General features: G+C 41.4%; 3 protein-coding genes and 1 long non-coding RNA gene across 9 annotated transcripts in view; 2 read left to right on the top strand and 2 right to left on the bottom strand.

Annotated features, from left to right (window-relative positions):
* gas2l3 (growth arrest-specific 2 like 3) overlaps positions 1 to 21232 on the top strand; it is a 22482-nt gene extending 1250 nt beyond the window's left edge. The window contains exons 1-9 of one of the 3 annotated variants that reach the window (XM_083546323.1): positions 4874 to 5126; positions 6057 to 6112; positions 11553 to 11730; positions 14114 to 14232; positions 14323 to 14461; positions 15876 to 15939; positions 17180 to 17318; positions 17559 to 17663; positions 19003 to 21232. In XM_083546323.1, the coding sequence (XP_083402449.1) occupies positions 6089 to 6112; positions 11553 to 11730; positions 14114 to 14232; positions 14323 to 14461; positions 15876 to 15939; positions 17180 to 17318; positions 17559 to 17663; positions 19003 to 20190 (1956 nt within the window). In that variant the 5' untranslated portion in view covers positions 4874 to 5126; positions 6057 to 6088 and the 3' untranslated portion in view covers positions 20191 to 21232. Of the gene's footprint in view, positions 1 to 4873; positions 5127 to 6056; positions 6113 to 11552; positions 11731 to 14113; positions 14233 to 14322; positions 14462 to 15875; positions 15940 to 17179; positions 17319 to 17558; positions 17664 to 19002 lie in introns of those variants that run through there. The other 2 variants (XM_083546325.1, XM_083546324.1) reach the window with 2 other exon arrangements.
* A 6785-nt stretch (positions 21233 to 28017) lies between these two features.
* On the top strand, positions 28018 to 52933 carry arid2 (AT-rich interactive domain 2). 3 transcript variants are annotated; one of them, XM_083546103.1, is made up of 22 exons: positions 28018 to 28224; positions 29689 to 29883; positions 29998 to 30091; positions 30840 to 30937; positions 34656 to 34789; positions 38143 to 38361; positions 38467 to 38534; positions 38615 to 38684; positions 39966 to 40219; positions 40326 to 40422; positions 41384 to 41593; positions 41778 to 41942; positions 42266 to 42341; positions 43262 to 43396; positions 43483 to 43676; positions 43760 to 46164; positions 47619 to 47782; positions 48421 to 48559; positions 48667 to 48746; positions 50436 to 50562; positions 50641 to 50732; positions 51291 to 52933. In XM_083546103.1, the coding sequence occupies exons 2-22, from the start codon at positions 29792 to 29794 to the stop codon at positions 51400 to 51402; spliced, it is 5025 nt and encodes a 1674-aa protein (XP_083402229.1). In that variant the 5' UTR covers positions 28018 to 28224; positions 29689 to 29791; the 3' UTR covers positions 51403 to 52933. The 3 variants fall into 3 exon arrangements, with proteins under 3 accessions (XP_083402229.1, XP_083402230.1, XP_083402228.1); XM_083546102.1 differs by lacking the exon at positions 28018 to 28224 and adding an exon at positions 29314 to 29524; XM_083546104.1 differs by lacking the exon at positions 28018 to 28224 and having other exon boundaries at positions 28280 to 29883; positions 47622 to 47782.
* LOC310728751 lies at positions 29774 to 33418 on the bottom strand. The gene is made up of 2 exons (XR_014534322.1): positions 32071 to 33418; positions 29774 to 32012 (listed from the first exon to the last, which is right to left on the bottom strand). It is a non-coding gene; the product is annotated as an uncharacterized lncRNA (long non-coding RNA).
* A 112-nt stretch (positions 52934 to 53045) lies between the features above and the next one.
* On the bottom strand, positions 53046 to 69540 carry scaf11 (SR-related CTD-associated factor 11). Of its 2 annotated transcripts, XM_083546201.1 has the most exons (16): positions 69360 to 69540; positions 67563 to 69281; positions 64926 to 64988; positions 63843 to 63988; positions 62780 to 62857; positions 62583 to 62653; positions 62425 to 62492; positions 62298 to 62326; positions 61840 to 61940; positions 60341 to 60466; positions 60173 to 60258; positions 57873 to 60038; positions 55560 to 55876; positions 55309 to 55464; positions 55099 to 55218; positions 53046 to 53845 (listed from the first exon to the last, which is right to left on the bottom strand). In XM_083546201.1, exons 3-16 carry the CDS (start codon positions 64945 to 64947, stop codon positions 53735 to 53737), a joined length of 3597 nt encoding a protein of 1198 aa, XP_083402327.1. In that variant the 5' UTR covers positions 64948 to 64988; positions 67563 to 69281; positions 69360 to 69540; the 3' UTR covers positions 53046 to 53734. The 2 variants fall into 2 exon arrangements, with proteins under 2 accessions (XP_083402327.1, XP_083402328.1); XM_083546202.1 differs by lacking the exons at positions 67563 to 69281; positions 69360 to 69540 and adding an exon at positions 67053 to 67295.
* Positions 69541 to 71211: the final 1671 nt, after the last annotated feature.

Raw genomic sequence — 71211 nt, 5'->3', positions numbered from 1 at the left:
CAGGAAGTCTGTATTACAAAATGCTCGTAGCCTACATTGTGTGTGTTAAATCCTACTTCTCCACACTTATGCCATCACAACCATCTGTACATGTGAGCAGAAGTGGACAAAACTTTGAGTTCATCCTCTATCCCATTATTTTTAAGTTAAAGGCCGAGGTTTCCTGTCCCACAGGAGGACACGAGAGCAGGTGTTTCCTTTGACACTGCTGTCGCACTACATATTTATTAGAGCTAAAATGTTTTTGAAGGTATCTTCATGGCTTTGTTTTTTTTAAGGAGAGTTTTGCTGTTAATGTGCTTTCGATAATTGTTCATGGTGTGTAGAAACATCTCCAGGATCTAAAAAAAAAAAAGGTAGGGTTATCTGTGTTCTTAATGAGAGCGTGAACAAGGCACATGGAAGACATGTTAGATGAAGGAGAAGCCTTTCATGAATGAAAGGAAGCCTTGATGATCCCATATGTGACTCTGCCGCCTGCACGCTGCTCTGGTGCTCGTGATCAATCTCTGATTACGGTTTGTTTATTAACGATGCAGCAGCTGATGACTGGTGGAGCGAGAGAGACCACAACAATAGGAACGAGGTTTATCGAGGAGATCGTTTTTCTTCTGTGGCAGAGAAAAAACAAACCGTCACCAAGGAGAAGGTTTCTGTGTGCTTTTGGTGTGTGTTCTCCTGTCCTGAAGATCTCTGTGGGATTTGTTCCTGGAACAGAGAAGCAGGAAGAACAATAATCCCAACCCTGATGATCTTCATGATCCTGAACTTTGACCTCGTTCCTTGTTTCACTCTTTGTCTTGTCTTCTTGATGGTTGGTGTAAACCCTTCGGGAAGGGAGAAAAAAAAAGTTACACTGCAGTTTATACGGGAAAGAATCTGAATAATTAATCTTTATCTATATAAATATTAGATCTTTATACACCTATATGGCCAAAAGTTTGTGGACACCTGACCATAAAATTGCTTTGTGCTTCTTTTTTCACCTCCTATTCGCCATCGTCATGCTGGAGTTCAAGTGAAGGTAAAATTTCATCCAACAGCATCCAAAGACGTCCTACAAAACTGTGTCTCTAATTTTTGTGCGCAGTTTGAAGAAGCAGCACACGTGGGTGGAAAATTCAGGTGTCTCAATACTTTTGGGTATATCGCTATCTTAAAAAAAAAACAAAAACATGGCGGATCATTTTACCCTGAGACCTGGGAAGCTTGAACATCTCTTGATCTCGAACCTACAGATTATTTCTAATGTGTATGACTTTAATTCAGAGAGCTACCATATAAGTCGAGGTTCCTACATAAAATGCCTGGTGTGTGTGAGTGTGGTTCAGGTGTTCAGTAAGGATGATCATTAATGAGCTTGAGGTTCTCGGAGCAGCAGCTGAGTCCCCTCTTTAATTGCCCTGTACACAGTGGGGTTTTCCTGGAGGAAACAAGGTGGAGGGGGTTCTCCTGGAGGACACTATTCAACATTGATCTCATACACACTAATTATGGGTGTGTGTGTGTGTGTGTGTGTGTGTGTTGGGAGACGCTAATAAAAGTAGCTGGTGGGTTAATTAAACACACACACACACACACACATCAATCAACAACAGACTACACTGAGAGAGGCGGACGTGTCCCGTTCGTGGATCAGTGAAGCGAGGGTAAGGGTGGGGGTAGGATTGGGTGTGTGTGGGGGGTTGTTTCTGGACCCGTGTTTGATCCAGTGGTACGCGTGTGCACGTGTACCATATCTTGCCTGGGTGACGTGAAAGACGCTGATCCTCTTAGGCGATTATGGAGATGAGCTGCATGAGGAGCATGTGGATGATGTCCTACGCTCATACCCCCCTCCGCTCCCCTGTGTTTACCCCTGCCCTGGTGTCTGTACATCTGATTGCAATCCTAAATCTGGACAGAAAGTCGTTCATGATGATTATTATAGGATTCCGGTAAAATTAAGTTAAGTTAAGTAAAATTTTATTCGTCCCACAGTGGAGAAATTTCCTGGTTTAAGCAGAAAAAATGTATATAAATGCAAAATACGAAAAAAAACAACAATGATGGTAACAGTGTAGCCGAAACGTGTACCGAATGCAGTCCTTTTTATGTGCAAAACAGTTCAAATCTGAGTTCTCTCAGAAACATATTAAGTGGCAGATCAGAAGTATGTTATTCTCTGCCTCGGACTTGGAGTGCATTTTTTTTATTTTTTATTTAGTATTATAAAACATTAACATCAGGGGTAGGAAAAAAAAAGAATAGTTAGTGCTATGCCACTGTGGTGATTCACCCTGTCACTGGAAATACGATTTGTTTTGCGCTAGCATGAAAATGCTAAGGAATTAATAGCGCTAGCGCTAACCAGGAAGTAGCTAATGGCAAATGCTAGTGCTGTTGATTCGTTAGCGTTTTAATGTCCAGCTTCAAGTTTTTCTCTTAAAAGTAAAAAATTCTGCATATCAAATGAATGAATGAAGGATGAAAGGAATGAAGACATTTATTAAAGTACACTGAAATTAGTAGAACAGTTAAGTAGATCATATATTTAGAAAATTCAATGTTAAAACACACACACACACTTACACATCTGTATTACACCAAATTTTGTCTAACAAGCGCAAACAATTTAATAAAAATGTTCCATATATTAAATTTTATTTAATCAGTTTAATTCATGGCAATTTCATTAAGTACTCAATTTAATCAATACAATAAGTGTATTGCATTGATTTGATTTATTTTATTTTTTAGAAAATATTATAAAAAATTTTATATATAATTTTAACCAACCATGCATTTTATTAAAAAAATCTTTGAAAAATGCACAATTTTCAAATGTTGATAATAATAAACTTTTAACTTCAAAATTTAACCGGACTGTGACTTAAAAACCGAGATATGCACCAAACTGTGAATTTTGTGTACCGTTACACCCCCAAATGATAGAAGTTACACCATCAAACCAACAAACACATTGCACAGTTTAAATGTAATAATATTGTATATACGAGCGTTACTCCAGACCACATCTCGGCATCGCTCTTGGTGTGGTTGTGAGGGACAGGAATGTGTCCGAACCCTGTGCAGAATGTGGCATTGATCTGCCCAAAGCACCAGGTCAAGGCCTGGCCTTTGTTTTATAATGCCCTTCTATCATCTGGGATATAAAACACCATTTAGTTCTCTTCCCTCTGTTTTTTCCTTTTCTTTCTTTCCATTCTGTTGCTGCTTGACATTTAGTGGGCTTGGAGCTCAACGCCAACCCAGAAGCACGAAGAGTCCGGGCTTTTGTACTTCGCCCTCTCAGTCACAAAACAAGTCTCTTGTTCCTTTTCTTGCTCTCCTATCTGTCTATTTTGTTGAATCCCTTTATGATTCTTTAATAGTACAAAAAATTCACTCTTCTCAGTCACATATCTCGGTCTTTAAGTCACGGTTCTGTTCAATTTCGGTACAGTTAGGGGGGGAAGAAATGCAAAACATAAAATTGCTTGTTGTTTTTTTTTTTTTTTACGCAATTTATTATGATTTATGAACAATTTCAAAAATATTTTTTATAAAATGCCTGCTGTTTAAAAAAAATAAAAAAAATAAAATAGAATAAATCTAATTAATGCAAATACACTTTATTATATTGATTTAATTGAGTAATTGATTAAATAGGCCTAATTTAAATTCATTAAATAAAATAAGATGTGTGTTTGTGTGAAATATAGTATTTAATTTTCGAACGATATGATCTTATTATTTCCGCGTACTTTAACAAATGTCTTCATTCCTTCCATCCGTCATTCGTTCACTCCCTCGATATGCAGAATTGTCAGGATTTTTTTCTTTTTAAGAGAAACTCTTGACGCTGGACATAAAACGTAAAAAAATCTATATCGCTAGATTGTCGTAAAAAACTTTGCCGATGACAGGAAATGGCATGCGCAAAACAAAACCGTGTTTTCGGTTCGGAGTGAGTTGCCACAGTGACACTGCGCTAATTCTAGTTCCTTTTTTGTTGGGTTTTTTTTTTATGCCTCTGACATTGTTTTTGTTTTAAAGCCTAATAATAAGAATATAAAAAAAAAAAGTGACATGGCACTCAAAGACTGAGACTAAACTTACTTTCGATATGCAACTTTTGAGTGAAAGCTGATTAATACTATGCTATGTACTATGTTCCGTACGTAAAAAGGATTGCGTTTGGTACACGTGTACACCAAACTGAAAGCTACGGTATGAATAAGTGTACCGTTACACCACTAATTCTTTATAATTCATGGAATTTCTCTACCTGAGAAGTGTGGAGAAGAAAAACATGGAAGTTTTTGCATTCTCGAAAATAGCCCACTAACTGTGACAAAATAACATATCTCTATTGTAAATCATTTTGAAATTAAATCAGCATTGGTCTTATTATAATCTTTCATGCAATGAGTATGCGAAATTCTACAGGATTCGTGTGACCAGTTTTGTGCTAACAGTTTGCACAAATAGGTGGATTGGTCAGGTGTCCCAATACTTTTGCAGATATCTTTCATTCAATAAATATAAAAAAAAACCATGGCTGATCATTTCAAGAAACTAGAAAAGCATAAAGGTCTCTTGATCTCGAATATATAGATTTTGTGTAGGAATTTATTTTGGAGATCTACATCAAGGTTCCTACGTAAAAATGCGTCAATTTTTTTTGTTTGTCACTTTCTGAATTCAGAGTTGGAGTATGAATTACAGATTATTTTCATGTTGAAAATAGGTTGTTTTTCCCTGGTTTGAGTTACAGGATTAGTTCAGTAGAGAATCAACCTTTCCTTGTGTGTGGGAGAGAGGGGGGAAAAAAAGAGAGAGAGGAAAAGAAAGAGAAAGAGGGGGGGTGTAACAATGAGATTTTTGTACACGCCTGGCCAGCATCTGTGGTTTAGTTCAGAGCCGAGGCACTTCATTAGCCAGTCCCCAAGCTTCTTACCCCTCCTTCTCTACTACCCTCACAGCCCTCCGTCGCTCTGTTCATTCACAGGATCACCCTGTAACCGTGCGTTTGAGATCTGGCTCTCAAAGCTCTCGATCTCCGGATCTTTAAACGATCCACTGAATTTGTATTTGTCTTTACTCTGACTGGAGACGGGACTCTTTTTGTTTGTGTCCCTCAGGTGAGACTCTGTTTGGTTGTCATGCTGTGTTATTGTTTCTCTAATGATTGTATTTTTTTTTCTTATTCGTGTGGGAGAACTTTATCAGAATTTAACGTGTGTAAATGTAAATTTGCTGACTCATGCCATGACTGTAGTATTAGATATATAGCATTTCACCAGTTCCCTCGTCCTGTAAGAGAGGGTGTGTGTGTGTGTGTGTGTGTGTGTGTGTGTGTGTGTGTGTGTGTGTGTGTGTGTGTGTGTGTGTGTGTGTGTGTGTGTGTGTGAAAGCGAGTACACATGTCCTGCTTTGTTTCCTCAGCTGTGCTGATGTTGACTGAGCTGTCTTAATCCACCAGGAAGACCAAAACGTAGTTTTCGCTCTTTATCTCATGCCGCACGTGCTTTTCACGTTTCATAACGTAAAAGAGTTTACTATTTATTTAGACTCCAAACTGATTCAAGGAGGAGAGAAGATCTCCAGGTAACAAACACCTTGGAGTGGTTGAGTGTGCTTGGTGATGCAGGAAACTGGACTCTGTCACTAGTGAAAATGCAAAGAGAGAATGAAGGAAAGAAAAAAAAAAGAAAGGAAGGTGCTTTATATTACTGATATGTACTTTACAGTGCAGTGAAATTCTTTCTTTGTACATCCAAGAGATGTTCGAAGGCTGGGGTCAGCCATTAAACAGCACCCCCGGAGCGGAGGGTTAAGGGCCTTGCTCAAGGGCCCCAAGAGTCGCAGCTTGGCAATACCGGGGCTTAAACCCCCAACCTTCTGATTAGTAATGCAGAGCCTTAACCAGAAGTGTGTATGAACAGATGTGGTACACATGAGGGGGGTTTGGTGGATGGGTGGGAGTACTGAACTCCTCTTTTGGTCTCTCTCTATAACTAACACACACACACACACACACACACTTATATGACTCCTGTACTGTGTTTCAGAATGAAGCATTGAAGCAGTCCTGATTCCAGCGATGGCAGTGCAAGCGAGCCTGCAGGTAAGAACTTTAACTATTATTATTACAATATTAAAAAGGCCATTACATGTATATGAATGTTTTATGATAATAGATTAAAAGAACACAATGCATGCTGTACAGTGCATTCATAAAATATTCACATTGCTTCACTTTCTCTACGCCTTATTCCTAAATACATTAAAATCAATATTTTTTCTCAAAATTCTACAAACAATACCCCATAATGACAACGTGAAAGAAGCTTGTTTTGAAATCTTTGCAAATTTATAAAACAAAACAAAACAAAAAGAAATCACATGTACATAAATATGCACAGCCTTCGCTCTATACTTTTTTGAAGCATCTTTGGAACCAATTACAGCCTCAAGTCTTTTTAAATATTGTGCTACAAGCTTGGCACACCTATTTCTGGGCAGAACCTCTCAAGTACTATCAGGTTGGATGGGGAGCATCGGTCGGTGCACAGCCATTTTCAGATCTTTCCAGAGATGTTCAATCGGGTACAAGTCTGGGCTCTGGCTGAACCACTCAAACTAATTTCATAGAGTCGTCCCGTAGCCACTCCTTTTGGCTTAGGTCGTTGTCCTGTTGAAAGAGGAACCGTCTCCCCAGTCTGAGGTCCAAAGGGCTCTGGAGCAGGTTTTCATAAAAGATGTCTTGGTACATTGCTGCGTTCATCTTTCCCTCAATCCTAACTAGTCTCCCATTTCCTGCCGCTGAAAACCATCCCCACAGCATGATACTGCCACCACCATGCTTCACTGTAGGGATTATATTGGCCAGGTAATGAGTGGTGCCTGGTTTCCTCCAGACATGACGTTTGGCATTCAGGATAACGAGTTCAATCTTTGTTTCTCATGGTCTGAGAGTCCTTCATGTGCCTTTTAGCAAACCCTAGGCGGGTTGTTATATGCTTTTTACGGAGGAGTGGCTTCGAGTCTACCACACAGACCTGATTGGTAGAGTGCTGCAGAGATAGTTGTTCTACTGGAAGGTTCTCCTCTCTCCACAAAGAAGTGCTGGAGCTCTTTCAGAGTAACCATAGGGTTCTTGGTCACCTCCCAGGCTTTTCTCCCCTGATCGCTCAGTTCCAAACTTCTTCCATTTAAGGATGATGGAGGTAACTGTGCTAATTGAGACCTTCAATGGTGCAGAAAATTTTCTGTTCCCTTCCCCAGATCTGTGCCTCAATACAATCCTGTCTACAGACAATTCCTTGGACTTCATGGCTTGGTTTGTGCTCTGACATGCACTGTTAACTGTGGGACCTTCTATAGACAGATATCATGTCTATATCATGTCCTTCCAAATCTTGTACAGTCAACTGAATTACGACAGGTGGACTCCAAACAAGTTGTAGAAACATCTCAAGGATTATCAGTGGAATCAGGATGCAATTGCCATGTGTCATGCTAAAGGCTGACAAATTATTTTTTTTAAAATACATTTGCATAGATTTCAAACTTCTTTCATGTTGCTATTATTGTAATAAGCTCCACTTTTCTGGGCAGATGTTGGACTAGATTATTTTGGAGAGTTGTGCTTATTCAGCGACAAGGGTGTTAGTCATGTACTGGTGTAGGTGAGATGAGGACTGAGGTACAAGTGTTCACATTCAATCATGTTTCAGAGGGTTGAAACTCTATAGATCAGGAGATCTTCCACTCCAACCCATGTAAAGCAGATTTTCATGGAGCTGACTTTGTGCATTGTCCTGCTGGAACAGATTTGGGTCTCCTAGTTCAAGTGAAGGTGAAATTTCATGCGCCTGCATCCAAAGACGTCCGATACGATCGTGTAACTTCAAAAGGGTTGCAAATTTCCAGGAATTTTCAAGAACGGAAACTTTCAATGGGAATAAACTGGGATTTTCTACCCTGCGCAATTATCACATGCACAACGCAAACTTACTGCAGGGTTATTGAGGCCACACCCACTACATGCACTGTGCATTCCTTTAAAACATACATCATTTCATGTAAAAAAAAAAAAAAAAATTATTATTATTTGCGAAAATTAAAAATGACAAATTCCTGGTAAGTTTTCAGCTTGGAATATTTCCAAATTCCCAAGATGAAGTCGAAATCAGAAATTCAATTCGATTCGTTTTTATTTTTATATCGCTTTTAACAATGAACATTGTCTCAAAACAGCTTTACACAGATAATGTGGTGTTTGAAACTTGCCGGAAATTGTCCGCAGCAGCACAACGACATCACTGGAACAACTTCATGGATTTATGGTGTTGCACAACTACAGACTATTCCTGTTACAGGATTCTGTATTATTTTGCAGATCGGGTTGCTTTTGTTGGGAAATAACATCCCGAGCAGATTAATTTATTTTAATGTATTTACTGCTAATGGTCCAGCTTTTTGAAAGACGAGAAGATGGATGTAAACAGTATAAATGAAATATAAAAAAAATCAAATGTGCTACATAATGAACCTCCTTGATGGTTGATAGTTTTCCCTTGCTCAAGATACAGCGGCCAAAAGTATTGGGCCACCCGCCTTTTCCACCCTATTATACCATATTATAACAGCAAATGGAGACTAAATTTCTTTCCTTATGGTTTTTCCTTCTCACTGGTTCTTTTGTTTCGATTGCTAGCTCACTCCACTACATGCACCTGATTTGGAAGGAATTTGAATCCCTTGACAAAAGATTTGAGTCTCCTTTACAATCGAGCAAGTGAGAATTACAGCAGCAGGTTTCGGCCGAAACTTTCAGAATGGGCCAAGTGATGTACGATACTCCAACTCCCTCCCCCCCAAGAAAATCCTGTGCGGTAAAAGATCCTCTGATTGATTGATTGCACAGGAACAACGCCTTCCACCTGCCTCTGCGTCTGCCTTGAGGGCCAAAATAAACTTTCTGAAAGCAGGTTCAGCTTCTTCTTTCTTCAGAGTTTGTCTGCTGAGCAAAACGTGTGTTGAAGTCGGAAATATGACCCCGAGTCATGAATGTGATGCAAACATAGGACATAAATAGTAGGGAAGTGTGTGTGTGTGTGTGTGTGTGTGTGTTTTTTTTTTTTGTTTGTTTGTTTTTTTTAATAGTAAGAGTTTTGATTAGACATCTTTTCAATAATATGACACAAAATATTTTATATAGTGTGATTTTTATATTTGGTAACCTGCGTATATATATTTTTTGCGATTGTTCTATAAAATTGGTTGAATTTAATGGTATCCTATAGAAATACAGAAGTGACATGCAGACGCTAATTATCGATGAGACTCACATAATCTGTTTTTATTAAAGTTCTGAGAAAACAACAGTCCGATTCCCCAAAACTAGAATCGGGGCAGATGACGGTGGATGGCCGTGGGGACGTGGTAGATCGGTGGTTAAGCTAAGCATGTGTTTGACATCTTATCAGAAAGCCTGAGTTCAAATCCCAGCTCAAAGAGCAAGACCCTCAACTGCTCAGTGTATATCAGATAACTGTAAGTTGCTCTGGATAGGGGCGTCTGCCCTGGCGTCTGAGTGATGTCTGGCGTCTGAGTGACATTCAGGCGCCTGGGCATTTGAGTAACGTCCACTGGAACTGGATTTGGAAAAAGAAACCTGCTGAGTGTATAAATGAGAACTGTAAGTTGCTCTGAATAAGGGAGTCTGCCCTGGCATCTGAGTGACCATGCAGGATCCAGCGTCTGCCCTGGCGTCTGAGCGGCTTCCAGTGGAAATGGATTTGGGAAAAGAAAGCAGAGTGTATAAATGCGATAACTATAAGTCGCGTCTGCTCTGGCGTCCGAGTGGCGTCCGGCGTCTGCCCTGGCGTCTGAGCGTTTTAGAATGGAAATGGATCTGATATCGAAGGACACTGGGTGGTATGTGGTCCTAAGGGGAAAAAGTCTGAATTTTGCAAATGAAACTTCGTTTTGTGAGGTTTTTTTTGTTCCTTATTTATGATTCAAGTGGTTTCTGTGTGTAAGAGTTTGACGAGTTCAGGGTTCAGTCCAGCATCGACTTGGGAAAGCAGCACGATCTCTGAAATCGGAGTATTTGCATCCGTAAAATGTGGGGGTCTTTATAGAAAACGATTGAGTGCGGTATCACTGGTGTCGTGGACGTGACGTGTTGAAATGGTCCATACTATAGAAATGATTTGGTTAGATTTATGAAATGGTAGAACAAGGAATTTAGAAAGCAGGTTAACTGTAAATGAATTAAATATTGCTTTATTGTTTGGATGAACTTTCCCCCAACACACACACACACACACACACACACACACACACACACACACACACACACAAATGACCGTCATGCAGTCTCTCACACACAAATGACCTTCATCTCTGCTGCATCTGATGTTCTTGGGACGCTTCCATAACATGTTACAACATAACCTGGTGCTGGTTTAGAGTGTGTGAGAGCATTCGGACTGAGAGAATTGTTTCTCTCTTCTCTTTCTCCTTTCTCTTCCTCTTCATCGTGAGCTGAGATCAGATGAACTCTGAATGCTTGGAGAGAAAGCTCTGTCCCACGCATTGCTCAGCTTCAGCACAGTTTCCATCTGAGGCTTAACTCTGGGAATTCCCTGATTAGTGTCAGATTTCTGGCAAAAGCCTTTTTATTTTCTTCTTGCGTATGAATCATCGCGTTTTGCTGTGACTCGTGATGCCTTGTATTTTTGGCACATTCGTAACGGTCACCACTCAAGCAAGGAAAAGCCTTACAGAAGTGTGAGTGTGTGTGTGTGTGTGTGTGAGTGAGTGAGTGAGTGAGCGAGGCTGTCAATTCCACTTCCAGTGTCCCAGTTCAGCCTCCTGACTGTATACTACACACTACAGGCTGTTTTTTTTGTGTAATTGTGTGTAAGTGCTGAAGCAACGCGTCATGTAAAGGAGGAGAATGTTCTTATTAACGCTCACCGTAGACAAACTTCTCGCTGCATTAAAGATTTTCTTGATGCATTATTCTTGGTACAGTTAGCATTGTGGTATTATTCTTATTTATTTATTTTTTTCTGTAAAATCTGAGGAGTAAATAAAATCTATACCTTTTTGTTTACTTTTCCCAAAAAATCTTGTCTCATGCAGAGTTTTGGGAAAAATCAGCTGAAAATGTCAAAAGATCCAAAATCTGTCTAAAATCGTGTACCGTCACTACGACATTTGGCAGACACCCTCATCCGGGGCAACTTACTTTTATCTCATTAGTGTATATAGCTATAAGGTTAAGAGTCTTGCTCAGGGGCCCAAGTGTGGCAGCTAAGTGTGGCTGGGATTTGAACTCATGACCTTCTGATCCAAAGTCCAATTCCATACCCACCACCTGCCACCTCCCTCCATTTGGGCTTCAAATCTCGCATACAAGTTTTATATCTGATAACAAACGATGGTTATCGGGTCGCATCTCTTTCTATGGTGTGTTTTTTTTATTTTTTATTTTATTTTATTTTTTATTTTTTTATTCTAAATTGTTTTTTTGTTTGTTTATTTACAAGGTTTGGTTTGGAGAGAAGTTTGAGTCGCCACTGCACAGCCCACGCTCGCCTCTAACCCCACGCCATGGCCCGGGCCTCACAGACGTTTTCCAGTACGACCAGTGGCTTGCTGTACGCCACGAAGCCACTCTTTTTCCCATGCAAGAAGATCTTGCCATTTGGCTCACTGACCTTCTAGGTAAGTACAGACAAGACCTGACTTATCTATTGTAAACGATCAATCAAAATCCGTTCCTGACTTTACTATTTTTACTGAATAAATAAGTGATGATCCAGGTGCAGGTGTGAGGTGTTCCAGGATGTTAGTGTAGATGTGGAGGTAAAGAGCATGATAATGACCTTACACCTAGCCATTAATGATCACCTTCTACCATGGTCACCTCTCCGATTTGAGGACGTTAAAGCTGTCATTGATGTTTGCAGAGCAAAAACTGACTGAATGGGTCAAAATAGCATCTCTTTTAAATTACGTATTTTATATATGCCTTGTTACGTCTACAATTCTGCTGCTCAGAATCACACCCACACATAATGTAGTGCCGTAAGATTATAAAAGAGCACGTGAGCCAATCAGAATTGAGTATTTGGGCTGATCATGGTATCAAAAATGTTCAAGTCTAGTTTTGTAACACGCCAATAGATGGCAGCACAAGGCTGCACGCACAGTCACAGGGAGCACCGACCTTCATAAGTCCTGTGTACATCTGGTGCAATTCTGAGCATATGCCAGAAGGAGTTAAACAAAAAGAAGACTTCCAGGACACATTGCACTGGTAGAAACGCTGGGAGTGCTGTATTGCTGTGCAAGGGGACTATTTTGAAAGTGATGGTGTGTAAACACAGATAAATAAATGAGTTTCTTGTAAATAGAGCTTGTCTCAACTTTCTGATACCACCTCATATGTGTATATTCGAGACTTTACGAGTGTAGTATGTCTACATCCTTTAAGATATATTGTTGGGACGGCTCACATTTTGAACAATAGGGAAGCTGATCTGTGTCTCAGAGCTGTACTGAAGAAGGCTGAACATAATGGAGGGAGTTCCTGTTCAAGATAATCACCTTAACATGCCTTTCAGCAAAACCTCCAGACTTCTAAGAGAAAGCTGTTTCACTAAAGTCCTGCTGTATACGAGGACATTCGTTATACTGGTAGGCAGTGTGTTACGATTGAATCGTCTTTGGATGCAGCATAAAATGTTCCCTTCCCACAAGATCTAGTGGAACATCTTCCCAGAAGAGTGGAGCTTATTATAACAGCAAATGGAGATTAAATATGGAATGGAATGTTCAAAACGAAGAAATCTTTTGGTCAGGTGTCTACAAACTTTTGTCCATTTATAGTGTATAATAATTATAGGTTAAATATAGATTTGCTTAATGAAAGTTACATCAGTCGTACACTTTCATGGACTTTTCATTTACTGTTAATGAAACCTAATGAATGTGAGATTAGGGAAAGAGGGCGGAGCTTCCAGGAAGTGTTTCTCCAAAAAACAAAAAAAAACCTTTGCAGGTCCTAATACAAATGTCGACTGGCTTATGGCTCATTTTTTTTTTTTTTAGAAGAAAGAGAAGCTCATTGTATTTTCGACTCCTATGCACTTACACCAATGTTTCAATGCGCCATTCTTACTGGAGGTCAACCGATAGTGGATTTTACAGATAGCTATAGCTAGGTTGGATCGTACTTGCTGATAACCAATTAATCAACTGATATTTTTGAAAATGGACACTGAAAAAAAAACAACCACAAAAATAGTACTGAACTTTATTACAGAAATTAAAAAACTGAATTGTGAAAATGTGCTAAATTATATAAATATGAATATATTCATTAATAAATATATTATATAAAATTATAATTAATAAATCGCTCTCCGTACAGCTCGCAGTCTTGTGCGTGAAAAATAAACAGCATGTGATGTCATTGATTCACCTCTAGAGGTCGCTCTCATAACGACAATGGACTGGAAGCCGGAAAAACTATCGGTATGGATTTATGCCGACCTTTAAAGCTCGATCATTGTCTTCGGGAAGAGGAGCCAAATCTGGCGAGTAGAGTAGGTGTGGACGTGAGATCATGTTGTTTCTTGCGACAAACCCGCGTGTATGGAGAGGTCACAGGGTGCACACAGAGTCAGAATATCACCAGCTGCACAGCCCCTGATGTACACAGGACGATGTCTTTTGGCACACTGACTTATGAAATTCGGTGCTCCCTGTGATTGCGCGTACTACCATCTGTCGCCGTGTTACAAAACTAGTCCTGAACCTTTTTTAATACTGTGTGAGGAACGCAGAAGAAAAGCTTGTCCTGTTGCTGTGTCTGGCTTCACGGGTCTTAGAGGGACCCTCAGAGGAAGTTCTGCGTGGGAATTGGCCAACAACCAAAATTGGGGGTTAAAAAAAGAAACAAATACTTGCATGCTCACTTACAAGTATGATGTTGGACCATGTGACCTGGCTGCTCTGTAAATGTGGATTAAAGTGTATCAGTATTTATTAAATGTGTGTATGTGTCTCTCTCGCTCTCTCTCTCCCCCTCTCCTCCCACCAGGTGAAGAGATAAGAGCTGAGCACTTCATGGATGAGTTGAATAACGGAGTAAAGTTGTGTCGACTTGCTGAAATTCTGCAAAGCAAAATTCCCCAGAGCTGCCTTCTGGACAAGAAGCGGGTCAGTGGAAGGAAGAGTGTGACTCGAACACTGCTTTTTCTTGTTTTGTTTTTTTTCCAAATTTTTGACTGGTGTTCGTTTTATTGTCAGTTTCCGATGAAGAAAGTGGCGTTCAAGAAAACCGCTTCTCCGGGGTCGTTCTTCGCCCGGGACAACACGGCAAACTTCCTATCATGGTGCCGTCAAATCGGAGTAGACGAAGCGTATCTGTTTGAGTCAGAGGGCTTGGGTAAGGGTGCGAGGAAAGGTGGACACCTGAGCATATGACTGGTATCTCACGCTCCATTTATTATTTTACAAAAACTCCACTCTTCTGGGAATATGTTCCACTAGATTTCTGTGGAAATTTGTGTGGAGATTCATTCAATCACAAGGGTGTTAAATTCAGATACTGATGTAGGTGAGGTAAGGAGGCCTGGAGAGCTCTACAGCAAGAGATCTTTCAATCCATTCAATTTAAAGCAGATCTAACTTTGTGCATGGGGACATTTTTATGCTGGAACAGGTTTGGGTTTCCTAGTTCAAATGAACTGAATATTTCATGCCTTCAAATGTCCGATACAACAGCCTTTTGTGTGGGATTCAAAAGGCTGTGAGTTTAAATCCCGGCCCCACCAAGTTGCCAGTGTTGTGCCCTTGAGCAAGGCCTTTAAACCTCAACTGCTCTGTATAAAAAATTGGATAAGAGCATCTGCCAAATGCCATAAATGTAAATAGGAACAGTTTGGAGAAGAAGCGTATGCGGGTGGGAAAAGTCTGGTGTCAAGATACTATTGGACAGACAGTGTAGGTGTGTATGTTGACTGCTATTGAAAGTTCAAGAGCTTATTAGTCCCATTTCTGCCTGCTCCATGTGGTTCCAAGTTTTCTCAGAGTATAGGTACGACCCTGTCTTACTAAACTTTCTTCACGTTATTTGGAATGCCTGGAATGCTCCTCATAAACATAAGTGTAATTAAAGACATCAGTGTTAATCAATGCATATGTAGACATTTGATCATATAAATACGTTTACGGTATTTAGCAGACACGCTTATCCAAAGACGTACAAAAGTGCTTCGAGTCTTTCAATAAAAAAAGACAGTTACAATTCAATTCATTTTTGTATTGCGATTTTAACAACGAACATTGTCTCAAAGTAGTTTTACACAGATAATGCGGTGATTAAAAAAATTTATATGTTCTTTATAAGTGTAAGTTTGTCCCTGATGATCGAGCCGGTGGCGACTGTGGCGAGGAAAAACTCCCTGAGATGGCATAAGGAAGAAACCTTGAGAGGAACCAGACCCAAGAGGGAAACCCATCCTCATCTGGGTTGCACCAAATGTCCATTTATTACAGATATACGATGTTGTGGGGTGCAGTGATGGTGATTAGATGCAAACTGTATTCCTGAGTCAGTGTAGCAGACTGTTGACATTAACTACAGTCCAAATCCATCCTCAAAGCTCCTGCTCTTACTCCGGAATTTCATGGATCCCCAGGCAGTTGATAAGAAACCGTCCCCAGCTGCACAGAGTGGTTCACATCTGGAGGAATTATAGTGCACTTTGTTATGGAAAATATCATGTAAATCATGACCGAGTGATGTGCGTATATTGATGACTGGCTGGACCAAATCTGTGTTCTCTTTCTCCTTTTAGTTCTGCACAAGAATCCTCGTCAGGTGTGTCTGTGTCTGTTGGAGCTCGGACGCATAATCTCCAAGTGAGTTAATGTATTAAATGTCCAACTGAGTTATTTATAGTCTTCTTCACTTAAAGAAATCACTCTTTATACGTTTACCTTTTATAAAAATAAAAAAAACATGCAGTAATCTGTTATTAAACATTATGTGGTTTTAAAATGCCTTACGTTCTTTAAACTTCTGTCTTACATTCTCCGCGGCTGGACATGATCTGAAAGGACAGAAATATTCCACCGTAGAATACAAATACAGTAAAACCCCGTTGTACAAGCATAATTCGTTCGTGAAAATTGCTTGTAGGTCCATTTGCTCGTACGTTCGAACTGATTTTCCCCATAAGAATGAATGTAAAAGCGATTTAATCCGTTCCGAGATCTCATTCGATCGCTTATTTTTGCACTTCAAAAGTTTTTGTAGCCCATTTTAACAAACAAACACACTGCAAATTTCCGTAATGTAAACATCATTTAACACTTACCCATGTGGTAGTGGTTAATTGCGAGTGTGAGACGCGCACCATGCTCGTAAACCCTTTGGTTTCAATGGTAATTCTATTTACTTTCGTTTTCCCAGCAGCATCACTGATTTTCTTGGGAGACAAGAAGAGCGTCCGAGTGACATGAGATGAACTAAGCGACTGATGCTACCCTAAGCGGGGAACCGGCAGCGTGGGTTTGCTTGTGCCTTCGAAATTTGCTTGAGAAATAGGGTAAAATTTTGCGAGCAAAGTTCCTCGTCTCTTTGTTTGCACGTACTATTAGTTGCTAGTACAACAGGGTTTTACTGTATGATCATCTGGATTATGGCAAATCCATAGAAAGTTGAAGTGAACATGGAAAGTGCAAAACAAAATGCCTCCTACGACATCGCACAGCCCACGGTTTTCCCCTCGTTGGGTTCTTTTACAGTTTAAAGGCCAAAAATGTTAATTTGCGTACTTCTGACATGTTGATCTGTGTTCTATTCTATTCGTATTCAATCTACATATCAAATATCGGTCACAAATTATCAGTCACTTTCGAAATAATGAAAGTATAGCGCATTTCCTGCTAATTATATAGGATTTTTTTTGTTCTTTTCTTTACCGTTGCAAACATGTTAAAACAATGCGCATCGTTAACTTTGATGCCGATGCACGGTTACTCGGCTGAACGAATTCCTGTTTTCGTTCTAGACGCTCGGAAAATACAAGTTACAGCCTTTGCTGTAACGCAGCCCTGCGCTTTACTATGATCCATTTTTTTAATTGCGGTTTCTTAGGTATGGAGTCGAACCGCCGGTGTTGGTGAAACTGGAGAAGGAGATCGAGTTGGAAGAATCTCTGCTAATGGCAGGCGATCATGCGCCTCCGATCAAAACCTTCACTGTGTGCTGCCAACACGGAGGCCTCCATCATGCTGTGAGTAGTCCACACCGAAGGAGCTAGTGTTTTAACGCCTCGCAAGCCTGAGGAACATTCAAGGAAGCCTTTGACACCCGAGTCATAGAAAAGATTGATTTGTGGTTGTATTTTGTATGTCAAGTTTACAATGCAACCCCCTAACACAAGCTACATCTCAGAAGTTTTGCTACCATTCTGTGTATGTGTGTAAAAACATTCTCTTGGTACGTTCTGCCTCTTGACAATTTCTTTCCCCAGGACTCTGACTCAGACGATCCTCCTTGTAATTGCTCACAGAGGTTTTCTATCGAGTATCTGGCAGAGGGACGTTACAGACTCGGGGAAAAGATCCTCTTCATTAGGGTGAGTTACTCAGCGGATTGATTTTGTGTCTGTTTTAGGACATTCCTGAATTTCTTTTTTTAAATAATCCATGCCCGTGGATTGGGAGTGTTACAGAGAGGCGATGTGCAATAGATCTTTCTTTCAGAAGAACTAGGATGAGTATGAATTCTCCACCACTTCAACCTAATCAGTGTTCAATAATAAAAAGGTTCCAGACCTAATGTGAGTGTCAGTATTTTGAAGATCAACACACACTGCCTGTGTATGGGTTGGTCCAAAATCTTCTGAGAAGGTTCAAATCCCTGTGTCACCATCTTGGTCGGGGGAGTCACGATCTTCATCTTATCTCTGGAACACGAAGCCCAAATGCACCTCAAACTCTTTTTAAGTTACTAAGGGCCAATGTTCTCTGAAATTTGAAAGGTAATCAGAGAACCTGAAGAAAACCTACATTCACATGTGGAGAGCATGTGAAAGCATATGAAACTCACGTTTTGCCTGGTGCAAGTACCCTAATTTTCTAAAACTGAACCAAAAAAAAAAAAAAGATTTACAGGTTGTGGGTGGACCACTCGGCTTTCTATGGGAACTTCATGTGGAGAATTTTGGAAATATTTGGAGAAATTTCTATAAATTATACCATTTATATCATATACAAATAGAAATATAAACATTTTGTTTGGTCATAAGCTGATTTAAAAAAAAATTTCATTGATTTAATTGGTATAATTCTCTTTACTCGTATCAAAAAAGTGAAATTTTTCTGGGATTTTGCAGCCTATGTGTATGAGCCTTGATTCTGACAAACCTTCTAGTCCCTGCTGCTGGGAAATGTCCACAAAGCATGATGCTGCCACCACCTTCCTTCACTGTAAGGATGTTAGCCTGTTGTTAAATGTGTCTGTTTTCCTCCATTCAGGTCAAAGAATTCACCCTTGAAGTCTTCAGACCATCGAATCTTGTTTTTACCGTAAACCCTGAAAGTGCTTTAGCATTAAACCTTAAATTAAAATCCTAGCCTAGCCATTATATGCCTTGTGCACAACACCTGCTTCTGTCTGGAGGTTGTCCTGATCGCAGATTTTTCAGGTCCCCACCCAGGACCCCTTTTATTTTGTTTGGTTCGGCTCAAGTTCTAGGAGTCTCTCAAACTACTTGATGTCTTCAGGACTTTCAAGAAACCTTTCCCCAGATCTATGTCTGAATAAAATCCTGTATCAAAGCATGGCAGATAATGTATACAGACAGAGCTGTGGTTTAGGTCAAGTTTGAGTTTCTTACACAAATGTACTTGAATTAAAGAACATTATTATACAGCTTTGTAATTCTCCTTCTCGCACCTTCTTTTTTTTTACAGATGCTGCATGGAAAGCATGTGATGGTGCGTGTGGGTGGTGGATGGGACACGCTAAAGGGTTTTCTGATGAAGAATGACCCTGATCGTGTCCTGCAGTTCACCACACTCGAGCAGAAGATTCTGGCGTTTCAGAAAGGCTCGTCTGTCCCAGAGTCTGTCCTTAGTACCCAGACTTCCCAGCCGCCCAACATGGACCCTCTCTCTGCCGTCAACCTCCTCCCATCCTCCTCCTCCACATCTTCCTCATCAGGCTCTTCCTCCTTAACTTCTATTCCACCAACCAAACCTGGTACGCTTGCCTCTGGTGTGGGTATGCCACGAGGCGCTTTCCAGTCCCCGGTTTCCACCCCCTTCCTTCCAAGGAAAGCAGCAGCTCCTAAAAAGAAACTTCAAGTGCCCAGTGTCTCTCCTAAGACCACTCCACTGTCTTCGAATGCTACGAAAAAGAGCCCTTCGCTCGAACCTTCCCAGAAAGTCCCAGCGCTTTTCGATCGGAAACAGCGCCCACGTGTTACTCCTTCTCAACCGCGTAGTCCTGTGTGCCCAGAACCCAGCTGCAAACAAGCCAAGCCGGCTCATGCCATCCCGGTAGGAGGCATTTCTCAGCGAGACGGCCGGCCACCTCGAGCGCCTCTTCGCACTCGTCTCGCCACCAGACTCCCTTCCTCTCCCGCTGCCACACGTCTGCAAGTGGATACCAGAAAGGGTCTTCCTGTTTCCCCTCGACCAGCCTGCACGGCAAAGATTCCCAAAGACACTGGTAGCAAGACAGTTGTAGCGAAAGTGCCCCCGAAACCGCCCCAAAGTTTTCCCAAACCTCCCGTACGAGATGTCAAACCTTCCTCTGCAAACGTCAAATCCAGAGTCCAAATCCAGACCGCCACTCCCTCTTTACAAGCCACCAAAACTTCCCACCCCTCCAGGACCAACCAGAAAAACCCTGGAGGACAATCCGCCGCGAGGACCGGAGCGCCACGGACTGCACAGACCCCCAGCACAAAATCCACCCAAACGACGGACAGAAAAGCTCAAAGCAGCAATAACAGGCCTCTCAAAACGAACCCTGCTCAGGTCCGTGCAGTTAAACCTACCCCCAGCACCACCCAAAAGAAACAAAGCACCCGGACTGTGGCCTGCAAAAAAGCAGAGGAGCCCTACTTCGAAATGAACAGTAGGAAGAAGAGATGAGCGTAATGGGAGCTGGAACGACGAGGTTTTTTGGTGGTGGTTTTTGACTTGTTTCACTTGGTGTAGCACTTTACGGTAGTCCGCCTCACGTTATTGATCACGGTTAGTCTAAGAACGATATTTCTTTCCTCGATTATGTTTAAGTTTTTACATATTTTATAATTTATTGGGTTTTATTTGTGTCATAAAGACATTTAAGGAGGGAAAAATATGAAGTCTGGTCTATTCAACACTATTCATTTTACATTAATGGCATTTGGCAGACGTGCTTATCCAGAGCGACTTTTATTGCATTAATACACCTGAGCAGATCTAGGGTAAAGGGCCTTGCCCAGGGGCCCAGGAGAGGCATCTTGGTGTATCAAGGATTTGAACCTTCAGATCCAAAGTCCTTAAACACTAAGCTACCACCTCCCTATCCTTTAAACATACCCTTTCCAGACAGAGGTATGGGTGTTGTGTAAATATTACGTTACAGATGTTCACCTCCGTAAGCGAAGCATTACCTGGAACTGAGAACTGCACCGATCAAGCTAGCCAGATTTTTCACACCAGAGGAAGATCTGGGTATTGGTACATATTAAGAGCAATATCGGTTAAAGATACGAGTTAATTCCATGTGTGATTGTATTCTCTCTGAAATTGTCATTCCAGTCTAATGGCTTTTTTAACATGCTCACAGAGAGCTCTCGCAGGTATCATGGTCATCCTTTTAAAACGTAGGAACTACCTCCAGATGTTCATTCAAATTCCGATGTGGACTGCTGATCACGCTAAACGTTATTTGCCGTCACGATTACTGTTTTATTTTATTTGTTATTCACAGCACAAACCAAACATGAATGTTTTTTTTGTTTTGTTTTTATATCTTTATATATGTTTTGTCTTGTGTCCAGGTGTGAATGTTTGTTAGATGATTTTGATGGACCTGTATATTTTTATAGCACTTTTTTTTTTTTTTTATTGTAGACCGTTTTAACTGTCCTGTAAATTGTGACTGTAAAATGTTTGTGTCTAATAAATGGTGTCCTTGAGTAACATATGGACTTACTGATGATGATGATGATGAGGATGATCATGAATGTCACGTGCACACATGAAACAGGACCGGAAGGTTTTGTCTGTAAATATAGTGTAGTCCTGTGACTCGGAGTGCATGCCGAGGAAGTCAGTACGTCTAGAGGATTCAGACACTGGATGCTCAAGTCTCGTAGTGGAACGTGGTTAATCTTTCAGGTAAACTAAACAATGCATGTTCCTCAAAATGCCACCATGAATCTCTTTCCAGAATCGGAAATAGCTTATTTTTTTTTTTTTTTTTTTACCAATTATGCTTACAACACAAGGAATTTGACTTGGCATCAGAAGCTTCCAGTGCAGAAGAAGTAGAGACATAATGTAACAGAATAGTAAACCCGACAATAATGCACTATATACAAAATATAGTAAAAATATTGTTTCAATGAATGTACATGTTATTTACAAGTGTGCGGTTTACAAATGGACCAGTTATGATGGACAATGTGTAGTTCTAAATATTTTATTGTTCAGGCTGAGTATAGCCTGCGTTTCTGGCTGTTGGCTGGATGGTCTGGTGCTCTGTAGCGCCGACCAGAAGGCAACAGATCGAAGAAAGAGTGGGATCAATGTGTGGGGTCCAAAGTGATTTTCTTAGCCATTTTCTCCACTCTGGAGGAGTGAAGATTGGGCAGTGGGGCACCTTTTAATCCTCTCAGCAGTCCTGACCATCCGCTGTAGCCTCTTGATGTCTGATTTGGTAGCTGAACCAAACCAGACAGTTATGGATGTACACAGGACAGACTCCCTGATGGCTGAGTAGAATTGTTTCAGCAGCTCCTGTGGCAGATTAAATTTCCTCAGTTGGTGAAGGAAGTACAACCTCTGCTGGGACTTATGAGGCTTTGTGTTATTGTTGCTCATTGGTCAAGGTCTACAATGAGGTGCTTTTTTTTTCTCACCATGATTTCAAAAAGTTTATTTGAGTTGCTGTAGAGAAATACATGCAGTAAACCAGTCCATGTGAGTTCTCCCCAAGCAGACCTTCCTGAACCCTTCAAAAGAGCACATGATTCATGTCCATTATTGAATTCAGATCCTGATGAACACTTCAATGATGTGTATCTGGTGTTTTAAAATAACTCCAATTAAATGTCTTATTTTTATCTTTAGTGGTGGACGAAGTACACAAACCATGTAGTTGAGTGAAAAGTAGAGTATTTGCCTTCAAATGTACTTAAGGATCCAAAGTACTATGATTTTATTATGGCTATAATGTTCCTATTAGCATTTTTATATTATCAATTTATATAATCAACTCAGTTCATGTGAAAATACTGTTACTTTTAACACAATGTTAAGTTCTTTATCTATTAATAGAATGATATTAATGAGTCAAACACTGATATCTGTTCAGATGATCATAAACCCCCAATACTTTTTCAACTACTTAAAAGAAAGAATGAGGTCGTGTGTGTTGTGTCGAGTTCGAGTCTGGAGATTCTTTCATCATTTATTTCTCTCTAAATGTTCTGCTTGCTGTTGAACTGATGCTGAACTGTATATTAGTGATCAGTAGTACACCAAGCGCTAATCAATACAAGTTCAAAACCAAACGTGAGCTCGACCCTGATTGGTTGCTTGCTGCGTCTTTGACCAGTTAAGTTTTTATCCTCATAAATAAAAAGCAATGGTATTTTAAAGTAAAAGCCTCCTCAAATGGAAATACTTCAGTAAAGTACAAATACATGAAAAAGCAACCCAAGTACGGTAACTAATAACATTTACTTCATTACTGTCAATCACTGATCATCTCTACTTCACCAAGCTAGCAGTAATTCTATTTATATTTATATACACCGACTATCCATAACAGAATTTTTGGTTATAATAGGAACTGTTGAGGGCTGGGATTTATCAGTCAGCAAGTAATCTGTTCGTTCCTGAAGATGATGTGCTGGAGCATGATGAGTGGGCAAGTGTAGGGATCTGAGCGACTTTGACCAGGGCCAAACTGTGATAGCTAGAGCACTGGGTTGGAGAATCTTCAAATTTTGCTAATTTTGTGACGTTTATCTCTGTGCATTTGGTAGACGCCCTTATCCAGAGTGACATACAATTACTTTGTTTATACACTGAGCATTTGAGGGTTAAGGGTGTAGTTGTGGCAACATGGTGGTGCTGGAAATCGAACTTGTGATCTGCTTAACCATCTTATCCATTAAACTAGCCTTCTCGCGTGTTTAGAACTTACTAAATGTGGTTCAAGGAAGGACAATTGGTTACAGAGTTGTGGGGAGAGAAGGTTAGCACATATTATCTAATTGCACACACAAGATCTGACTCAATGTTAGAGAGCACATGTACACCATATTATTATCGACCCTGATAATAATATGGTGTACATGTGCTCTCTAACATTGAGTCAGATCTTGTGTGTGCAAAGATGCATAAAATTGCATTTTTAAATAAAATACCAAATGCCTTAACTTTAAGTGTATCAAAATAATCTGGAAAAAACAGCGGTGACACCATGTATCAAAATAAACTACTGTACTTTTTTTTTTTAATACTTTAAAATACTTTTAGAAGGAGCATACAATTTCTTCTTAAAACTTCCATCAATTGGTCTATTTGATCTGTTCCTTCACCATTAGACACCGACTCACATATATAATTCCAGTGATCTCCCAGATGAAGGATAGTTTTAAAGTAACCAACAGTTTAATGTTTAACAGTGTTTAACAAATGACTTATTATTGTACCCTAATTTAGGTACTTGGTGTTTGGTAACGAAAGGCGACTTTACATCAGAAACACCGATGAATGAAAAATAAGTCATTCATGAGAAGACGACTGATGCCACCTGCATTCATAGCAACTAGTTTCTAACTGAATCATTTGATTGTTAATCATAAATATAATAATATATTATGTGTCAGTAATCATTCATGTAATGGGGATAAAATAATGATCCTGCTGAACAGCTGCTTTATTTAGGGTACAATATTGGCAAACAAATATTTATTTATCAGTCAAATTACTTTTCTTATCTTCACCACCTTCTTCCATGTGGATCAATGTTCTGTTCTGATCTCAACAAATCTGGCCAAAATACCCACCCAAGAGTGGGAACCAATCAGAGGCCGCATTTTTTTGTCATCATGTAGATTTCTTACAAAGTATTTTACAGTGTTTTTTTTCCAGAAGTTTTTCGATACAAAATATTAGGCATTTTTCATCAACCTTATCAAATACATATTACCAAATCCTATTTTATATTGTAAATACGTATTAGAAATACATGTATCATAAATACTGGCCATCTCTGATTATTATATTATATTTCAAGTTATATTATACCACCTCAGAGTGTGGATAAAAATTATTGCACTGGATGTGACAGAGACTGGGAGGCAACTTTGCCGTTATCATTTTTAGAACTCGGTATTTTTGTTGTACAATCACAAGGCTTTGCATACACAATTCTCAAATAATGAAAGTGCTTCCCAACATATTTTTAAGGTTATACTGTCACCTAGTGGCCAAGTGTGTAACTGTGTAACAGACCTACAGTATGAAAATGAATGTGACTGATGATAGTTGCATGAATTACTTCATAAAATATAATTAAAGTTTCCTTATTTATGATTTATTTATTTGAACAGTAATATACAGAATGTACTGCAATCTGAAAAAACAGCAATAATAGATCAGACCAGTGAAATTCTTTCTTTGCATATCTCAATGATGTTAAAAAGCTGGGGTTAGAGCGCAGGGTCAGCCATCATACTGGAGCACTGAGGTTTAAGGGCCTTGCTCAGGGACCCCAAGATGGGCAGTTTAGCGATACCAGGGCTTGAAACCCTGACCTTTGATCAAGAGCCCAGGACAGTGGCCTTCAGCTCATGTGCATCTTTTTGGTCTCTTATTTCTCATTTTCTTCTTGACAATTACCCAAAGATTCTCTATGGGGTTCGGGTCTGGTGAGTTTGCTGGCCAGTCAAGTACACTAACACCATGGTCATTTAACCAACTTATGGTGCTTTAGGTTTTTTAGTGTGAGCACTGCTGGAAAATTAAATCAGCATCTCAATAAAGCTGGTCAGAAGAGGGAAGCATGAAGTGCTCTAAAATTTCATGGTAAATGGGTGCAGTGACTGTGGTTTTCAAAAAACACTGTGGACCAACACCAGCAGATGACATTGCACCCCAAATCATCACAGACTGTGGAAACTTAACACTGGACTTCAAGCAACTTAGGCTATGAGCCTATACCCTTTCTCCAGACTCTAGGAACTTGGTTTTCAAATAAAATATAAAACTTGCTTTCATCTGAAAAGAGGACTTTGGACCACTAGGCAATGCAGTTCTTCTACTCTTTAGCCCAGGTAATGCGCCTCTGACGTTGTCTGTGGTTCAGGAGTGGCTTAACAAGAAGAATACGACAACTGTAGCCAAATTCCTTGACACGTCTGTGTGTGGTGGCTCTTAATGCCTTGACCCCAGCTTCAGTCCATTCTTTTTGAAGTTCACCCAAATTTTAGAATAGATTTTGGTTGACAAGCCTCTCAAGGCTGGGGTTCTCTTTGTTGGTTGTGCATCTTTTTCTTTCACACTTTTTCCATCCACTCAACTTTCTGTTAACATGCTTGGATACAGCACTCTGTGAACAGCCAGTTTCTTTGGCAATGAATGAATTGTGGCTTCCCCTCCTTGTGAAGGGTGTCAATGATTGTCTTCTGGACAACTGTCAGATCAGTAGTCTTCCCCATATTTGTGTAACCTTGTAAACTAAACTAAGAGACCATATTGAAGGCTCAGGAAACCTTTGCTGGTGTTTTGAGTTGATTAGTTGATTGGCATATCACCATATTTACATTTTTTTAAATACTCACAATTAAAAGAACCAAAGACTTAAACTATTTAAGTCTGTGTGCATTGAATTTATTAAATACACCAGTTTTACAATTTGAGTTGAATTACTGAAATAAATGAACTTTTCCACGACATTCTAATTTATTAGGATGCACCAGTACAGATGTTATATAAATATAAGGATAATCTACGATATACAATGAATACATCATTATATACAGTTATAATTATCCAGAGATGATACAAAATGTACAGTGTGGGACAGACCTGCATGATGATTACTGCAGTTGAATCAGTAAAGCATCAAGGTCCTCGTGGTGTAGTTTGGAGTTCCTTAGAATGATGGTAGATTGGAAAGAAATGGCCCTGTATGTTCCTGTAGCTCCTTCTTGGGTGAAAGGAGGTTAAACAGTTTGTGACTGGGATGTGATAGAGTCCCTGATGATAATGTGTGCTGTGTGCTGTGTGCAGTGAAGGTGCTCAATGAGAAGTAATTTAGTTTCAACCATATGCAAAGTTTTCGGTTTGCACAACGTGGAGCTGAAAATACCACAATGTGATAAAAGAGTCATAAAGACTTAAGGTGAAAATACACATAACTCAATACTGATATTGTATAAAAATCACACATATATGTATATATTTATTCAGTTTTCAAGTGTATTCATTGATTTCAAACTTCAACATTGGGCATGTAGTTATAAATATTTGTAGCTATAATTCATGACTTATCAAGCAAACAGTTTGCATAATGAATCATTAGGAATGTGAACAATTTATCCCTAATGTCTCTCCAGTTATTCAAGAATCATTTTATTTTAAAAAAATGTTGCTTGTGGAATGTGCATGCAATTTGTATTTTATTTTAAGAAATATAATATTTTAGTTAGTTTACATGATGTAATGGTAAAAAGGTAAGGCTGCTTTATACTTGTCAAATGTACATTACAGCACAGCAGAGGTGGGAAGTAATAAGTACAAATACTTTGTTACTGTACTTAATTAGATATTTTCTGATATCAGGACTTTCGATCAATGTTTTCACTTTGTCATTACATTTTTACACAAATATCTGTACTTTCTACTTTTTACATTTTAAACCAGGCTTGTTTATTTAGTTTTAATCCATTCTGTATCATGATCAATGTTTTTTTTTATGCCATGATACAGCACAAAGAGTTAAGGACTTAGCTCAAGGGCCCAAAAAGTGTTAGCTTGCCAATTTTTGGGGCTTCGACCACTGACCAGTAACCTAGAGCCTTAACCACTTCCTTAATACACTATGGAAAGTGCTATCTACCCTCTTCTGCATACATGAACTCACAGGTGCCTGTGATTGGCTAGCATCGGTGTGATTGACAGGGGACGGAACGACATGCCCCTAATCAGGGATGGAGGAAAGTGAGTGGTTTATTAGGCTTAGTAGCTGCAAGCGGCGTTGGGCTCGACTCTATTCTCTTATCGCTTTTCTCATAATCTTTTTTTTTTTTTTTTACGTGGCACTAAAACGCCGTCTTATACTTGAACGTGTTATTTGATTTAGAAAAGGCGCACCTTCAAGCCTAATTTTATCACCAGTATATGAAGTGTTAGAACACTTGGCTCTTTGGCGACCCCTACAGGAAGGAATATCTGTACAATATTTGCAGTGAGATATTAAGAATGAGAAATGAGAATTTTGTTTGCAAATGAGGGTTAACGTGTCAGAATTTGGGATTAAAACACGGATTCACAGAAAAATATGCGTGTATGCATGCAGGTATAAGTCTGAATGGGGTTAAATATCGGCGTTTCAGCAAAAAAAAAAAAAAAACAACAACCCAGGTTTCACTTGGACACATTATAGTAAACATTAAAAGCGCACTATTCTGGGTAACTCGGTGGAGCCCGTGTCGTTGTTTTTTTTTTAGTAGTATTATTATTAGTATTATTGTTGTTATTAAAAAAAAACAAAAAACAACCACGGTCGCGTGAGCTAATGAATTATGAGTGAGCGCGCGCGGGCTGCAACCGAACTCGCGCCCTTCAAACCGAAGCGCGCGCGCGTGCGTGTGTTTTCGCTCTCGTTTCTCGTCTTCGACGTGACGCTCGTCAACACGTCGCCCGGTGATCATTCCCGGAGCAGAAAGTCGTTTCCGAGTGAGTAGCGGTGTAAAACGTCAGCGTGACAAAATGGGGGTCTTTTTTTTTTTTTTTTTTTTTTTTTTTTTTTTTTTTTTAATAATGTTGCTCTCCGCCATTTTGTGAGAGCGCTCACAGGGGTTCAGCCGTGTAATGGTTGAAACTGTAATAACCCCAGCTAGTGGAGAGAAGATCCGCCTGATGTTAGGGATCAGGGGCAAATAGCTCATCTCATCTCATTCCCGTACACACTTATAGACTGTAAAATACACACAAGACACAACTTTATACCAATTAATGATCAATACATTGTTAAACAACAGGTGGAAGTATAACAGTGCACACATCAGGACTTGACCCCATTCATTCAACTAAGCAGCTATGGAGTTAAGGGCCATGCTCAGGGGCCCATGCGTGGCACATTGGTGTGGCTGGGATTTGAACTCATGCCCTTCAGATCCAAAGTCTTATACCTTAACCATTAAGCTACAACCTCTCCTTTTTGTTGAACTTGTTTTGATTGGATCTTGGTGCATCAACATACAGTTGAGCATCAGTTTAACAGCAAGCAGAACATTTAGAGAGGAATACATGATGACGAAACTCCTCACTCGAACTCGCCACAACCCCTGTGACGTCATTTGCACGTTTATATTTTGAGTAGTGGAAGTAGTTCAGTCATCGGTGTTTGACTCGTTATCATTAATAGCATATCAACTCCTAATAGAGACATTATAACCATAACTTTGGATACTTAAGTACATTTGGAGGCAACTCGTTTTGTACTTTTTCTCAAGTGCAAGTTTAAAGGGACACATTTTACCGAGTGCATCTTTACTTTTAACTCAACTTCAAGGTTTGTGTACTTCATCCACCATTTGTTTTTTCCCCCAACCTGGTTATCACTTTTATTTTATTATTCAGTTTTTAGCAGATGTTGTAACTTTATACAGGAGCCCCTACAGGGGAAAAAAGCGCACACTATTGTTTAGATGAAGCGCGGTGGCGGTTGGTCGGAGCTGCACTTCTTCGCGTGGCCTGTAGATGCCGCTGCCGTGCGACCGAAGCACTTTTTTTTTTGTCTGTGAGCGGCCGCCGTTTCTCACACACACACACACACACACTCAGCGTGTGTGTATGTATGTATGCACGTGTGCGCGCGCGCGCGCGAGCGATTCGCGCACACACTCACACACACTGTCAGATCTACTCCAAAGCCCCGAACACACGGCCGTTTGAAATCGATCGTCTTTGAAGCATGACGGTTTCAGAGCGCCGTTAGATCCTGGTTGTTTGGGTGAACTTGGGATTGAGATCGGTGTGTTTTTTTTTTTTTTTGTTGTTTTTTTTTTTTTTTTTTTTTCTCCCCCCTTGCTTAGTACCCGTGTGTGTGCGTGCGCGCGCGCGTGTGTGTGTGTGTAACAGACCTTATTAGCGAGCTGGCGCTCTTCTCCCCATCTGCCATTTCTTTAACTTTTTTAGACGCCCCAGAGCGGTGAGGGACCGGGCGCCGCCGGACTATGGGCTCTTAGGCAGGCGGAGAGCGTTGGATTTTTTGGGCCGGTGGTTCTGCGGGATCGACACGATGGCGAATTCGACGGGGAAGAATGCACCCGAGCAGCGGAGGAAAGGACTAGCTTTCCTGGACGAGCTGCGGCAGTTTCACCAAAGCAGAGGGTGAGGAAAAAAAAAAATATATATATAAAATTCACACACACACACACAAGTTTCCCCGCCGCGCTTGACCACATGTACCGGGTTACTCATTGTGCCGTTTCTTATCCTCCGCAGATCACCGTTCAGGAAGCTCCCGGTGGTCGGGGGGAAGGAGCTGGATCTCAGCGCGCTCTACGCCAGAGTCGTCTCTTTAGGCGGCTTCGCGAAGGTGAGCCGCTCCGCCACACACTCACCGACGGTTCACACGGTACCGGCACCGCGCTCTGGGGAACAACCGTGTCGATAGTCTCCGCTGCGAGCGTGTGAGCGCAATCATGGCCTCTCGCTCGGCCGGCAGTGTGCTAATGCTTTATGTGTGTAGAGCGAGAGAACCCCGGACGTTAGCAGTGAGTGTGAGAGTGTGTGAGTGCAGTTTGTAGAGCGGCTCAAGCGCGGTTTTACCGCCGGCTCTGGTCCTTTCCACCGGGCCGCGGGGCTTCTGTTCCGCCATGCCGTTTCTGCCGCGCTCTCCTCGCTGGGAAGTTCGGGGGAATTGGCTGTAATCAAGGCTGGGGCTTCGTGGCTAAAGGCTGGAGTGTAGGCCTCACTCATACACATACACACATACACACACACACTCCATACACACACACACTCACAGGCCCGCTCACCGAATAATACTCTACAGAACTGGGTAAATGTTCCCGGCGCTGCGCTGCGCCGCCGGCCCGGGGCTCTGCTCGCCTCTGCCCGCGGACTAGGATCTTCTCTGCGGCTCACCCGGGGCTCGCACCGCACTTTCACGGGAAACATGTATCGGTGTAGCATTAGCCTTCAGTGCTAACAAGGGGTTAGCAAAGCTACCTGATTTAGACTGGGAACCGGCTACCGAGTACACACTCACACACACTCTCAAAACACAGAGATGTAACTTTATTTGAAGATAGTTATTTCTGGAGTGTGTGTGTGTGTTTCAGGTCTCAGACAGGAATCAGTGGAGTGATCTGGGTGAAGAGTTTTCTCTCCCCCGCAGCTGCTCCAACGCCGCTTTTGTTCTCAAGCAGTTCTACCTGCGGTAAGTTTCCTCCAACATCCCGGAACGCACGCGCCTTCTGTTTACATCCCCGCTCGCGCTCTGCCCGGGACATGGGCTCTACACGACATCTACACAACAGCTACACAATACGCAGCAACTACTCACTGTGCAACAGCTACAATTGTCTTACACACCACAGCACCTACAATTAAACCACACAACATCTGCACTTGTACAGACCCTACACATTTACACAACTACACAGCATTTATACAATGCACATATACACTTGCACTACACACTAACATCTACACATCTACAATTCACTCTCCACATTTGCACTTGTACACAAAAACTACAGATCAACACTATACAACTACATCTGCACGAAAACTACACACCTACACTTATACTACACATTAATGCAACATGTACACAATATCCACACACCACACATCTACACAATACATGTATACTGCGCAATGACACCTGCACAACAACTGTTCTACAAGTTTAGATGTGTAGTACTAGTGTAAATGTTGTGTAGTATGTGTCGATATGTAAATGTTGTACTACACAATACACATCTACGTAATATCTACACGCATACTGCACAATGCACAACATGTACATTATTACAATACACACCCCCATCTGCACTGATACACAATTACACAGTATACATCTGCACTCATGCTACATAAAATCTACACACTACACATCTGCACTTGTACTACATGCTACACAACAGATGCGCATCTGCTTAATGTACTGCTTAAAACACAACATCTGCACTTATACTACACAATAGACAAGAACTGCAATTATAGTACACAATACACAACTGCACTTATTCTACACAATACATAACAAGCGTGATGCTCTCATACTGTGCTCCTGCAGCTTCACCCGTCCGCTTGTCTTTCGTGTATCGCGGACACGTTTGTGTTGTGTTGCGTAGTGTTGTGTAGCGTGACGTTAATAAGAACACGAAAATGCACGGTTGGCTTTTTGCCATGGTGGGAGTTTTGTATGCACCTGTTGCGTTGGTGGGGTATTAGATTTTAATTACCCTTCTGCCCCTGCTCCACCTGGGCTTCTGCCCCTGCTCCACCTGGGCTTCTGCTTCTGCCCCTGCTCCACCTGGGCTTCTGCTTCTGCCCCTGCTCCACCTGGGCTTCTGCCCCTGCTCCACCTGGGCTTCTGCCCCTGCTCCACCTGGGCTTCTGCCCCTGCTCCACCTGGGCGACTTCTTCATGGCTCTGAACTCTCACATATAACACAATTACAAAAGTAAAGCATGTTCCATCTGATGCTCTGGTGATGCAGCGGTCGCTGTTGTGTGTGTGTGTGTGTGTGTTTTTACGTTATAATCAGGTCAGACCTCAACTAAAGGATGTTCAGACACTCTTATCTTGTTTTGAGCGTACGAATTTATCAGAAATGGGCTTTAGAAAAATGACTCAGGAAATAACTGTGTGTGTGGTGCCGGTAAAAAAAAAAAAAAATCGAGTCGAGGTGTGTGTTCAGAGTTGTATAAGATTCCATGTCACAGTGAGGCTTCAGTAGTTCAGATGTTGAATCATGATGAGTTTAGATCTCTACACCACCAAACCGACCCCTAAAGAAGGCCCTTCACTCTCGCTTGCACAGTCGGATGCATAAGATATACAGCTCAGTCTCTCAGGATCGGGGTTTCATGCAAAGTAATATTGATGTGCTGTGAAGTGTAAATGCTACATTTTTGTGTCCTGTCTGGAATTTTTTACTGTCTGGATTTAAAATGCATTGTTTTATTTACAATTCTTTAATATTTGAAGAACAACACTGATTGGATGGAGAAGACTGTAGTGTAGCTCAAAACTCAGGCTGATCAGAAGTTCAAGGGTTCACGCCCCATTAGCACCAAGCTGCCACTTTTGGGGCCCTTGAGCAAGGCCCTTACCTGGACCTGAATTTATGAGCAATACTCAAGGATAAGGTGAAGGTTGACCCTTCTAGACAATTCACTCTCCTGGTTGTTGTTGTTGTTTGCGTCCACATCATCTTCAGGATTCCCCATGTTGGATGTTGCCAGTTTATTTCTGGGAGGTGGTAGCTCAGCGGTTAATACACTTTAGATCCGAAGGTCGTGAGTTCGAATCCCAGCCACACCAAGCTGTCGCTCCTGGGGCCCCTCAGCAATGCCTCTCATAGCTGCTCAGTTGTACTTATTAGATAAACGTAAATCTGAATAACAGGATCGAACCATAAATGTATGTTTTCCGACTTTCAGATCTGAACCTCGTGCATTAAAATTGTTGTGTAGATGATGTTCAGTAGACATGGCAACCGGAACAAGGCCAGCACACTTTGTCAGGGATGAGAGTTTCGTTCATCAGTATCACATGGTTTAGTAAAGGGCACAAAGCTCACACATACACACACATGCGAGTGTGCCATGGCCGATTGGTTTGGATCCAGCAGCGGGTGGTGTGTGTGTGTGTGTGTGTGTGTGTGTGTGTGTGTGTGTGTGTGTGTGTGTGTGTGTGTGTGTAATATTTATTTCCTATTGATTCAAGTGATTTGTAAGTTCATTTGGAGGGCGTGTCTACTAATGGCATTTCGGCCCCGAAATCTGTTCGGGACCTTTCGACCCAAAAATGGCTCGCGTGTGTGCGCGTGTGTGTGGGATATCGGCGAGTTCCTGTTCTCTCAGGTACGTTCCTCAACAAAACAGACTGAGAGTTTCAGGATTTGCATAAACTGCTTTCACGGTTGCCTGACGTGCTCACGTGTGTTCAGCCAGGAGGAGGGTTCTCCATGGAAAGGGTTTGTTTCAATTGGCTTTTGAGGACTGGTGTGTGTGTGTGCGCGAGAGAGAAAGAGAGATGTAAACCTGTAGAGGTGTAGTGTTAGTCAGTGTATGAGGGATTACCATTGCTGCACATACAAGGGGAAACCTCATTCAGGAGACTGCCTCGGTGATTCACTTTCTCACACACACACAGGGTGATATTCTGTCCGTTAGTGGGTGTAACTCCCATAACACTGACTTAAAATTTGCATGGCTGTCTGATTGTTAAAACACAGACTGAAAACGTGTTCAAGCGTCGATCTGTAGTCGACGTCACGTGACCCGAGCCTGAACTCGGTTATGATCAGGATGATGTAATGCACACTCGTCCTACTCTTCAGGAATTCCTCCAGAAGCCTTGGTCACCCTTAACACGCAACGCCGCTGCTGCCGCCACCAGAGTCAAACGAGGTAAAGAATTCAGATCAGGTGGAGCCTAAAAGCCCAAGCCTGACATGTGACAAGTTTTCTCTCTGAAAGAAAGCAGTGTTGGAGTCAAAGTGGCTCATGTGTGCACGAGGAAATACTGGAGAGGCATATGGGGGGGTTAGAGCGGTTGAACGAACGCGTAATCGATGGTTTGTCTGAATCTCCGTGAACAGTCTAGCGGTGCTGGCAGGTGTTACCGCTCCAAATAAACCACACGTTCGCACCGTTTGCCAAATGTAAATATGCGCGCCTCGTTTCTCATTCAGCGCCCGGAGGAATGCGTTCCCGTTCACGTGAGAACGTGTTTTCCAAACACGAGAATGTATTCACTTTAACAGCTGAGGGCTAGAAGTTTGTTCTGAATGACACACTGCTGGCAGGAATACTTTGTATATACACACAAACACTCACACGCATGCCTGTGGCACATGGCAGTAGTACGCACTAAAGCAAAGTGTAAGCGTTTCAATTCCATTTTTTCCCTCCTTTCAGCTATTTAGAGAAGTACGAGAAGGTCCATCACTTTGGAGAAGATGACGACGAGGTGCAACCCGGGAACCCCAAACAGTCGCTTCCGATCGGCGCCATCCCTTGCTCCTACAACTATCAGCAACACACTGTATCAGGTACCTGTTTATCCTAAACGCTTTTCTCCTTACATCCGAAATTAAATATCGGTCCACGTGTGATCGTCAGTGCGGAGATCCTTCAGAACGAACGTTCTCGTGTACTGCTAGGTGACGAACTCCTTCCGTCATCGCTGACTTTTCCAGTGTCTTATTTTTCTTTCTTCTTTTTTGCTTTTTGCTAAACTACATTGATACGAATGTGAAAAAAACGTTGAGGCTGGAGAGAGCTTGGTGCAGTAGATCCTCGTTTGCTGTGACCATCTAAATGCTGTGTAGAAGAACAGTTGGCGTGTTTTTTTTTTTTTTGTGTGTTTTTCGCTTGTCGGAGTTAAAGTGCACGTGCACGTTTAGTAGGCGCGTGCGTCACGTTACTTCATTCATCATGGATAACTCGAAATATCTAATATACGACTGTTTTGTTTTTTAATTTGTCATGATTCTGCACACAGTATCTCACAAAAGTTAGATAATTTGGATATATTTTAGAGTATTCAATGTGCAGCTTGTATAGCAGAACAGATTTACTGTTCTCAACAAATAACTCAACATACACCCTAAGTGATAACAGCTGTACATCATGTAACCCTGCAAAGCCACACATCCTTTTTATCATGTTTGTGTAATTGTTTGTATAACAGGACTATACAAATTTGTGTATCTTGTATTTAAAATTTGGTTCCAATTCTCGCATACTGAACACTGGATATTCAACATGGTCATGTTCATGGTGAAGAACTCCTTAGAGGTTGCAGAAGCAGAAGGTCTGCTTGTTGTGATTCCCTCCCAGAAGGAGGCCTCTTCTGAAACCGGCTCATTAGAAAGCAGTTTGCTGAAGACAAACCTGTCCGAGTGCATGAATTACTGGAACCATGTCCTGTGTTAACTTGCTTAACTCAGATGTTGTCCAGCATGTGTGGCGTAGTGTCACTGGTCCTGGTGAGCAGTACTAAGAAAATTGACTACAGTCAAGCATGGTGGTGGTAGCATCATGGTCTGGGGCTGCATGAGTGCTGCTGGTACTGGGGAGCTGCGGTTCATTGAGGGGAAACATGGATTCTAACATGCTGTGAAGCAGAACATGATGCCCTCAGTTCAGAAACTGGGCAGGACGGCAGTTTTCCAACATAATAACGACCCCAAACACAATGCCAAGATGACAACTGCTTTGCTGAGTAAGATGAAGGTGATTAAGTGGCCAGGTAGGTTTCCAGACCTGAACCGTATTGAGTTTCTGTGGGGCATCATCAAGCATTAAAGTGCCATGTGTCTAACATCCAGCAGCTCTGTGATGTCATAATGGAGGAGTTGAAGAGGATCCCAGCAGCAACCTGTGCAGCTCTGGTGAATTTCATGCACAGAGGGAGGAAGGCAGTGCTGGATATAAATGGTGCTCACACAAAATATTGACACTTTGGACACAGTTTTGATATGTTCACTGAGGGTGTACTAATTTTTGTTGCCAGCTTTTTAGACAATAATGGCTGTATGTTGAGTTATTTTTAGAGGACAGTAAATGTGTACTGCCATTTAAGCTGCATATTGACTACTTTTAAAATATATCCGAGGTTAATTTCTATAATATTGTCCATTGAGAAGGTGTACTACAATGGTTGCTGAAATGTGAGGGGTGTACTCACTTTTGTGAGATATTGTATGTGTATATATCAATATAAAATTATATTGTTATATTGCATGTTTCTGCTCCTCCTGCTTCAGTAAAATCATATGTTATGATTAGTTGTAATTGGACGACACCTGATGAACAAGCGAGCTGCTCCGGTTGATCAAAAAATAAAAAAATTAGATAATCTCGTGAAAATGTGTTTGGACTTCGTTCAGACTGACATCAGAGACTCGAACAGACTCTCAGAAAGAATGCGCATAAGCTTGCATGTTGCTTTCTAAACATCCCATTCCATATTTAGTCTTCATGCAGAATGCAGAATGCAGTCAGCATTCACATTCATCCCAAAGGTGTCCTATAGCTGGAGATCTTCCACTCTAAACCATGTAATGTAGATCTTAACAAAACTGGCATTGTTATACTGGAACAGGTTTGGGTTTCCTAGTTTACATGAAGTAAAATGTTTATGCAGCTGCATCCGAAGAGGTCCGATACTTTACAATATATCTCCAGGTTTGTGCTAAAGGTTTGAGGAAGAACCAATTATAGGTGGAAAAGTCAGGTGTCCCCATACTTTTTGCCATAGTGTATGTGTTGTGGAGCAGCCTGGCTTCAATTCAATTCCCTGGAGTTGTCTTACATGATCAGGTTTTCTCGTTACGTATCAAACTTTTACATTTTCTCAGAAAGCAGCTTGTGATACTTTGCCCTAAAAAAAAAAAAAGCGTCTATGCTCGATGAGTCGGCCGGATGGGGTCCAAATGTGAACAATTAGTCTGAGACGTTTATTTATTTTCCCCCCCATCTCGAGATTAATCCTGAAGTTTATGTATTGTGTGGTGTTTGGTGAGTTAAGGAGTTACAACTAATAAAATCAATCCAAAGCTGATACTAAAAAACAAAACAAAACAATATTCCATGTAAAACAGTACTGAAAATGTGCTAAATAAATTATTAAAATATCTATTAATATATTATATACATTAATAAATAGTGAGGAGAATGACATGCATTCATGCTGAAACAAAAAGTAAACTGTTTCATCTAAATAATAAATAAAAGGCACTTAAAGTATGTTGCATCAGTGATTCGCCTCTAGAGGCTGCTCTTGTAAATAACGAAACCCGGAAAAACTATCGCTATGAACTTTTGCCGATAGTTCTAGAAAATCAGCTATCGGTGCCGATTAATCTGCAAAATCGATGAAATCTACTTTTCATGAGATTCCTCTAAATGGAGACGAATGATGCCGTGACCCTGAAACCTGCAGATCTGTTTAAGACATATTACAAATGAAATGATAGCTATGTTGGATCGTACTTGCCGATAACCAATTAATCAACCGATTAGTTTTTAAAATGGATATTTTTCAATATGTAAAATAGTTCTGAACTTTATAACAAAAATTAAAAAAAACCCACTAGTGAATCATGAAAATGTGCTAAATGAGATATGAATATATAAATAAATAAATAAAGAATAAATGATACATAATTAATATATCTCCATGTAAGTCTCACATGTAAGAATAAACACGTGACGTCCGTGATTCGCCTCTAGAGACGCAACCCGGGAAAAACTATCGCTATGAACTTTTGCTGATAGTTCCAGAAAATCAGCTATCGCTGCCGATTAATCGGTCCGACCTCTACCACTTTTACACTGAACTTTTCGTAGTCTTTTTTTTATTTTTTATTTATTTATTTATTTCCTTTTTGATCGACAGACTATCTCCGTCAGAGCTACGGGCTGTCGACGGATTTTGTCCCTCCATGCGACTACAACAAACTGGTGCTGTCCCTGCTGTCGGGGCTTCCTAACGAGGTGGACTTCGCCATCAATGTGTGTACGCTGATGTCCAACGAGAGCAAGCACACCATGCAGCTGGAGAAGGAGCCCAAACTCGTCACGCTGCTGCTGGCACATGCCGGAGTTTTCGACGACTGTACGAACGTTTTTCATTACTGTCGCACATTAGGACTCACGTCTTATCATTCACAAATATACATATATATATATTTTTGGTTTATTTTCTGTTTGTGTGTTACAGCATTAGGTAGCTTTTCTGCTGTATTTGGCATCGACTGGAGGGAGAAAACGTCCCGAGACTTTGTCAGGGTAAGATTGAGACACAAATATATCAAATCACCTGGATATTAGCGTGAATGTTAATTTACTCACCTGTGCTCTTTCTACAGTTTTGGAAGGATATCGTGGAAGACATTGAAGTAAAAGATCTCATCTCAGACAAGAGCTGCACACCACAAGGTGGGTGGACACACTCACACACACACGCACCCACACGTGTTCATTCATTATGGTTTTGGTTATTCCTTTGTTGTGGCACTGGTTGAATGGAAGGCATGGTTTGCGTCTTTGTTTCAGCTTATTTAAGGTATAGCCATAACCACTGGAGTCCTCATGAAGGACAGATTGGGGATTTTCAGTAATATCAGAGGTAGACAAAGTTGAATGTTGTTGATTTTAACAGTACAAATCCCTCCTGCTTTAATATGACCCGAGTTCTCCTCTTCCATTTCGGCTTGAGTTCAAGTTCTCGAATGGTGGATAAAAAGTAAAAGTACTCATTTGCATCAATTTCATTATTAAAGCTATTCAATGTTTCGTCATGGCTTTTTACACAAGCTTGGAAAATGAACCGAAGTGAACATGCATTCATACTTTCTGCCTTGTTTCTGCTGTAATTACTGTCCAGACAGCTAGACAGTTTTTTTTTTATTTAATCATCTGTTCCAAACCCTGATCATACAGGATTCTTTTACTTCATGAGTTCTTACACAGGTTTAAAAAAAAATCTGAATAGACCTGAAGAAGTGCACATCTTCATCTTAGTTCACTAGTTGATGCACAAACAACACAGTCACAAATATTTTTGTTTATCTTTGAGAACCGCCCACTTTTTCTACTCACTATTTACGTATTGGGACCCCTGAATTTTCCATCCACGTGTGCATCTTCTCCAAACCTTTTTTCCTCAATTTGGAGGTGCAACTGTGTCCTTAATTTGTACCAGAATGTTCAGGTACAAATCAAGATCTCCGGCTATATAGAGCTCCAACCCTATTTGAATGTAAATGAATGTTCAGGCCTCCTCACCTTCTCACCAACAAACCTACATAAACATAAAGTACCTGACTTTACTAACACCCTTGTGGCTAAATGAATCTCTACAAAATCTAGTGGAACCAGGTGTCCACAATCAGTTGTCTGTATAGTGTATTTGGAATCATTGAGTAATGAAGAGAAAAAAAAGTGGTGGATGAAAGGTGGATCGTTCACTTAGTGCTGTTTCTCAAACTTGATCCTAATGCTTTACTTCTGGTTCTCCATGGGCTTGACCTTATCCGGAGTTCTGTAAGCCTCACTTCATGCAAACGAGGCGTGTCTGAAAGTTAGTTTAACACAACTGTCCTGAAAGACGGATAAATGAGGTTATGGAAATGTAGGAACCGCGTAATGACGGAGCAAGCAGTCCAGGTTGGGTTTATCTGAGTGTGACTGAACAGAAACGTGGTGTGTTGTTTGCAGGAGAAGGTCCGGAGCAGCGTGTTGAGCAGGTGGTGCTGTTTCACCCCCAGAGGAGCATGGGCATCTCCGACGTGGAGGGTCAGCGCGTACTGCAGGTCGCCATCATCCTGAGGAACCTGTCCTTCGAGGAGACCAACATCAAACAGCTGGCTGCGAACCGCACGTGTTTGCGCTTCCTCCTGCTCTGCGCACACTGCATGTTCATCTCGCTGCGGCAGCTGGGCCTCGACACGCTGGCCAACGTCACAGGCGAGGTCAGACTCCACCTGTCCTTCTGTTCCTTTTAGTGACGATTTTTCTAAAAGTTGCGTTATTTATGGTGGTGGTTTATTCGGAAACGCTTTCTTTGTTTTTAAACAGCTTCAGCTGGATCCAGTAGACTTTCGAACAACACACCTGATGTTCCACACGATCACCAAATGTCTGATGTCGAGGGACCGTTTTTTAAAAATGAGAGGTAAGACCAATGCCAGATATTGATACAATTGGTTTAGACTAAGAAAAGAAAACCTAAAAAAAACTTGCATATGTATACTTACTCTGATATACACTTATCTATCTATCTATCTATCTATCTATCTATCTATCTATCTATCTATCTATCTATCTATCTATCTATCTATCTATCTATCTATCTATCTATCTATCTATCTATCTATCTATCTATCCATCTATCTATCTATCTAGTATATATGCCCTCATAGTCATATACACCCTCATATATACTTATACACCCTCATACACACACTCTTCTATTACACACCACACACACTCATATGCCCCCATAGTCATATACACTCTCTCTCACACACACACTCACACACTCATTCAACCTTATATACACCTTCATACACCCTCATACACACCTTCATATAGACTCGTATACACACACAGGACTCTGTCGTCTTTATTCTGTTATTATAACAGAGTTTTAAATAAATAAAGTGCAGAAAGATAACACGATGCTACAAAAATACGTTCTAACTCGTAACTAAATACGCTTTGGCCCAAGGTTTGCGGACACCTGAGCATCTCATTCCACATTTAGTCTTCATTCTTCTGGGAATATGTTCCACTAGATTTTGAAGAGATTCGTTCATCTACGAGGGTGTTAGTAAAGTCGGGTACGGATGTAGGTGAGGTGAGGAGGCCTGGGGTGCAGTCAGCGTTCACATTCAATGAGTTAATTAGGGTTGGAGCTCTTTAGCAGGAGATCTTCTACTCGAACCCACGTAAAGCAGATCATGGAGATGATTTTGTGCATTGTCTTGTTGAAACATGTTTGGGTCTCCTAGTTCAAGTGAAGGGAAAATGTGAGGCTTCTGTTTTCAAAGACGTCTTGTACAATTGTGTGCCTCCAAGTATATTGTTTTTGATAAAAAAAAAAAAAAAAAAAAAAAATTATTCTTCTCTTGTAGCCATGGAGATCATGGCCAACCTGAGCAAGGTGGAGGACAACGGCGTTCTTATCTGCGAGTATGTGGACCAGGAATCATACCGGGAGGTGATCACGCTGCTCACCCTGCCAGACATTATGCTCGTTATCTCTTCCCTGGAGGTGCTTTATCAGTTGACAGAACTCGGGGAGATCACCTGCTCCAAAATCGCCTGCGTGGACAGGAGCATAGGTAACGCATCCACGAAGTTGTGCATATACAGAAACACATAACTTCTACAGTTAAAAAACGTACTTTACTATTAAAGCTGATCAATTACGCGAAATCACCGTTACACATGAGATAGTCAGTGAAACGTAGAGCTGCACTACCTGCAATGATCAGAACTGGTGTGTATGTTTTTATTTTCTGACAGATCTGCTGGTGCGTCTCGTCTCGGTTGATTTGCACACGTTTGGACCTGAAGCTTTGACGGCTATTAAACTGATCGAGCACCAGAGCACAAACAGCCAGGTGGCAGAGGTACGGCCACAGCTCGTCGAGAATGTACCTCCTCCGGTTCAAGGAGCACCCGTGACGGGTAAGAACTTTTGGTTCCTTACATCATTTCAGACCTAAATATAAACATTACGGTTAAACATGTTGCCTCAGGCTGCCAAATCACTGTTTCGGAGCACGTGCTTCTTTCGTCTCAAGCAGGAAGCAATCTGCAGTAATAATTACCCAGATGTGTTTTTATTTATTTTGCAGTTCAGCACTGCCCTCTAATGTTCACAGCATTTATTACACTTCTCTGCTTTAGACCAATCACAAAAAGATGAACAATGCAAAGTTGTAAAGCGCAACAATGCCTTTTTCCCCCCCGCTGGTACATTTGACCTTTTATGACCTCTGGTTTTATAGTGACAAGAGTTTCAGTCCAGACTAACCCTCCGCCTGGCATTGTAGAGATCGATGGAGAAAAGTTTGCATCTCAGTGGTGAGTCCTTTTTTTTTTCCTGAGTGGTTGCCTGCGTGGTTCAATAGTATATTAAATAATATATAATATAAATAATATATATTAAATAATATTATTAAAATAAAATATATAAAAATTAAATGGAATAAATCTAAATAATGCAATACATTTATTATTATTGATAAAATGTATTAATTTATTATATTGGCACAAATGACATTTATTAAATAAAACGTATCAAATGGAAAAATTTAATTAGTTTATTTTTATTTGTTAGACCCTATTTCAGTAATACAGGTGTGTGTGTGTGTGTGTGTGTGTGTGTGTGTGTGTGTGTGTGTGTGTTTTACATAATTTTTAATTGTCTAAAGATATGTTCTATTTAACTGACCTATGTATTTCATTTCTTCCACCCTTCATTCATTCATTCATTCATTCACTCCCTCGATGTGTAGAATTGTCACAATTTTCTCCTTTTAAGAGAAATTCTTGAAGCTGTACAATAAAAAGCTAAATAATCCATATCACTTGGGTGTCGTAAAAATCACACTTTTACAACACGCTACAAATCGTATTTCTGGTAATGGAGTTTGTAGCCACATTGAAACTGTGCCAACTTTATACCTATGGCATCTTTTTGTATGTTTTAGAGTTAAATAATAAAAAAACGGTGACACTCAGTGTGAGGCGGAGACTAAACAAAGTTGTGGTCCGCCACTTAATATGTTCCTGAGGAAACTCGGATTGTAAACTATGTTCCGCACGTAAATTCGGTTTACTAAACCGAAAGCCCTGTACCGAAACACTTCGGAAGGAATGCATGTAACGTTTAATATTAAAGGCAAAAATTCGGGCATTAGTCATTCTTTGGTATTTAATCACAATTTAGTTCCTAATGATTGTGTATTAAATCTCTCTCTACCACCTCCCTTCTTCTCCAGGCTGAATGCACATTATGAGGTACATGCAGAAGGCTCTGTTTCACGCTCCGAGCTGTACTCTGACTACCTGGCAACATGTGGCAAGCTGTCACGTAGCGGTGTTCTCACGTCTAACTGTTTTTACAAATGTTTAAGGTGTGTATGTTTCTTTCATCATGTCTTGTACATATTTATCGGTGAACTATTGCCTCATACATTTTTTACAATTTTTTTTTTAAAAGGACAATATTCCCTAATCATACGATTAAACGCATGGAAGAGTCTAAGGTAAACTCTCAAGCTCAGATCCATGTAGTTGGTTTGAGGAAAAGGGCGATTCCTCTACCCATTCAACTGTATTACCAGCAGCAGTCCTGTCCTGTACCAGGGCCCAAACCTGAAGCCTCCTTAGACCCTCCACATCACACCCAATCAGGTAAGACAGTGTTCTGTTTTGTTGCTGTTTGGGCTTTGCTGTTGTTTTTGTGTCTTTTACTAACGTCTGCTGATGTTTGCCAGCGTTGCCGCCTGGTGTGGGTGGGCAGTTTGTCCGGGCACCAGCACCAAGTCTTACTGCCAACCAAGCATCACCAACCGTTGCCTTCAACATGCATGGAGCTCCCAATCCTCATCCTCATGTTCCAGCACCAGCTTCACGGCTCCCAGCGAACCCACTGGTACAAACGCCACCTCCTTCCTCCACAGCAGCTTCACCAATGCTTCCACGGCCTAACGACATTCTAAAGACCGCCATGATCCAGAGCTCCATTCCCACCATTCCCCTTGCCTCCACCCAGACTTTCCTTCCACATGCTCCAGTAACACTGATGCAGAAGGCACTACCACAGGGACATATCCTCACAGGAAGAGTACAGGCAGCCTGCCCTCCCCTGGAGCAACAACGGCTTCCGACCCCACTGAGCCAGCAAGTTGCCTCTTCCCAGGATTCGTTGGTGGTACCAGCCAACCCTCCTCAGTACTCGAGCACTCCTTGTACACCATTGGTGGCAGAAGGGCAGGTGTTTACCGTAGCAGGTGTACAGAGCACCCAAGGATCACGTGTGACTTTCCAGAATATTGCCCCAAAGCCTGCCCTGCAGGCACAGCATGCGCTACACCACCAGCCACACCTCCAGCAGCAGCAGAGCTTGGTTATAGTCAGCCCTAATCCACAGCCCAATCCTGCCTTTGCCCCAGCCATCCACCACATTGTCCTGGCCAACCCCTCAACCATGCAAAATGCCCAGACTATCCAGATTTCAGGGCCTCCCGCCACCTCTCCTCAACCGGCCTCTTCCCAACTCAACTCTTGCTCCAGTCCATCCTCAAATCCCACCCCGGGCCAGGGGCCACCTCCTACTGTTAGCCAGATGCTGTCTGTTAAAAGGCAGCAGTTACAGATCCACACATCACCTACACCACCACCACCACCCCCTCCACCAACCCCTCCCATGGCCCCACCCATATCCCCTGCCCAGACTACCTCTACAGAATCTAGCTTGATCAAACAATTGCTGCTTCCAAAGCGTGGCCCCACGACACCAGGAGGCAAGCTTATTCTGCCAGCACCACAAGTTCCTCCTCCTGCCAGCACCAGGGCACCGAGCCCACAGGTAGTTTACCAGGTAACCAACAGCAGCCAGGGAACTCCACAAACTCCACAGCTAAATGTACAGCTCATGCAGAGCTCGCTGCAAGCTCCAGGTGCTGTACAGACCGTCCCCATTTCAATCCTACCCGGGCAGATCCTTTCCACCTCCAATTCTGCCACCATCTTACAGGCCACGCCTAACAATCAGGTCACGTTCACGGTAGTGCCAAACTCTAGTTTCCCTAATGCCGCAGTGAGCAGCCAGGGGGCACCGTCTCCTATGGTTTCACAGACGGGTCTAACCATCAACACATCACCCCCAACAATCGGTTTCCAACTGACCCCGCCCATCCCTCCTTCAGCATCCACACCTGTCCCGCCTTTCCGAGGTGACAAAATCATCTGCCAAAAGGAGGAGGAAGCCAGGGATGCTGCAGGACTTCATGTCCACGAGAGGAAGATCGAGGTGATGGAAAACTCCTTGGTGACCGAAGTCTCCACCAAAGCCAGCAACGGGCAGCCTATGGAGGTTGACAGACCTGGGGCCAAGCTGCTCAACGGTAGGAAGTTTGACTCGGGTCTACCTCCATACCACTCAGGGAACAGCCTGCCAGAGGCTCTGCAAGGTGCACAGGCCCTCAACGGTCCAAGCGTACAGGGCAACGATAGCACGGCCAAACAGACGTCAGGAAGCGCACCCTCTGAATCTATAAAACCCCTTGTAAACGGGGTGTGCGACTTTGAAAAAGTCGGGGAAGCCACGACCGGTACCCATCCAAGCAAAAACATTCCAAATCATAAAGCTTCCAAACACATGGGCAACGGGGAGGTGCTGATTCCTTCGAAAGTGCACGAGACTTTTACTGACTCAAACTCCCCCCAGCAAGGCACTGCAAAAGCAGAGCAGCTGGAACGTCTGGCCAATGGGCCGAAAAGCTCTGGTCACAGCGCTGAGATTTCCAACGGTCCCTCAGCCCAGAGCTTGGACACGTCAGGCTCGAGGCAACAGCATTCACCTCACAACCACGTCTCTCCTGCAGCACCACCTACTACCCAGAATCCCCCTGGAGCAGACCCGGCTACTAATGGCACGTCTGAGAGCAGGCCCCTAAAGAGACCAGCAGAAGACAGCGACCGGGGCGCTTCGGGAATCCCCAACAAGGTGGGAGTGCGGATTGTCACCATCAGCGACCCCAACAATGCTGGCAACAGTTCTACCATGGTGGCAGTCCCGGCAGGTGTTGACCCAAGCACAGTAGCAAAAGTAGCAATAGAAAATGTAGCGCAGCAGAGACCCGGTGTGCCTGCTCCGCTTCCTGAAACGACTATTCAGGTAAGACTTCTACACTTTCTGAGTAGAATATGTTTGCCTGGGGGTTCGAAACTGGTGTAGTCCTTTATTCTATTTGATCTTTTAGCCTGTATTATGGGGGAAAAATCCAGTTTTGTCAAGGGTATAACTCGCACTCCTGGGAGAGTGGGGGAAGGATATTTCTGTATGATGGATATCAGCGGTGCAAAAAACTATTTTTGTGTTATGGCTTTCCGACTGCTTGCTAAAAGTATTTTTAATAAGTGTTTATCACTATCTAGGACTGTTTTAGGTATTTCTTCCTAAAGACAATGTCGGAAATGAGACATCCAACCCCCAACTTTAATATTTTTCCAATTTTAGCTGCCATTTCTTACTAATAAGGTATTTTTAAACATTGCCCAAAAACTGTGGAAGTATTCAGCCTATGGGGTTCCACATTAAAACCTTGCATTTTTGGCTGATGGGCGCCAGATATTATACAACTGAATCCGCTCATATATACAAACACGTTCAACAACACATTAAGTTTTTGTTTACTGTACATATATCTGATATTGATAGAAAAAGGAAGGGGAACAAATTCCTAACTTAAATTGTGCCTACTAATAATAATCCAAATATGAATAATCCAATTGTTTTTGCAAATAATTTTATAAACCTGTAGTTTATTAGTGACCCTTCACAGATTCTTCTATTAATGAAATATAGCTCATTAGGTGGTTGAATCTGAATGTTGGCCCTGAGTCAGTAGGTTTTGGGAAAGAAAACTGGAAAATAAATACACTAGTGTAATTTTATTGAGCTGAACGGTAGGAAGGCTCACTTCGATCACATATACGGGTATAAGATATGTATCGTCTGCGATAATGTAATCGTTTCAACGATATATTGCAAAAACGCCACACCTTTAGAGTGCAAGCATTCGTTTCAATCTATGAAAATGGATTCAGAATGATCACAAAATTCAAGATATGATGGTTGAAAATGTGTGAATTTATATTTTCATGTTTTAAATCAATATAATAAATATATAATATATTGATATTAATAATAATATATAATATAATCAATCAAAATACTGATTTTATCTGCTTTGGTAACAGCCAAAATGTCTTATTTTAATTGACATTAATTGTAAGAATTTGACTCAAAAGGTGGGGCACACTTTTTAAAATTTTTTTTATGGCTTTATAAAGGTAAAAAAAAAATTCCTGTAAAAGGAAAAGATCAATGTGTAAAATAATTTAAGGCAGCTATCCATGGTCCTTAAGGTACCAGCACTATAACACACTCAGCTAAATGTCATCTCATTATAATTATTGGTCAGATAGAGAGAGAGAGAGAGAGAGAGATAGAGAGATATAGATAGATAGATAGATAGATAGATAGATAGATAGATAGATTTATTTTGTCAATATTGCACAAACCCTTAATCCCAACCTTTTCACCCCCCCCCCCCCCTCCCTGTGTAGCAGCCCGTGTCGGCTCAGTCTCCACCCCCGGTGGCTCAGACTGCACAAAAAGTCAGTCAGAGTTCGGTTCCTCCAGGTGATGGGCCTCAAGCCGCAGCTCTCCCTCTGGAACAGACCCGCAAACCTGGACAGAACTTCAAATGTCTTTGGCAGGCCTGTAAAAGGTACGCGTGGATCCGCAATGCTAAGCCGTGCTTTGTTTTTTTTGGTTCATTCATGACCAGACGTTTTTCATGTTGACAATGTGCTTCCCCACATGGCGCAAGAACTTCCGGGATGCTTAAATAATTTGATTAATCATTGTTTAATTATCGCTGTGTGTCTCCTGGATTTTTAGTCCCGTCCAAATCTGTTGGGTCAGTAGTCCTTTTTGCGTGCGCTTGGAATAATTATGCCTCATTTTACCTTCTGTAAAATGACCAGTAGAGCAAATTTCCATGTAATACAAATCCTGTCCTCATAAAAGCATACGTTATATACTATCATAAACATGAACCTACAAAGTTATTAAACCTAGGCAGTGTTTAGTCCTACAGGTGTTGTATGTATGTATTCATGGTCACGTGACCTCTGGTACATACATCGCTGCCGAAAAAATCTTTCTCTATTACATCATTTATTCCACAATATGAGGGGCGTTTGTCAAACCGGGACTTTAATGTTACAGGTAAAAAAAAAAAAAAAAAGGATGCCATGCAGTGGTCTTACAACGCCCCTCGTATTATATAAGAATACAATTTTTTTAAAGAATATATGCATTACTTTATTGAATGGATTGTGCTTTGTGTTTGCGGTGATCCAGGTGGTTCGAGACACCGTCGCAGGTCTTCTACCATGCGGCTACGCAACACGGCAATAAAGGGGCGTATCCCGGTCAGTGCATGTGGGAAGGCTGTGAACCCTTTTCACGCCAGAGACTCTCTTTCATTACACATCTACAGGTCAGACGGCGACCAGATCCTTTTTTTGCCCTTTTATATTTTAGGAACGAATGAATAAATTTGCTTCCTGGTTTACACAAGGTTAATAAGCGATGTGTCTTCCACAGGACAAGCATTGCTCTAGGGAAGCTCTTCTAGCCGCACTCAAGCTGGAGGAAACGCAAGGCAGCAGTTCCAACACTTCCAAGTGAGTAATCCTACTTTTCAGCCCTCACGCTGTGTTTTTGAGTCTTGGATATTGTGAAACAACTCGATGTCGACAGACTATCCAGATACCTATAGCCAGGGTGGATCGTACTTGCCGATTAATCAACCGCTATTTAAAATGGATACTAGATTAAAAAAAAAAAAAACACAAAGTAAAATGGTATTTAACAAAAAATAAATGTAATTTCAATTGCTCTGTACTTTTAAATGGTAAATCTATAAACAGATTAAGATCAAGTAAAGTTTATAAAAGCTTTAGAAGTATTGTTTGTTTTTGTTCATTTCAATATTTACTAATACATTTTTAAATGGAGTTCATTTTAACTCTAGTTAATGCACTATGAACTAACACGAACAAGGTACAGCTCGTGGTCTCGCGTGTCAAAACAAACAGCCCGCGGCATCAGTGATTCGCCTCTAGAGGCCTCTCTCGCACTGTATTACTGACGCGACCCGGAAAAACTATCCGTAAGGATTTTTGCAAGCAACTGTGGGTGCTTCCATATTAGGCAAGACCCATGAATGTGTTGACCTCTAGTAAGAGCGTCTAAATAACTCCTGAAGGCCTGTAGCAGGAGAAACTTGAGCAGTTATTGTAATTTTGAGCACAGGTTTCCTTCCATCACTTTTCCGATAAAATAGTGCACATGCTGGGAGAACTGGGACGAACGGTGATATAAAGGGTTGCATTTTTTCCATTCATTCCTGATTTTTCTCATACACCTTTTTTTCTCTCTCCCCCCTTGCAAGCTCTTTGGTTTGTCATGGTTTTCTTGGTTTCTTCACTTTTTTTTGTTGTTGCTTTAGTTCCTTGAGATATTAACGCAATAGTCAGCAATCGACACTGTTGTTAATAGAACCGATGCTGCATTGCATCTCACCTGCCCCCCCTGCACATCTCTGGCCCCCCTGACATTACAAGGTTCCAGTGCAGCAAGTATTTGGAAAATATTAAACTTCAAACCAATTTTTCCATCCTGGAACACATGGAACGGTTTAAGAAACTGGCACAGGCCAAGAACTGCAACAAAAAGGATGATTTCCCTTGGTGAATTATGTCATTGTTTTTTTTGTTTTTTTTACTTGTGGTCCTCTGGGAGTTTCTCCTCACTATTACATCTGAACTTTTTTGGAGGGGTAAAACCTGCTTAATATCTGATATCTGAAGTTTAAAGTGTACAATGTTCTGAGGTATGGCTGTAGCGGTTGGAGGATAGTCAGAATATTTTGGAGAGAGAGAGAGAACCAGCCATATTTCAAGGAAGTCTTGATCCATTAAAGGGAATAAATCTTTTATTACCGATGGAAAAAATATTAAACACGGTTTTGAGGAACATTAAAGATTTGAAGGTCACTTTAAAGATGTCTGTGTGTGTGTGTGTGTGTGTATGTTTAAGAGAAATGCCACATATACTGTAGACTCACACCTTTGGTGACTGATGCAGTTGCATTGCATCAGTAGTTTCCTGGATTCAGAATAGTTTAGTTTTTCCAGCATTCGTTGATGACTATCTGATGACTGAAATAAGAGATTTCAGGAGTTCCTGATTGTTTTGAATCTGTATAGTTATAACTAAAGCTCCATATGAAAGCTAACTGCTGTGTGTTGGATGTTCTATATGTTATTGTATTTATTACGTTAATGTATTGATTGTGTGTGTGTGATTAGGTCTCCCCCGCCGGCAGGCAGCAGTTCGGCTCCTTCCAGGCCACAGAAAGCGATCGTGAATCACCCGAGCGCGGCCCTCATGGCCCTGCGTCGCGGCTCCCGCAACCTGGTGTTCAGGGACTTCACTGTAAGTATCTCCACACACTTCTCTCTTCACCACGTGGCTACGAATCCACCGCAACTTCTAACGCTCCTTTTCTCTCAGGATGATAAAGAGGGACCACTGACCAAACACATCAGACTAACTGCTGCCTTAACGTTAAAGAACATTGCCAAGTATTCAGACTGTGGACAAAAGTAAGTGGAAAAGCTTTACGTTAATGCTGGTTTTATGGGATGGGAGGTGTTAAGGGGTTTGGATTGTCAATTTGGATCCCATTCTTTTTTTTTTTTTGGTGTGTGTGTGTTAAGGTTCACATATGGTGGTATGTTTTTAATTATTTTACGTTTTCCTAAGCCAAATCAGAGAAAAATAAGCGTTTTCAAACTAAATCATATTAATGTGGACGAAAGTGTTTTTGTCAATGAATTTTAGTTGCACATAAACGATCGTTTTGTTGCTGTAGGTTTAAAGTTTAAAAGGTATATTTATAAATGATTAACATTGCACCGTGTTAGAACTGCAGTTATGATAAAAAATGGATTGGAGTTCATTTGTAGAGTAGATACAACCCACTGTCGAGTCCCCGAATCGTCCTGTGTGTAAAAAGTTGACTCTCGCTACGATCTGTCCTCCGTCACACTGTACATACACACTATAAATGTCTTCTGTGGTCTTTTATTTTTTTATAAACTGACAGCATTGTGTAAATGATTGTGGTGCACCGATCCTAATCCTCGTTTTTGTGTGCGCAGACTGGTGAAGCGGCATGAAAATCACCTCTCGGTGCTGGCGCTCAGCAATATGGAGGTTTCCACCACGCTCGCCAAATGCCTTTACGAACTCACGCACACGCTGCAGGCTTGAGCCCTTGAGCTGAACCCAAAAAAAAAAACATTCGGACAGGAATCGGATCCCGAGATGCCGGGCGTCAGCAGCACCTCTCTCTTTCTCTCCTCCTCTCCTTTCCCGTTCATTTTTCTCCCTCCATTCCGGTCCCCGTGCGTTGGGATTTGTGCATCATCACTTCACCTTATTATAAAAAAATGTAAAAAAAAAAAAAAAAAAAACTGCCACGGGTCTTCCACCAGCCACACAGAAACCAGCGCACACGTTTCCAACAAGCCACCTTCTCCTCGTCCAGCACGGAACGAAGCTGCCTCTCCACTCGCAACCAAACGAGCACATTCTCCTCGGTCCATGGATGGATGTGGGGAGGAAGGGAGGGGTTGGGGCGGAAGTGGGTGGGCTCAGTAGGTGCAGGGGGGGGTGGAGCAAAGGGCAGCAGAGGTGTGGCTAGATGGATGTTTGTGTTTTTTCTTTTCCTTTAGAAGTTGATAGCTTTGGTTTTCTTACTTGAGCCGATTATATTTTCACTTATTTATTATTGAAATAAATTCCAATATTAAATGAGAAAAAAAACACTTGTAAATATTTGTGAATAAATATAAAGTAAAAAAAAAATTCTTTCATGCCGCTGCAGCCACGTCTGTGAGAGATAGAGAGAGATATTGGTGGAGTGTCTGAAGCATTATCTTAGTAGGTTGGGATTTCATTTTTTATTTTTATTTTTTTGTTTGGTTCCCTGGTGACTTGTACGAGATGTGATTCTATACTCAGCAGTGGATGAATGTACTTAAGAACCTGTAAATATTCTACAAAGGTACTGATGCTGTAAAGTTGGGGGAGGGGGAGGGGGGAACAGGTTTCTTTCTTTCTTTTGTGGAACTGTGATTTATTTTTTTTCCCCCCATTTTTGTACTAATATAACTTGTAGAACTCATTTTGCTGGCTAAAAGAGTATGGAATAATATATCTTGTTATTTTGTAGAAGAGCAAGAGAAAAATACACAAAAAAAAAAACCTCCAACCACGAATATTGAAGGTATTTCCCTCCTCCTGGTTCTCCACTCGAAGCGTCACTGTACAGGCCCTCTCTCTGCCCGTACCCGATTCTTTTTGTATTTGTAAATTGGTTTAAATACATGGCGTTTTATACAGGTTTTCTCCTGTGTCCTTTTGCTTTCTGTGCATATATTTTCCTCCTCCTCCCCCTCCCCCTTTTTCTATCTTAATATAGTGTGGAATTTTATTGTACTATTTTTTCATTCTTAAGACCATGCCACATTCCGGCTCCCCGCCTCCTGGACAGTCCTTCCCTTCCCAGTGTGTTGTGTAACATTTATAAACTGCCTGTTGTGTTAGCATCCGAGTGAGCGGGGTGTTTTCTCCGCCCCCTCCCCCCAAGCCCCGCCCCCTCCCTCTCCCCATTCTGCGGTGTCAGTAGGGTGTGTGATTATATATACATATACCTAAGTCTGTTCTAGGTTGGCTTACTTTACTGGGTGACTGTTTATAGTTTTTAAATAAAAGACTGAACATTTTTGCTATTGTTTGAGACGAGGGTTAATTTCTGTCTGTGTGCACCTACACCCCCCCCCCCCCCCCCCATCACGACCCGATCGTCTCATCTTTTTCAGTCTCGGAACCGAACACTTTTAAAGCAAAGGGAACAGAGAGCTTGTTTATTTCTTTCTGCTCTGGGAGGTAAATAAATACAATTGTGTGATACAGAAAGCACTACGAAGGGCAACTAAAAACAGCTCTGTTCATACTTTAATTGAAAATCTGTGCACAGGCTCCCTGCACCTAATGTCCAAGATTCACATAGAAATATCTCCAGATCTCCAGCTGCACTAATTCATAGGAAAAAAAAAAAAAAAAAAAATCACATTGTCAATGGACATTTATTGAAGATTAAGATAATGTTGAGTAGAAAAAAAAGTAAATTTAAATGTTATAACATTATTAAAGTCCTTGACAAAAAAAGATAGCGCAATGGGACGGAGGGAGGATAAGCAAGATCAAGGGAGTACCACTCTTTTTTCATGTGATTAATCACTTCTACAGCACAGCATCGCCACAGACTGGAGAAGTGTGTGACGAGTGTGTGTCGATCGATCTCCACCCCCTCGGTGAACGTTTGAAGCAGCCCCGCCAGAACAACAGAGATTAAAGCAATTAAAGGGCAGTTTGCACTCTTAGGAAATCGAAATGAAACAAAAATAACGCAATCTATAGAAAAATCTCTGTTACTGTTTCTCCGATATGAAGAAGATCTCCGGACGTGGCGGCCGGCTGGAGTCTAGACGGGCTGCCGTGGTAGGAATTGCACTTGTGCGGCAGGGCGGCGTCTCCCTCAGTTCTTGTCGGATTTGTTCTTGCGGACGTGTTTGTACTTGTCCACGTATGCTTTCACGAGGTTGGCCACTTTGCTGGCGTTGACTTCTCCGCTCTTGCTGTGGCAGACCTGCAGAAGAGGAACACGGTCAGCGAGACTGGCTTCAGACTGAACCAATCACATTCAAACCTGGGTTTATAAAATTTTTGGAAAAAAATGTGTCATTTTTGTTACGGTACAGTGAAATTGTTTCTTTGCACACCCCAGAGATGCTCAAAAGGCAGATTGGTAATACCAGGACTTGAACCTTCTTATCAGTAACCCAGAGCATTAACCACTGAGCTACCACTTCCTTCAACTGTGCGTTGGCCAGGAATCAAACCACCGAAACTTAAAGAAATGATCAACTGTTTCGCTTAAAACGTACTTTAATAATTTCCTTCAACTGCAAGCAGGAAGCACATCAACAAAACGCAGGGGCAGGAATATACCCAAAAACAGGACATCAGGAGCATTGAAGGAACATCTGTCAACAAAATCGGTCTCCACATCCTTAGACTACATCAAGCATGGAGCTGGAAGCATCATCAAACTACGGCGCTCTGGTGAGGATTAATGTGTATTTGGAGCAGTCCGTGACTCGGAGGCCTAAAACCGAGTGCTTCTGCAAATCAATAGTCAATAACAGGAGCGTCTTCAGGAAGGTTTTTGAATGTCACAGTCAGAGCCCGGATCTAAATCCTACTAAAATAATCGTAGAGATCCACATGCCATTTAATACATCCGGAGCGTTTCTAGGACTGTACAGTGCACGCTTTCTTCCGCCCTCTGCATTTTTCATTTGCCACTTGCTGGTTGACCATGAAATATATAAAATGACTTTATATAGAATACCGTACATCTGAATCAACACTTAAATTCGAACTCTTACTAAGTGGAAAGTGCGGTTTCAAGAACATCTCAGACGCAGCGGTGCTCTGAACATTTTCAGAGAAGAAGAATCTCAACATCAATCAATTCAAGCTCAGTCTAAGTCTATGTGTGTGTGTGTGTGTGTGTATATACATACATACATACACACACACACACTGAGCTTGAATGGACAGTCGTAAGATGTATTTCACTACATGTTGTACTCTGTATGAATGTTTTTGTGAAATAAAATCTGATTTATTTGAGTTGAAATCTCAGCACCACACAGCTGCCCATGCTGGGCCCTTGAGCAGGGGCCCTTAACCCTTGAACGCTCAGTAGTATAAATGAGAGGAGTCGTTTTGGATAAGGGTGAGTCCTAAATGCTATTAATTCACACTAATAACTGCTTGTCCTTCATATTTGGACATTAAAATGTATGAATAACAACACAAACGCAGCTTCCTCACCTTTTCTACAGCTTTGCGTACAATCTCCTTGTACTCCTCCTTGGTGATATCCTTCTTTTGGTAATATGGCTTGATGGCTGCTTTCACCTCAGTGACAGCTTTTTCCTGAATCTGTAATTTCTGAGAATAAAAATATATTTTTTTACAATTTTAGTTATTTGATTGCATTAGTAATTCCAGCATCAGCAATGGATGGCGCCCTTCTCTCACCTTCTCCTTCTTGGAGCTGTCTGCATGGGCTTTGCTGTGAGAGGAGGGCTGTGTGGTGGAGGAAGGCTGGGCGGTGTTGGTAAGATAGACCTGTGACGATGGAGCCTTATTTGCCGATGCCTTCGCTGCACCTTTTCCTTGCATGCTTGTAATCACCTACTCGAAAACAGTAAACAGACGTGTGTCGCATTTCAATACAAAAAAAATCACTATTTCTATCGTAAATGATAAGAGCAATGTGGATGCCTAACCTGAGGGAGAGGGTCGGTGGGCAGGACAGTGTGGCCGCCCTGCTGGACAGGTGGAGGAGGTGGAGGAGGCGGGGGAAGACCCTGTACGGCCATCGCGTGCATCTGAAGAGGGGGTCCAGGCGGATGGAGATGAACAGGGATCTGGGTGGGAATGGCGAATGGGGCTGGCTGGACAGTCACAGAGGCACCTCGAGGTGCCATAGGAGCCACGGGGTAGCGCAGCACTCCAAGCATGTTAATCGGAGGGGGAAGTACGCTGGGAGGGGCGGGTACTGCTTCATTAGGTATATGCGTGTTTGGCTCACTCTGGGGGAGATCTGTAATAAAATACACATGCGAAAATTTAGAATTGCTGTGAAAACCTACTAAAATTAATAATTACACACAATAGATGCCCTAAAGTATGTGAACCTCTGACTATCATAACCATATAAAGGTCTTCCTCAAAACACACAATTGTACAGATTCGAGTAGAAGAATTGAGTTTATTATAAGAGGAAAATTAAAAATAAATATAGAAAGAAATGAGGCCACTCTGTGGAGCACCAGTGGCCTGGGAATCCATGAAGTTGCTGAGAATTTTCACTGTGGTTAATGTCAACTGGTGAATAATGTCTGCTACAATGGCTCAGGACCACCGGTTGCATTTAATCATCTAAATCGCTGCACACCTTAAAAACGAAGGAACTAATGAATGGACATTCAGTGTTAAGGATGAGGATGAGTTCACTTTTGAGTCTGGTTCCTCTCAAGTTTCTTCCTCATGCCACTCGCTCGCCTATTAAGGATAATCTTAAGACTATAAGGAACAAACTTATACATTATTTTTTAAACTGCTTTATCTCTGTAAAGCTGCTTTGAGACAATGTACATGGTTAAAAATGCATTGAATTGAATGTTCAACAAGTAAATATGGGTGTTATGGTTAGGTGACAAAAGCTGGTCAGACTTTTTTGGCAATAATTTGTAAAACAAAGATACTATTTCGACAGTGAAAACATAGAAACCTCAATGGCAATGCTGTGTTGTAAAACAAGACCTTCTCCTGAAATATCTCCAGCCAATATCAGTCCTGTGATCATAAAACTGACAACTGATAAATTATCCATTAGGCCTTCATTCTCAAGTCCTATTAAACTTTACTAACAAGGCATAGTGTATTTAATAAAGAAGCCATTAGCAACACGAATATCAAGGTCAGTGTAACTGCTGCGCTGTCGATGGTCCTGCAGTCAAACAATTTGTCTTAAGGAACTAATTCCGCAAATTTTTGGAACTGTACCAGAGACCTATGAATTACTTTTACAAAAGATATTCCCCCTCAGTTGATCTACCCTATGAATGCCCTGCCCCCACATTTGGAACAGCCCTCTGAACAATGCCAGAGACACATTTTGAAAATGTAATTTCAAATATTAGACTTTTTACTCGTATCATATCTGTATTTGATAATAAAGGTTGGCTTTTAAACTAGAATGTCCCTTTAACAGGTCGACACATTGAGTTAATCGCTGGAACTATCCGCAAATATAAAATAGTTTTTCCGGGCTTCCGTCATTACAAGAGCGACCTCTAGAGGCAAATCGCTGAAGCTACGTGCTATTTGTCTTCACACGAGAAACTGCGTGCTGCACAGAGAGTGCAATATTATATTTATTATTTATTAATTATATAATTATATTTATTAATACATTTATTTATTTGATTTCTTTTGCATATTTTCATGATTCAGTAGTTTTTTATTATGGAGTGTTATATGGACTTTTTTTTTTTTTTTTTTTTTAAACATTGGTAGATTAATCGGTTATCGGCAAGTACGATCCAACCTAGCCATTGGTAAAAATCCACCATTGGTCGACCTCTAGTTATTAATGTAGCCTAATTATTTGTTAGATTCGCAAACCAACCAAATGCATAAGTAAATGTTTTGATTTCAATAGCAGTGTGTGTGTGTGTATATATATATATATATATATATATATATATATATATATATATATATATATATATATATATATATATATATATATATATATATATATATATATATATATAAAATTGATAGTAATAATACTCTTTTAGTTAGCAATATATCTTTTGAAAAGTATCGCTCAAAAACGAATCGAGCATTAGGAGGCAAATCAAATACATTTACAATCATAAAATCTTCAAAATAATGCTGGTACTCCTGCCCATAACAGACTGACCCGCCCCCATTAAAGAAAGGAAAAATTGTGTGTCCCTCACAGAAAAAAAGTTTGGGGACCACTGGTCTAAATGGCACATGTACTCAAAAATCTATAAAGTACATACCAGGTTGTTTGGAGATTCCAGCTGCAGGCTGCTCATCCTCCTGTTTATTCCAGATGCTGCCACCAGATCCAGGTCCTCTTTCTCTTCGTGAGTAGTAGTTCTGTACATCAGCAGGTAGGGTTCTGCGCACTGCCCAGCTCGAGGCAGCAGACCATCCTGAACGGTCTAGTAGTGCATCACAGGTCTCGAGATCTTTTCTCTTTCCTCCTGGTCTGTTCTCGTTGAACTGACTGTAGGAGTCACTACCTGTGTTGTTTATTCCTGAGAAAGAGCTGCGCTGCTGCCGCCAGCTATCTGCCGACTCGCCACACTGTCCGTAGGACCGACCCCGACCCCTACCTGCATTGCGTCCTTGATCAGAGCTCCAGCCCCCTCGAGACCAATAGTCTGTGGGTGCATCACCAGATTTCTCCTCGGGGGGCTGATCTCGTTCCCTGCTGTCGGTACTGGCCCACAACCTGTCCTTCACCCATTGTGGGTCTTCAGCCTGACTTCTCTCTGGTGACACCTCCAGAGGATAGTGGCTGCCGTTCCCTGAAGAGTTGAACTCCCTCGCTGGAAACGATCTATCTGGATTGCTTCTTCTGTTAGAGTTGTGAAAGGAACGCCCAGACCTCCAGCTATCTCCTCCCCGAGATTCTCTTTTCCACGGCGACTGTGCCCTTTGATCGCTGCGTTCGGAAGACCCACCTCTCTGAGTTGGCCTGTTTCTGGATCTGGAGCGTGATCTGGACCGTGATCTGGAGCGAGACCTGGAGCGACTTCGAGAGCGCCTCCGGCTCCGTCTGTCTCTGCTGCGATTCCGTCTAAAGCCGCCTCGTTCCTCTTCGTGCTCGCGGCCTCGACTCCTGCGTGGTGAACTGGCATTTCGACTACGGTCCCTGGATCGCGACCTCCGCAACCCTTCGCTCCTGGACTCGGTTTTAGGGGACCAGGTGGTCGTAGGCGAGTGGAACCGAGACTTGCGTTGCCGACCTTCTCTTTTGTCTGAAGACGTCTGGTCTTTGGAGGGCTCGATTTTATCTTGTACCTCGATCTTCTGCTCTCGGTCTTGAATAAGGATTTCATCAGCAGATAAGATCTGGGGTTCGGCAACAGCACTGTTGATCTCCAGGACCATCTCGGCAGCGAGGGACGTGTTCTCTGAAGCAGGGGAGTCACAGTCCATGGGTACAGACTCAGTATTGTCCTGCTGACTACTAATATCGAGAGACGGCTCTTGATTTGTATCTGTAGTTACCGAAGTGTCTTCATTTTGCAAACAGTCTCCAGCTGTTTCGGGAGTGGAGATGCTGTCAGACACAGGAAGCTGACATGCTTCACTGCTTACATTTTCATCCTCAACCAGCTCTTCTTTAGCATCAGATTCTGGATTATGCTCAGTTACCTCTGAAGAGCTCTCAGGCCCAGTAGTCAAATGATCATTGCTCAGTAAGGAGTCAGGAGTGTTGCTAGCTTCGTCGTGCATCACCTGCTCGGCAGAGGACTGGTGGTAATCATTTTCGAGGGATGCTTCTGGTTCACTCTCGGTCGTGTCCTGTGTAGAATGATACTCCTGAGATGATGTCTGATTACCCGTTGGCTCGTCTGCATCCTCTCCTTCTTCGTTACACTGTTTTAAGGCGAGAGGCGAAACATTTTCAGTCTCCGCTGAACAACAATCAATGGTTCTTTCTTGTTCCTCTCCATCCTGATCAACAGAATCCGAACATTCATCTTCATCCTCCTGACAGGAACTCTGGCCTTCTTCTGTCTCCTCGGGCGTCTCCTCCCTCTTTAGCTCCTCCTCATCGGCGTCAGGTTCCTCTTGACTCGTCTGCGCCTCCTCCTCGCTACGTTCCTCATTTTGGATCGCTGCTTGTCGAATTGCCGCTTTCTTTCTGCCTCCTTTCCTCTTTGTGGTTGGTTTCTGTTTGCCAGCAAGTCTTTGCTTACTTGTAGAAGCTGGCATGTCGTTTGAAGCACTACCAGCAGGAGAAGAGGAGCCGGAGTCAGACTGGGAAGACTCTCCGGATAAAGTATCCTCATTCCCAGTTTTGCGTTTTCGAGCTGAGCGTGTTGTATGATTCTCGGCTGGTTTGACTGAGCTCTTCGATCCTGATCCTCGTTTACCGTTTCTCCCTCCGCCTTTGGGACACGTGACTGCACAAACCTTTCCATAAAGAACTGAGAAACACAAAGAATTTTGCTGAACGTCGAACAAAGAAAAATCAGATTCAGCATACAATACATTTTACTTCTACTGCAATGCGCTAATTGAAGACTCCGTGTTGCATAACAACCAAATCCATGGTACTTACCACGGAAACCAGATCCTGGTAAACATGGAGATGAGCGTATTATGGGCTGCTGGAAAAGAGCCCGAGGGCAATGCCTGGACAGCATGCTGACAGAAAAAAGAACCAGTCAGTGGCCATCAAACAAACAATAAAATGTGTGTAGAGAGAGTGAGAGAGTATAAAACACACCTCGGGATACATGTGAAGGGAGGTGGTACAGGAACAGCCAGCCAATGGTGTTCTGATGTATCTCTCAGGCACACTGTCCATTCCTCGATCATCATCTCATCCTCAGGAATCACAGATGCATTTGTACTGCACAGAAACCAGAGGTTCAGTTTTATGCAAAAGTCAATCAGACAAAAACATGAACATGCTGAATAGGATGTTTCATGGTCACACGACATACAATGGTGTACTCATTTTTGTTGCCAGGTATTTAGACAATAATGGCTGTATGTTCAGAGGACAGTAAATCTGTACTGCTATACAAGTTGCACATTAACTACTCTAAAATATATGCGAATTTCATATCTATAATATTGTCCCTTGAGACGATCTACTAAAGTGGTTGCTGAAATGTGAGGGGTGTACTCACTTTTGTGAGATACTGTATAATCAGACCATAAATCTAAGTGTTGATGGTCAGAGCAAAGTTCAATCGATACAAGTGTCTATATAGCTAAACCGTCTGCTACAGGGATGGGCAACCGGCAGCCCGCGGGCCGTATTTAGGAAGATGTCAGGCTGATCGCTGAAAAATAAAAAGATTGCTCTCATATTAAGATGCAATTCTACAACCAGGAGGGGGCACTAGTTTCTGCCAGTCACCATAGTAATTAAAACATAGTAGGATATGCGTGCTGTTTAAAACGTTCACCAAAATTAGTAAAAAATAAAATAAATATTAACAGGTAAAACCACGTTTTCCAAACTAGATGTGAAACCAGTTTAAGGGGGCTCTTGACACCGAATCAATTGAGCATTGATGGTATTTGGCAATAGAAATGTCTGAAATCAATAAATTTTTGTATTTATTATGTATTAAACAACACAAATTTTAACTGTTTATCTGTGTGCAATATGTCTGTTAGCGTAACTAATTACTAGTGGTCTTTTTTCTTATTTGTATTTACACATTGTGTTGTGTATATACTGTATAATATAGTATGTCTATTCTTTTATATATTTGCATTAATTTTTTTCTTTGCTGATGTAACAGAGAAATTTCCCCACTGTGGGTCGAATAAAGGTGTTTCTTATCTTATTTGGGGAAGTTTATGCACTGAATTGTTCTTATATTCAGTATTTTATTACTATTTAAAAAATTTTTTTTTTAAAGGGACAGTTCACCCAAAAATGAAAATAGTCACATTTAATCACCAATATATTGTTCCAAACCTGTATGCGCTTATTTCTGTTTTTTTTTTTAAACTCATACAGGTTTGGAACAACATAAGTGTGAGTAAATGATGACAGAATTTTCTCAAGAGGGAAGTTTGAGAACTGTTTTATGGTTAGGAAACTCACTGCATTAATTGTACACCAAGTTCCCTCAGTAAAGAGTAAATAGAGAAATTATGTAAAATGTGTTAATCTGGCACCCTGGTATGAAAGTTGCCCATCCCTGGTCTATTTAAAAACATTCCTCTCTGCCCCCACCCCCACACTGCCTGGGAAATATTTACGTGACTTGGGTGAGTAAGCCGAGTGTCTCCCCCTGCTGGGCTGGAGGTCCAGGCTCACTGTGCTGAGTAAGAAGCTGTGAACGGCACGTCTCGCCTTTAACCTGATCAGGGATTTAAAACACACTGATTAATAATAATAATTGAAAAAAATCTAAAATAATGTGGATTAAAAAATGAAACCGGGGGCTGTGACATTATGTACGGTAACTGGGGCTGAAACGATCTCTCGAGTAATTCGATTACAAAAATGATGTAAACATTATACATTCAGATTCATCAGATTTCTTTTCAAAAGTACTGAAAGTCTATTGACATTTAAAACCATAAGTTAAAAATTAAAACACCAACAACAAAAAAGGCAGATAATTCATAATCTCTATTCGGGGTTATTTTGTTCAAAACTTTTGCCACAGTCTGTTAAATACTATACTGAAAATGTAATACAGAGAAACACAAACCTTTTTCAGTGCAGGGGAAGGGACATCACCTTTTGTGAACAAACATGCAAAGGTGACAGGTAAGTTTTTTTTTTGTTCTTTGTTTTTTTTTAATGTATTGAAATTGTCAGGAATGTTGTTTACATACATATCTGACATGTCCGTTCAGCACAGGCTCTTTTCTCCCCCTTTCCATGCTTTTTGGTTTTCCCCTCCCTGCAATCAACACGGTAAAACGTACACTCATTACCCAGTCACAATGAATGGAGGAAAAAAAAATAATAAAAAAATAAAAAAAACACCTACAGTGAACAGCTTTCCAGCTTTTCCTCATCTTTAGAGTTGCATACACAAGTGGTGGATGATTTTACAGGAATCTGTAGACACAGTACACATCCATTAGGTCATAAAAAGCAGTAAAAAGAGTTGGATAAAAGATGGATAGCATGAGGAAAAAAAAAAAAAAAAAAAAACGACAAAAGAAGAAGGAAAAATATCTCAACCTCGATGTATCCCAGAACAGGATCCTGTGTACAGATTGAGCTGAATGGTCTGCGATCCACCGGACAGATCTGCAGCAGCTGAATCATAGAAAACACACAACAGGTGCATTCAGTGATTTGTAATTAACACTGTAACGATCAATACAAACCAACAAACAAATACAAAGATCACATAAAGATGAACATCAAGAACTTTAGTCTGGGGTTTAATTGGGGAAATTATGGCAAGAATAAAGATTGTGGAGATTCATGAGATTGAGGGGTTCCAATTCATCACAAAAGGTGGTGAGAGCACTGTAGCAGGAGATCTTCCACTCCAACTCATGAAAAGCAGATCGTCATGCCGGAATGGGTTTGGGGGGGGGGGGGGGGGGCATGTTGGGTTGTAGCCGGTGTCCCAATACTTTTGACTACAAATGGTTTTGCGCTACGGCTAAAAAAGGGGGTCACTAAAATGTCCTTTCAAAAGTTTTCAGCAAAAGTATCGTTTTAATGCAATTTGTTATCCATGTGTTCGTCCTGTTTCACTTGTTTACAACATCCGAGTTCACGAATCAATAAAGGGGGAAAAACGAGCAGAAAAGCTGATAAGGATATGGACTGTAATCGTTTTTCTGATACTGAAGTTTAAACACACATCCAACATTTAACTGCTGCATTTTCCTCTTTAATCAGTTATGCTTTGTAATAAATGCCATATAGGGCTGACCTTGAGCTAAAAAATTCAATAATAAATAAAGACCAAACAAAACAAACAAAAAAAAAAAAATCAGGGGACCTTTGTACAAAAGGTCATATTTTCCCCCTCACGTCGAATCTCTTCTGCTGAAGCTTGAGATCAGAGAATGCTGTTGGGTTTGAGCTAAAATGGATCGTAGGGTTTTACACAACTAACGCTGTGTGAGCAGTACATTTACTGACGTGAAATCAGGGCTGTGGGGTCGGTGATCTACATTCTAACGTGTAATAAAGCCTTGGGTTCCTTGATATTTGTGTGTGTGTGTGTGTGTGTGTGTGTGTGTGTGTGTGTGTGTGTGTGTGTGTGTGAGAGAGAGCAGCAGACCTGAGCCCATCGCAGGATGCAGCTAAGGCAGTAGCCGTGGTTGCAGGTGTCAGGAACAGCGCGCTCTAGAGGCCTGAGGGGGTTCAGGCAGATCGGGCAGAGCTGGTTTTCCTCATCCTCAGATGCATCCTCTACACTCTGCGCACCTACACACACACACACACACACACACACACACACACACACACACACACACACACACACACACACACACACACACACACACACACACTTCTGATCTCTCTCTCTTTCTCAAAAATGTTTTTTATCAGGTCTTTAAAACAGACAAGAAAAAAAAGTTTTTACTTCCTGCTTGTACTTGTTGCATTCCGACTTCAGAAAGTAAATATAGCTTGATTGTATTTAGGTCATGCGATCGACCCCGCTATTGCAGAACATTTCTTTGACTTGACAACTAAGAGATGGTTTTAAAACACGTTTGCTTACAAGTAAGTATTTAATTTATCTTCGTTTACACACTATCGCATCCTGGAAGTCTTCTTTTCGAAGCGTGTCAAGCGCCTTTTTGTGATTCGCGCTGGATTTCCGCAACGGTGTCAAAACGGCGACCCTTGAGCTTCATCTTCGGGAAGAGGGCAAAGTCCGCCTGGGCCACATCAGGCGAGTAGGGTGGGTGCGAAAGTGAGATCGTGATGTACACAGAGCAACGTCTTAGCACTAATGAAGTTCGGTGCTCCCTGTGCCTGTGTGTAGCATTGTGCTGCCCTCTGTGGGCATGTTCAAAACTAGTCTGAAAACATTCTGATTCCACCTCGTACGACAGAAGGAATACCCTCAGCTGAATGTCTGCACTTTGAGCATGAATTCATCGACTTTTTCAGACCCGACCACATAAGTAGCTCATTATGTGATCGTCCATGAATGTGATGCGAGTATTCTTCTCATTTTACCATCTCAATATTAAAAAAAAATAATGTTCCTTCACTTATCGCTACCGTTTTGTTGTCTTCAGGGTCATGGCAAGTCTGGGGACTGTTATCCGAGAAACGCTATCAGGAGTCCAAACCATTACAAAATAAATAAACGACATAAAAAACACACACACAGATGCAACACACTCACCATTTCTGGAACCTGTAGGCATCTTTGGATCTGCGTGTCCACCACTACCAATCCAAGGTAAGTCTGTAAGAACAACATATCAATGACAGACGTGAAAAGAGCTGTATTAAGCAGTCAGGCTGAATTATTAGATATGCACAGAATATTCCAATACGGCAGTACAAGAACGTGTGGACCAACAAAACAAAAGTGTGAACCCGGGGCGTTTTTGAATTCATCCGGATTCATGCAGACATTGCCTGAGGATGCAAATATACACTATACTGACAAAAGTTTGTGGACACCCAAACACAAGATTGGTATGTGCTTCTTTTTTGAACATCCCATTCCACATTTGGCCTCCATTTGCTGTTATAAAAAGCTTCACTCTTCTGGGAAGATGTTCCACTAGTTGTTGTTTTTCGGAGATTTGTGCACATTCAGCCATAAGGGTGTTAGTAGGTAGTGATGTAGGTGAGGTGATAAGATTTGGGGTGCAGTCAGTATTCACATTCTTTCCAAAAGGTATTCAATGGAGTTTGGAGCGCTTCAGAAAAGAGATCTTCCACTCCAACCCATGAAAAGCAGATCTCTGTGGTTTGGGTCTCCTAGGTCAAGTGAAGGGACAAATTGCATGCTCCTGCGTCCAAAGACGACCGATACAATTGTGTGCCTCTAACTTTGTGTAACATTCTGGGGGAAAAAAAACACATGGATGAGAAACGCTGCAGCTTTTCTCGAATAATCGTTAGAATACTCGATTTAAAGAATAAATCAGCAGCAGATTTTTTTCTCTCCATTTTGGCCTTCAGTCCACACCGAGACACTTTCAGTCAATGAAAATTGAGCTTTTGGGGGGGAAAAAAACACTCTCTGAAGTGGACACAAAGTCGGAAAGTAAATAACACAGAGCGCAAATGACGTGGGTCGAAGTGCCTCACGTTATGCTTGTTTGAGTTGAGTTGTTTGAGTTGAGACGTTTTGGTGGGAATGAGCAATTTTTGGGGAACAACCAAAAACAAATGTGTGCCCGCAAAGCGTTTTTAGACTAAATTGCCGTTTTCAAATTTCGCCTTTTGTTTCATAAAATTATTTTTTTTTTTTTCTAATTCTTATTTTTATATGTTTTAAAAAACTGAATAGTATGGAAAATAGTTTTCAACTCTCAGTGTTCTGTTGACAAACATGATCCCAGCAAGAACAACCGGTAATCTCGAAAGTCGCGTGTGAAGCTGCAGAGCACTCAGAGAGACCATGCTGGCCCCTGTACACCACCTGAAGATCACAGAGCAAAGAAAGAAGGTGGTCTGAAGCAGCAGTGAGACGGGCTGATGTTCTACTGAAAAACCGTGGGTTCTGGTATACATTTGGATGTTACAAGAACCTTCATGGAAACTGTGTCCTGTTACAGTAGGTTGAAGCAGTCGTAAGGAAAAGAGAGGTCACGTGATCCTCACATCGCAATCGTCTCTCTCCGAAAGCTGGTGCAGAAACAGAGGTTCTTTCTGGGGCTCAGATCGGAACAGAGTTTTTATCAAAGCATGGTGACACGCTTGGTAACATGACTTCTTTCATTCGTGGGCACCTGGGAAGCGTTTTATACTGCGTTAATTCGGTAAAGAAGAAAATCTGAGTTTTAGGAAGAACCCTGGTCCCTTTCTGATGCTGCGCTCACACACACGCAGAGAGGCTCAGCACTGGCGTTCGTAAGCGACAGGGTCAGGTGTGGGAACGGGAGACATGAGAAAATTAAATCCTTGCACGTGTGAACGCCGAAAACCCAGGAAATCCGAAATTCCCTTAGTTCAGGTCTGGTATTCAACTCTGCCCCGCGAATTCTCATCACGTGAGATCACGTGTGACCAAAAGAAGACAGACGTGTCGTGGCATGACGTGAATTCGGCAGACAGCTAGAGATGCACGTGATGACGTGTTTGTCCAACTGTATTCACATTAAGAAATCTGGAAGGTGGAGTGCAAGGTCCGTACGTGTCACGTGAACAAGCATGTTTCCACAGATCTAGAAATGTTTAGGTTTATATCAGTGAGTGTGTGTGTGTGTGTGTGTGTAACACACACACTCACTTATACACATGCTCTCATACACACATACTGTATATACACATATACATACAAACACATTCTTACACACTCTCTGGCGTGTTGATCACGTGACCAGCTGCTGGTAAGACACAAACACGACACGCATCTCTTCGGTTTTGCACGCCACCAACGTGACCTTTCACCTCCAATCGTAAACGTAGGCCCAAATCCTGTGAGGTAGTCGACACCGGTTCACTTTCTCACACACTCACACATACGCACACTCACTCGAATCTTGATTATATCCTGGTGTTACCGGAAGTCGGGTGACCGTGTGTGTGTTAGCCTAGCTTAGCCACACTGAGTTGTGTCCGCTTAAACTTGTCGGTGAGATTAGCCTGGAAGCTAACGATCGTCACAGAGAGGTTTCGGCTACAGCGCGCGAACTTTCAGACTGACTTTCTTTCTTTCATTCTTTCACCTCTCTCTTTCTCTCACACGCACGCGCACGAACTCACTCACTCACTCCGTGTTTAGCACGCGCGTTAGCAAACAGCGCTGCTCACCTCAGCGATACACCGAGCGCCGTTTTATTATTATTATTATTATTTTTACCTCAGCCGAAGCTCCGGCTTTAGCCGCGGGTAAACTCCGCTCCAACCTGCGCGCGGAGACCCCGACTCCGACACCGAGCTGTGCGTCCGGCCCGAACGCGTACGAAGTGCACGAACGGCTGCCACATGTAGAGCGGCTCAGGGTTCTTGTAAGTGTCTCCTCTCCTGGCCGCGCGGTGGCGCTGCTGCACGCGGAAAGAATGGGAAATGGTGGCGGACGGGATGCGTGCGTCATCTCACACCCCGGAAAAAGATTTGCTCCATTCAAGAGTGCGCGAAGTAACGCCGCGTTCGCGCCCGTGACCAGGGAAGCGTGGTGCGTTTAAGTGCTTCCGTAATAATCCTTTATTTATTTGTTTATCCCATTAAAAAAATCAAACAATAAACAACGGAATTATGTACATAATTATTACTTACATTTCACAACCCGTCCAGTCCATAATGTCGTCTTAACGACCACAGTGAAGTCGGATATTTTTGAATGAATATCAATTCGAGTTATTTGTTTCTCAAAACGAGCGCCGCCATCTTGCAGTGACGTCACGGTAAATCCGCCAATATGAAGAGCCGGATTCAAGATTTAAAAACAACTCCGACGTTCCGAGTAGGAATTACGAGTTGGGAAACCGTTTACGATGATTGCGCAAGCGCAAACACACGCACACACACACACACACACTCGGACCTTGGAGTACTCTCTAAAATAAAATAAAAAAGCGCTTCTATTTATGTATTTCGTTTGCATCCTTTAATTTTGCTTAACTTAAAGAACTCTTACTATATAATAATAATGCACTTTTATTATTTATTTACTTCATCCAAAAATAACCTTATTTCATCATTAATCATTTCTGTTAGTAATGGGAAAATCGGATCATTTTAGTGAATCGGTTCTTTGAATCATTTTTTTTGTCATTTGATTCATTTTGTTCCTTCGATCAGAAATAAAATAAAATGTAAAATTTTGAACAAGCAGATCCCCCGTCACGTCAACACACACAACTATAGTTCCAATAAATTATAAATGTATATATAACTGCATAGCATCAATGGGAGTCATGTGATAAAAGAACGAACGACTCAGGCTGGAAGAGTTGAGAGGTGAATTATTACTGTTTCCTGTACATAACCTAGTGAGATTTTGCGAAGCTTTGCTCATGCACTTCCAGTAAAAAAAATGTACAAATCGCTTTTTGAGACGACTCGTTCGAAATGAGCAAATCGTTCATGAACGACCATCACAAATCTCTGCATCTTTGAGAAACTCCAATCCAGAGTGCTCATGTGTGCCTCCAATGTAGTTCTTTCACAGTCAATCCGGCCATTTCCCATTAAAACCGAATAGGCCCCCTGTCACATTCATTATCCGCATATTTACACGCAAAACAAAAGATCTATTAGTAATCAGGCTGATCACTTGAACACTCAAAAGATCGCCTAGAGACCAAATGGAAAAGAAAAATCCATTCTAACTTTACCTTTACAGATGTTTTGTGTCTCATGTCCACATGGACAATGTAGAGCAAATGTAAAGAACTATCTGTAGTTTTTGACATACACAATCGAGTTTGAAATAATTTGGAATGATGGAAATGGGCACGTGTAAACATCCATAATGACTTTTCATTAGTCAACAAGCCCCAGCTTGGAAAGTTCAGAGCTCATAGAAAAGTTCTCTGTATATTTAAAACATTATTGTGGCGTTCAATTTGTAATCCATCTCATAATTATGATTTTTCTGTCAGAAACATATGCTGTATGCTGCATTCCAATGACGGTCATAACTCATATTCACAACTTCTCATTTTCTAATGATATTGGCACTTGCTAAGCTTGACGGGGTTCTATATTATTTAAAGTCTAATCTCTCTGGAAGCCATAGTCGAACCCCAGCAACATGTGCGCTGCTTCAGCATTGACCATATTAGAGAAATGATCTTCAGTTCAGATGTCTCCTGTACTAATTACATAGCAATGCCAAAGCAACACCAGCTGCTATAATTAGATCTTGATTCTGAGCCAAGAGAACGATCAAAGTGTCTCCAGAAGCATGCTGTCTGGCCTCATCTAGGAGACGTTTCCCAGCTGACAGTTGACCGACAGTTGAAACGCTCAGGCTTGAGTCCTGTTTGGAATCTGACTTACCAGCTCACATGTTCTGTTGACAGGCTCCAAGCACCATCACACTCAAAAGACGAATGATGCAGATTGGGTCGATGATCAGCAGAATGCTGAACCTGATGTTCTGGATGACTTTGGAGACAGAGAATGTTGCCGTGCTTCAATTTAAGACCCATATGCAGAGCACTAGAGAAGGTTTCTGAGGGTGTCTGGTCCAACACACCTGAGTTTGCATGTGCTTTAGTGAACAGGAGGAATTGTAAGAAGGTCAGCCTGGGGCAAATAGCAGATGATTGCTATACTCAGGAATGTAACAGTCAAACACTGAATGCAGAGACACTTTTGACATTTAGACATGATGAAGGTTTATGAAGGTTTATGCCCTGTGCCAGGTGTAGTTGGCACACGGCTGGAAAGATGTAATCAATCCTGCAAAGCCGGCAGTCAAAGACACCATCCAGAGAAGAGCACAGCAATGAGATCAACCGATTTAATGAATCAGCCAGATGGCACCTTCACGTTTCAAACCGTTCATGGCTCATGGGCTGGTCTGCCACATATGTTCTTCTGAAGTGAAGTTAGAACTTTAATAAAAACCTCACACACAGACATGAATCCTTATCCCACCTCATCTCACTGAAAGTGGCTTCCAGAACTTTCTGGATCATTAAGTTTGGACTTTCGAAATGTGTTTTTCCTTTAATTGTATCTAAAATTGGTTTTAACTCGTACATGATTAAAAGACTATACAATAAAATGCAATACAATACAAAGTAATATAATATAAAATAGGCATTTAATTATAATCTCAAATATATAAAATAAATAATGTTTTAGTTGAATTAAAAATTGGTTATTACTCATACATAATAAAAATATTATACAATATAATATGATATAATATAACATAATAAAATACAATATAATATAATATAATATACTTAAGACATTTAATTATAATCTTAGCTTAATATTTCTCATTTTGGAACTTTCTAAATATGGTTTTAATTTGATTTAATTCAAAACTGGTTATAAATAATACATGATTTAAATATAATATAATATAATATATTATAATATAATTTGATTAAGCAATTATAATCTTAAATATATTTTCTGAACTTCCTAAATACGAATAAAATTTGATTAAAAATTGGTTATAACTCATTCTTGATAAAAAAAATATTATAATAATTAGTAGTTACATCAAACCCACATTAACCCTTACATCTATAGGCAAATTAGACTTTTTAATAAATGTATATGAAATTCAAAAATAAATTTTAATTTATTCATTTATTTTATTTTTGAGGTTGAGGTTTGTCCGAGTTGTGTTGTACTCACCAGCAGAGGGCGCTTTTGTCCAGTCTAATAAAGCTCAGTTTACCTGAAAATGGGAATGGCCCATTTTGACTGTTTTTTAAGAGACTGTCTTTTTGTTGCCTTTCATACTTCTCACACACACACACACACACACACACACACACACACACACACACACACACACACACACACACACAGTCTGACAT

The sequence above is a fragment of the Silurus aristotelis genome (genome assembly GCF_946808225.1).
Source record: "Silurus aristotelis genome assembly, chromosome: 7".
Classification (NCBI taxonomy): domain Eukaryota; kingdom Metazoa; phylum Chordata; class Actinopteri; order Siluriformes; family Siluridae; genus Silurus; species Silurus aristotelis.
This window is presented reverse-complemented; position numbering and strand designations above follow the sequence as displayed.

Coding starts and splice junctions, on each gene's coding strand:
- arid2 (XM_083546103.1), top strand. CDS start 29,792: ATGGCGAATTCGACGGGGAAGAATGCACCCGAGCAGCGGAGGAAAGGA. Junction 34,790..38,142: donor TCAGCAACACACTGTATCAG/GTACCTGTTTAT, acceptor TTTGATCGACAG/ACTATCTCCGTCAGAGCTAC. Junction 38,685..39,965: donor CAAGAGCTGCACACCACAAG/GTGGGTGGACAC, acceptor TGTTGTTTGCAG/GAGAAGGTCCGGAGCAGCGT.
- scaf11 (XM_083546201.1), bottom strand. CDS start 64,947: ATGCCTACAGGTTCCAGAAATG. Junction 62,493..62,582: donor AAGCTGGAAAGCTGTTCACT/GTAGGTGTTTTT, acceptor TGTTGATTGCAG/GGAGGGGAAAACCAAAAAGC. Junction 55,877..57,872: donor TGGAATCTCCAAACAACCTG/GTATGTACTTTA, acceptor ATTTTATTACAG/ATCTCCCCCAGAGTGAGCCA.